Raw genomic sequence first — 72,089 nt, 5'->3', positions numbered from 1 at the left:
ACCCTTTGAGGCTTCATGCATGAGTTGGCATGCACATGCATAGGCGGCATATTAGAATGTTTTTCTTTAAGGGAAACACCATTTAATGATGGCTGCCCAAGCACATGAACACACACTTTGCCTAGATGGCTATTAGGCATTTTCGATTTGTAAATTATGAAATAATATATGTGTGGGATGCTGCGCAAATGGGTAGAAGATAGAGGCCATAGCAGTGTACAGTTGCAGGGAACTTTCAAAACCAATGCAAATAACACTAAAGGAGATAGCTGACAATCGGAAACCCAGGCAGAGAGCATTATATTTGTGGGGCTTGGTTAGAAAAGGGTTGAGAGAGTGCTGAAGGGGGAGGCAAAGACAGAGGACAGAGTGAGGAAAGTGATGGACTCCTTTGGAGAGCTAAAAGTGAAATGAAATGGGAAACTGAGAAAGTAAAAATGTGTTCCTTCACATCAGCTGTGGAAGGACTAAAGTCATTGAATAGGGAATGGAGGTAAATCAGAAGTACTCCAGAGGAGGGTCAAACACCAGAATAGGAACCAAAGCCATCAAATGAGGAGCATTGAACCGATATAGACAAGAAAAACATCCACTCATATTCAGGGGCAGACACAAAGCCCACTCTAAGGATTCTGTTAAAGTTTGGGATATCATGCACAGACCATGACTAAACAGCCCTCCTTGACAGCCTCAGCAACCTCGGGCTCACCCAGCTTGTCCAAGGACCAACCCACACAGCAGGTAACGCCCTCAACCCTATTTTCGCCTCCAACAACAGGATCACCACCACCCACACAACTCTGCTCACATTGTCCAACCACTACATCATACATTCCAAGATACCCGCCCTCCAAGCCACCCGACCAGAAAAACGCAAAGCGCCATTAAGACACTGGGGCAAAATATCAAGATAAATGCATCATGACCCTACAGGAACGCCCACCCGGCGACACTGGTCTTCAATAAATGGCTCACTGCCTGCTCCAACTACGCAGCTTCCACCAGAAAAAAGACCTACAAAAACATTAATTGAAACTCGAATGACCTCAATGAGTCCAAACAACAACTGGAAACAACTTGAAAGAAAATGGAGACTTAACAAAAACACCACTGCAAGATCCAAATACAAAGCTGCCTCAACATCTACCACCACCAAGAAGGAGATGCAAAAAAGGCCCTAATTCTCAGACTCGAAGCCAGGTCTAAAAACACACAACATCAAACATTATCTCACATTACGCTTTCACACAACTCTTTCTTAGCTATCCCAGCACTGGGTTGAGATATTGATTTTTGTTTCCTTGTTTACTTGCTTCCATTCTATTCTTAGAATGAGCTGCCGTGGTTACTTTACTAAGTGCAGCAGCTGAACAGCCAGGCTTCACAACTCAATTTGCATCTCTGAAGCCCTGGAGGTAGGTAAAGGATGTCATAATGGGCGATTCTGCTTAAGAAGCAGCAAAGGTTTTAAGGAATGAATACGGTAATGATGTCTTCACATCAGGAACACCCAGCCCATTGCTATGGTGACCCTCTCTTATAGTGTTGGTTATAGTGATCTGGAAAAAGAATATGGCATCCAACTTAGCTGAGTCCCAGGAAGTATTAAACATATTAACAATTCATTAAGTGGCTAACAACATTTATGTTGCCTTGACTTTTATACATAATGATATGTCCTAAAGGAAATAGTCAACAGCAACCTCTGAGGAATGAACAATTAGTGTATCATTGTTAAAAATGGGATTCCTGGTTGGCTGAGGTATGCACCCAGTCCAGGCAAGAACTAGCATTCTAGTCAGGGTAAGTAAGATTCACACTAAATGTTTACCTGTGCTCACCCTTCAGTAGCTTGGCACAGAGCAGTCAGGCTAAACCAAAGAGGCAATCTGCAAAGTATTTGTGCAACACAAACATAGTAACATAATGAATATACCACAAAAAGTCTTCATGCAGGTTTATAAAACTAGGTTATTATATTATAAACAAAACAAGATCAAAATTACACAAATCCAATGTATAGAAGTTGAGCTAATGAATTTTAAGTGAAAAAATGCTTAGAAGCAAGTAGCATTTAAAACTTGGCTACTTTAGGTCATGCTGGTCCATGGCAAAGTCAAAGTTTGGGCCACCCATCATGGAGCACTGGCCGGCTATAGGACCCACGCAGGCTCCGGTGAACAAAGTACCTTTCTTGTTTGCAAACAGCTTGATGCGTATTTGCCTAGGCCTACAGGTGCAGGATGTGTCGAACTTCTCCACTCAGTGAAGGTGATGCGTCAGTTCCGAAGACCTGTGCTGGAGTCATGAGGCATTGAGTGATGTGCTGGATTCTGCCACATAGTCAAGGGGATGTGTCGATCTCACCAAGCTCCGGCGATACGCTGTCCGACATGTCGATCTCTTGAGGCAAAGAGCTGATTTCGAAGTGATGTGCTGATTTTACTCCAGCAACTGGGTCAGTGCTCTGGTTCTGCTAAATGCAGCCTGGAGATGCATCAAAATCCATGTTGCAAGTATCTGGTCCACTTCCAGTGAGCCAGGCACAGGAGCAGGGGTAGAGACTTTGATTTCCCTGAGTGTCAAGCAAAAGGAGGCAAGCCAAAAAGACCTTGGAGAGCACCAGGAGGGTAGCCAGAGTCCTGCACCCCTTCAGCAGAGTCAGAGAGCAGCAGGCAGCAGAGCAACACAAGAGAAAAGCAGGCCTTGCAAGTCTGCAGTCCAAAGATAAGTCCTTAAAGCAGCAAAACAGAGGTTAAGTTCACGATCCATAAGTGTCTGATTTAATGAGGTCATAGACCCAGTACTTATATCCAAAAGTACCTTTGATCTTGGGGGGACTTCAAAGCAACTCTCGAAATGCACAAGTATCCTTTTCAGCCTAATCCTGTCTGCCAGGCTATCTGTGGGGGGTAATCAGTCTTTTGTGTGGGGTCAGGCCACTATGCTTTGAAGTAAACGTGTGAGCCCCTTCCTCCCTTCCTGCCAGACAAGGTCATCAGAGCCCAGATGCATGTAGTTGGTGTCTCAGACACACCTATCCTTCCTGTGTTGTGGCTGTCTAGAAGGAATGCACAAAGTGTAACTGTCATCCAGCCCAGACGTGTATTGATGACATGCTGTCAGGTACACAGAGCAAACTTAAGAGCAGAGAACTGTCCACTTTCTAAAAGTGCCATTTCTAAAATAGTAATGTCAAATTCAACTTTACCACTGAAAATGAGTTATTATTTCCAATTCAAGCATATGAAACATGATTTTGCTACTTCTTTCTAATCAGGAATTACAGCTTAAAGGTTTTTAAGTAATTCTCAATGCTAGCCTATAAGACAAGAAGGCCTCACAGTACCGAAAAACAAATGTAGCTGTTTGTCACTACCAGGACACGTAAAACTTACCAGTACATGTCCTACCTTTTAATTACACAGCACTCTGCCCTTAGGGATACCTATGGCCTTCCTAAGAGGTGACATATGTATAATACAGGGGGAGTTTCAAGGTTGGCAAGTAGTTTTAAATGCCAAATTGAAGTGGCAGTAAATTGGATGAACTGGCACTGCAGTGGCAGGCCTGAGACAGGTTTGAAAGGGTACTTCTGTGGGTGACACAAGCAGTACTGCAGTCCTATTAGTAGCATTTAATCAACAGGCCCTGGGTAAGTGATATACCACTTTACAAGGAAAAAAAAATTGACAAACAGGTATAAACCAATTATATAATATTTAGAGGAGAGATCAAATGACCGTTAGCACTGGTCAGGAGAGGTAAAGTGCCCAGAGACCTAGAGCCAACAAAAGGAAGGTCCAAAAAAGAGGAGGAGGAAGGCAAACAATTTAGGGCGACCCTTCAGAGAGGGTCATTTTCCAACAATCATTTTGTGATAAATATTTACATTATATGAATGAACGCAGTCATTTATCAACTTATTTGAATGGAATTATGGGTTTCAAAAATATAGTAGTGCATGTTTTTCTAACTCGACTATGTTTACTGATGTGGAATCCATTTCAAATACCTTCAATATTGTTTCACTGTAAAAACAGTAGTCTGAGATAATTAAATGACAAAGAACTTATCACTATTGTCAAGGAATTCTCCAATCTCACAGCTGCTAACAACAACATCCTCCCATCTCAAGAACTCTGCAACAACCTCTCAAATTTCTTTGAACATAAGATTGCCAAGATCTGCAACACATTCAATCCACAGCATACCGATTTGAATTCCGCCGATCAGCCAGACGCCTCCTTCTTTGCCAAACAGCAGCTAAACAACTGGAAGCCTCTCTTAAATGAATAAGCCACCAGCCTAATGAATACCATCCACTCAGTAGCCCCCTCTGATCCATGCCCTCACTTCATATTCAACCTTGGAAGAACCATCATCTCCCTGGGCTCACCACTGTCATCACTAACTTCATAACCACTGCCACATTTTCACTTTGCTGGAAAAATGCAGCAGTCAATGCCCTATTGAAGAAACCAACAGCTGAACCCCAACCCCTTCAGCGGCTACAGACCCATATCACTCCTACCTTTTTGAGCTAAAGTCAATGATAAAGCCATCAATACACAACTGTAGACCACCTAGAACCCCATCAGCTCATAGGCAGTGCTTAACTTGAGGCAGTGGTTTGCGGTGCTTGGCACCGGAACTTAATTGTTAACAGCAGAGACTCTGTCCATCACCACCCCTTGTTGTAAATAATTTTGTCCACCCTAAGCGTGGAAGGGTATACTCAGATGTGAGTCCCTTGCTCATTGCACCATCAGGATTCAAGCAAGCCGGGCCGAAGACGGCTGAAATGCCAGAAACCGGTCCCCGGAAGCTTGTTTCCTTCCCAGTGTAAGAATTGGCTTTTGTAGTCTGGTCTGCCCTGTTCCCATGATGCACTGGGCCAGGGACAGACTAATTTGCATACAGCCAGGTTCTGAAACTGGGATGGTGCAATGAGCTAAAAAACGGTGTTGGATCTAGCCCTGATCTCTTGACTGGGTGAGAGTACTCTGCTTAATTCAGAGACTCTGTCCATCACCACCCCTTGTTGTAAATAATTTTGTCCACCCTAAGCGTGGAAGGGTATACTCAGATGTGAGTCCCTTGCTCATTGCACCATCAGGATTCAAGCAAGCCGGGCCGAAGACGGCTGAAATGCCAGAAACCGGTCCCCGGAAGCTTGTTTCCTTCCCAGTGTAAGAATTGGCTTTTGTAGTCTGGTCTGCCCTGTTCCCATGATGCACTGGGCCAGGGACAGACTAATTTGCATACAGCCAGGTTCTGAAACTGGGATGGTGCAATGAGCTAAAAAACGGTGTTGGATCTAGCCCTGATCTCTTGACTGGGTGAGAGTACTCTGCTTAATTCAGAGACTCTGTCCATCACCACCCCTTGTTGTAAATAATTTTGTCCACCCTAAGCGTGGAAGGGTATACTCAGATGTGAGTCCCTTGCTCATTGCACCATCAGGATTCAAGCAAGCCGGGCCGAAGACGGCTGAAATGCCAGAAACCGGTCCCCGGAAGCTTGTTTCCTTCCCAGTGTAAGAATTGGCTTTTGTAGTCTGGTCTGCCCTGTTCCCATGATGCACTGGGCCAGGGACAGACTAATTTGCATACAGCCAGGTTCTGAAACTGGGATGGTGCAATGAGCTAAAAAACGGTGTTGGATCTAGCCCTGATCTCTTGACTGGGTGAGAGTACTCTGCTTAATTCAGAGACTCTGTCCATCACCACCCCTTGTTGTAAATAATTTTGTCCACCCTAAGCGTGGAAGGGTATACTCAGATGTGAGTCCCTTGCTCATTGCACCATCAGGATTCAAGCAAGCCGGGCCGAAGACGGCTGAAATGCCAGAAACCGGTCCCCGGAAGCTTGTTTCCTTCCCAGTGTAAGAATTGGCTTTTGTAGTCTGGTCTGCCCTGTTCCCATGATGCACTGGGCCAGGGACAGACTAATTTGCATACAGCCAGGTTCTGAAACTGGGATGGTGCAATGAGCTAAAAAACGGTGTTGGATCTAGCCCTGATCTCTTGACTGGGTGAGAGTACTCTGCTTAATTCAGAGACTCTGTCCATCACCACCCCTTGTTGTAAATAATTTTGTCCACCCTAAGCGTGGAAGGGTATACTCAGATGTGAGTCCCTTGCTCATTGCACCATCAGGATTCAAGCAAGCCGGGCCGAAGACGGCTGAAATGCCAGAAACCGGTCCCCGGAAGCTTGTTTCCTTCCCAGTGTAAGAATTGGCTTTTGTAGTCTGGTCTGCCCTGTTCCCATGATGCACTGGGCCAGGGACAGACTAATTTGCATACAGCCAGGTTCTGAAACTGGGATGGTGCAATGAGCTAAAAAACGGTGTTGGATCTAGCCCTGATCTCTTGACTGGGTGAGAGTACTCTGCTTAATTCAGAGACTCTGTCCATCACCACCCCTTGTTGTAAATAATTTTGTCCACCCTAAGCGTGGAAGGGTATACTCAGATGTGAGTCCCTTGCTCATTGCACCATCAGGATTCAAGCAAGCCGGGCCGAAGACGGCTGAAATGCCAGAAACCGGTCCCCGGAAGCTTGTTTCCTTCCCAGTGTAAGAATTGGCTTTTGTAGTCTGGTCTGCCCTGTTCCCATGATGCACTGGGCCAGGGACAGACTAATTTGCATACAGCCAGGTTCTGAAACTGGGATGGTGCAATGAGCTAAAAAACGGTGTTGGATCTAGCCCTGATCTCTTGACTGGGTGAGAGTACTCTGCTTAATTCAGAGACTCTGTCCATCACCACCCCTTGTTGTAAATAACAACAGTGCTTGTGACAGTCTGCCACAAGGTGGCGCTGTCTCAGATGAACACAACAACAGTCAATTATTAATTCAATATACATTAAAAATGTCTATTACCTGATGCTCAAGACATTCTTATAGCTTTGGGGTCTGGTATAGTCTGAATTGTGAAACTTGTGAGAGTGTGAAGGTTAGTAGTTGCATTGTTACTAACATTGGCAGGAATGGCATGGGCAATGTGTGGCGCAAGCTGCAGTGGTCTCCTGATGAGAGCCCTGGCACTTATTCATTTACAAATTAATCACTGCTCTTAGACAGCTCTCAATCAGGTTTTCGCACCAATCACAGCACAGAGACAGACCTCACTAGGGCCACCAATGACATCATAAGCATATTTGATTGTGGAGAAACATCCTGACTCACTGAGAAGAAAGAATTGGTATGTGGCTATGTGTGGACTGTCCCGCAGGTAGATATGCTCCTTCCTCACAGACAGACCTAAATGAGCTAGACTTCCCCCTACACATCAGAGCCCAAGAAACTCATCTGTGGAGTCCCTCAAGGATCGTCACTCAACCCAACACTCTTTAAAGTCTCCTTGACACCCCGTGCGAACATAGACAGAGCCCATGGCATCAACAAAGTCTCAAGTACCTCCAAAAGAAACTACACCAACTGCATGAGCTAAGTCGCTGCTTGAATGAAAAACAACTGGCTCCAGCTCAACACATACAACACTGAATTCATATTCTTCTGCAACATGGGAATCCCAGCCCATGTCCTATGCCGACTCCAGAGTACCCAGTACACAGCCCTCAGACTCATCTTGAACATTCCGCAAAAATACCACATCTTTCCAAACCTCAAAAACCGCTACTTGTTCCCAGTCCAGGAAAGATGTAAGTTCAAGCTATTCACCAGTTCAGCTAAACTCAACCACCTAGTCAACTTCTACTAACCCACCAGACACCTTCGATCTGTGTCCTAGACAAGAGCACACCTCCCTCACATTAAGAACGTCAGAAGCAGAGTACGCTCCTTCTCATACCTCCCAGCCAAGACCTGGCACAATCTCCTGAAACACCATAGAACCTCCCCCTCCCTCATGGACTTCCAAAGGAACCTCAAGAAAGCCACACTCTACAAATGTCCCTATAACATAACATGCTGTCTGCAATAGACAGCTAAAGCTGTCTCTAGCAATACCGCAAAAAGAGTTAGATGCTTGGCTAATCAACTTACATAGCACACTAAACTGACCTTCATACGACAGACAAATTAAAGGTCCAGGTGTAGGTCTGTAAAAGTGCACTACAGTAACTGAAAATAATTGAATGATGCTTATGTTAGGTTATGATATGTGTGAAAGAGCAGGAAGTAGGACACAGTATTCACACCGTTCTGCGTCTGTAAATGAGTGATCTTACAGAGCATGCCTATAAACATGATCTGCCAGAAGGAATATGTCCAGAGCAATGAGATTTAGCCATTTTTTATTAAGTGTAGTGCACCACAGTAAGTTGACTGTTGATTCTGAAGTGGATGCATGTTTTCAGTAAGAAGAGGGTATGAGGTGCAGTGTTGATGTGAGGAATTAGAGCATCTTTAATGTTCCTTGGAAGGTAACACGTACCCTGAGGGTTGCTATTTGGTGCTTTGCTGGATATGATTTTAAAAATAATATGAACTAAGGGATGGACTTCAAGCATTTTCAGTGCAAAGAGGTGAGGAATGTTGCGAGTTTAGCAGTAGGTTTCGAAAATTACATGACTGTTTAGTCTTTCAGGAGGATGGTGCAGGTTGATTTTTACAGACCTTCATCGATGTGTTTTGAAAAGAGACCTTTCTTGTTCTCAGTCAACATTGGATGCCGTTTTGCATTTTATGGATCACAATTAGTGCTTTTATAACTAATACTTCAATTCTGTCTGAACGGTGGCAGCCCTTGTTCATTATTGATGTAAGTGACACAAATGCAGGCTGCAGAGGTTTACTTGGCCAGAAGAGGCACTGCCTTGCAAAATGGTAATGTGAATCTGGACATGCATTTTACAGAACTGTGTCCCTTTCTTTGCTTTTTGTACAGATACCATTCTACGTCCGTAGCCGGATTCCCCATCTTGCAATGAAAAGATGTATTTTAGGGGCTTTTTTAAATATTGTCAGCAGCTCCAGTTGGTCAGTGACTAGTATGAACTGTCTGGCACAGATGAAAAGTTGAAAGTGTTTGCTGGTCTATACTACTGCCACACACACTCCTTCTCAGACTGGCATTATGGTCTATCAATGTTGAGAGGTTTGCTGCCACAGCACACTCTTGATGATTCTCATCCTGTTGCTATTGCGTTTGAATTGGCCCCACTACCTTCAAAGCTGGCTTCTACCATCAACTCGATATAGAACTCTTGGTTGAAGTTACATATTTTTATCTCTAATATCGATAATTTGGACATCCCTTCATAACCTAATTTTGAGTTAAAAGAGAGCCTTTGTTGCCTTTCTTGTCATTGCCCTTGCCATTTTGTCTCAGGAATTGAGCATGTCGAGGTAAAAAGTGCAAAGTGCTTCAGTCAGGGTTATTGTAATATGCTGAGAAGAATCCTGTACACATTATGTACATATAATGTAGGAACAGCATCCTTAAAAAATGATCTCGATGGCAAGGCAGGAATTTAAACAGCAGTTCTGTAAAAAACTGTTGGGGTGCACCCACAACGATACTGCTGTTTTGTGTTGTTTATGGCACCAGAAACAAAATATATTGCTAATGTATTTGATGACGACCAGATGCAAGCCCACGTGCATAGGCCTAATGCAGCACAAAGTACTTTTGGAGTTATAGTATGGATTAAAAACAACATATTTCTCATGTGTTGCAGACTTAGAGCAAAGTTCAGGTGGATTTGAAGGAGGCAAAAAACCCAGAAGCCTAATCTTCAAATCGTTGGCAGATACGTATGTTACCTCATTTAGTAATGACAAGTTCTCTAGTGAGGTGTCAAATCCTATAAGAATATTTGCTAGGCAAAAGTCTTCATTTTGATCACAGTGTAGTAATTATGTCCAGCAGGCAAGATGTAGTTTCAGTAAATTTATTAGGTTCAGTTCCAGGTTGTTGAGTTCTTGTGCTGCAGCCCCACCAGGAGCAGCCTGCCCGCTGCTTAGCCCATGCTCCAACTGTCACACTTCCCCTCACAGGAACCCAAACATTCTATTCAGCATTATCACATCACATTCCATGCAGCACACAGGACATTCATACTGAGCAGATAGGGAGATAATAACAGTATATTAACATGAACAATATACTACTTATCCCCCTTTCTTATTTAACAGAAGCATAAATCTGGTTACCCGAATGAAGTTATAACAAGAAACACCATAGAAAGGAATTAAGCTAAAATACACAAATGCAGCTGAATATATGTAATAAAAATTAAACAAAAAGGAAAGTGCGAAAAGATGCGTAGAGGTAAATAAAGAGGAAGCAATAGATACATATACACAATTATATATAACCCATCATCCCCTCCTAAAAATTTCAAAAATGTAGAATAAAATTATATGGCATAAGAAACAACACGTTAGCAGAATGACATAAATGCACCTATGGCTACCCCTAAACACACCAACTGGCCAGAGAGGAATAGAAGGAGATAGACACAGCACAATAACTAACCGGTTGCCTTACAGCCCGACACACTAAATACATCGATGCTGTCCCCTCCTTTTTTATTTAATAATACATTCACAATACAATGAGGGAACAACTATAAGCAAAGAATGTCCAACTACCTAATATAGTCCAGAATCCAAGGATGCAAAGAAAATATAACATCACGAGAAGAACTGAACAAGCCAGAAAATATACTCGCTCATCCTCCCCCATTTTCATGTTAAGATGTAAAACAATATTTGCATAACGTAACAAGCAATACGTTTAGACACAGAAAACTGTACCCCATCCAAGGATTACTAATGTGATGAATAAAAATCTGTGCTGTGAAAATGGGATAACAGCCCATTTTGACAGCCCACGTGTGAGGGTCAAAAACATGGAGAAATGGGATAGAAACCCATAAATACATACCTCGTGTAAAGGTTAGTGACATGAACCATGTAAATGGGACGGACACCCGTTGAGGATCAGAACTAGCAGAAATGGGCTTAAACCAATAAAGACACATCCTGTGTAAGGATTTAAATGTACTGCTAGTTCGTGTAAATGGGACTAACACCCATAACCTACCCCTGACATAAAGGTGAAAAACAAATGTAAATGTGACTATAGCCCATAAAGACATACCCTTTGTAAGGATTAACAACGTACACACATGTAAATGGGAACAACACCCATTTAGACAAAAGAACTACTAATGTAGGTTTACCAATAAACACTACTCATGAACCTATCCTATATATGATGAGATGTGCTAAGGGCCGGTGTATAGCCAGAACATGTATATAATGTAAGAATTATGTCATTAGAGACAACATGAAAAAAAAGCGATAGACTTATGACAACATCACAGAAGGAAAAGTAGCAATGTAGTGTAGCATGTGTAATACAAGGTTTGTGAAAAACTAGCTCACATAAGACTACACGCAAGGCATGTAAAACATTACTCAATGCAGTGCCTCCTTAAACTTTGAAAGATTCCACAATGCATTGAGGTATGCGTGTCACTGACCCAATCTGGTGTGCATGTCACCATAGTAAAACAATCATGTCAGATTCACCAGATAGACAGATTTACAGTAAAGCTGATCAAAAGGAGATAAGCATATCTCCATTATCCCGCAACAGTTTGTAAGGAGAATATTGTAATCCACTAAATACAATTCAAATAGGTAATTTCGTCAAAAGAAACTTTGTTATGAAACACAAACTGCTAAATGGAAAATTCCTGAGGACCGGAGACAGTCAACCAGTCCAAAATGTATCTTTTCTTGAAAATTACCCATTTGGAGAATGTACTTGTGGGAAAGAAAATGATGTATGCTCACTCTGACAGTGAGCTCCGAAAGAAACTATTGGAAATGGAATACTCCGATTATCAGATGCTCTAGTGCTGCTGCCCACAAGATGGCGCCACGCATTGGTGACGCTTGCTGGGTGGCTTGCGGCTTTTCCCTGCTGACAAGCATCCAACAACATCTTGGCAGCTGGGAGGACGTCATCACAGGAGATTACGCAGCTGCTCCACATGGCACTACTAACACGGTAAGGTGCACATGCTCAATGTGAAATTTAAACCGCAGCAAAACGGTTTAACCGGTCTCACAGTGGGCAAAGATTTAATGTAGAGACAAACACATAAAATTCTGAATTACTCTCACCTTTGATGACCCCTTCCTATCGCCGGTACCGAGACCACGTTGAAAAAAAGAATAAATAAATACATTGAAATTGCTTGTAACTGTATAACACGCATAGTAGACAGCTGAGAAGAGCGGTGCACTGCAATCTAAACCAAAGCATGAGACTCCACATTTCCTTCACTTAGGCAAATCGTTGCACAAGTTCCCTTTGTGTGCACACGTATAGATGTCCAAACAACCAGCATAATGCCGCATCAGAAAACTTTTTCCCTTAAAATTTGTAGTCATGGGGGCGTGGCTTGCGCGCCGTCACGGAATGGCGGCTCCCGTGTGAGCTCCGGCGAGCACTGGGCTCGGACTCAGTATTAACCTCCTCGTTCCCGACATTGATGCCGGAATTCGCCGCCCTGCTGTAGCGGAACATGGTCCGCTTCTTTTCCTGCTATTTTGGAGTGTATTGAGGCGGCTCCGAGGGTGCTCCGACTACTACTTGTCCTCTCTCCATCGGGACGCGAGCGGCCGCCATTTTGTGCTGCCGCGCTCGCGTTCCTCACAGCCACTAATCTTCACGGAGCCCCATGTGGAGACTGCCTCCAGCTACATTTTATAGCGCTTCAAGGCTCAGGTATGCCATGAATGGATTTTTAATTTCCTGCGCTGGGAATTTTTTCACTGCCATGTGACTTTATTGCTCAGCCTGCTTCTTCCCCTCAGGTGGGACGGCCATTTTAGATCTGTGGAAGTGACTTGGGAGTCCTACTGTTGTCTTCTGCGGCATTTTGGATATTCCTCCGTGTCTTTTCTGCTGTGTTTTACTTGATAAATGACTTCAAATTTTCGACTCTTTCTTTTTCCATTACGCTCGTTGAATTATCCTCCATTTTCTCTTGTGGGGGGCTTGGTCAAGTCTTGCACTAGACACTATTTGCCCTGTTTGAACCGCCTGTGCGTTCCTCCTACTACACAGTGGCTTTCAGTCCTTTCTCCTCCTTGTTGGCTCCTCGCTATTTGCTCACAGGGTCGCATTTTGCTATACTTAGTACCTGGATTCTTCTTATATCCTTGGTTTGCACCTATACCATCACCATAGCTCATGATGCAGGTCACTTAAAATCCTCTCACACAGGTACGAAACCGAAACGTCTTAAAAACGACCCTCCTTCTCCAATTAGTACCTCTGCAAACCCTGTGTTGGACTCCATCTTAGAGGAGGTTCGTGGGCTTCAACCCTTCATGTCTGCTACCAATGCAAAACTCAAACAAATTGAAGACAGATGGGTCGTCATGGAGGAAAAGGTTACGGATTTAGAGCAGCGCGTCAGCAACATTCAGGACTTATCAACCAAGATCCCCCTTCTGGAAAAGGAAATCCAACAGCTGAAAATACACGCAGAGGACCGTGAAAATCGTAATAGGAGGAAGAACCTACGCGTTTATGGAATTCCGGAGAATCTTGAGGGGCAGGACATGGTATCTTTCTCTCGCAAGTTTCTTCAGGACCTTCTTGAGCTCCAACCTGCGTCATACCCTCTTAATATCCAAAGAGCTCACCGACTTGGCCGTCCCACCTCCAATCCATCCAAACCTCGTGGGATCATTCTTCTCTTCCTTGAATTTACTGAGCTAATGTCTGTTCTTAAAGCTGCGAGACTTAAACGCCGCCTTACATGGTCAGGCCATAATATCTATATTTCTCAAGACCTGTCCAGTGCAACGAATGCTCGTCGCAAGGAATTCTTGAACCTTCGTTCTCATATGCGGGACATGAACATCCAATACGGCATACTCCATCCTTGTTTGTGTAAAATCACTCATAATGGCCGTACCCGTTCCTTCGATGATCCTCAGAAGCTACGTGAATATCTTCGAAGTGTATCTTCTCCTACTATGGACACAAATGATTGATCCTGTTATATGCACGCTAGTCTTGCTGTCACTTGATGCGCCTCGTGCGATTGTTTTCGCTTCTTGATGTTTTGTTTCTGTTTTCATTTTCTCCATGAGGTTATGTTTCTCGTCTTCTTTTTCTGCCCTCTTGCTCTCCCTTTGCTCCGTGGGGGTTTGTGTTCCCTTCGGCGTATCCTCGTCCTCGATGTCTTGGTGTCTCTTCTCCTCTCAGATCTGGCTTTCTTGCCTTGATCTGTCTCTTTGTTCTCTTCCTTTCTTCCCTTCCTTTCTTCTCCTCTTCCTTCTTAGTTTTATCTGGTTCTATTCTCTTTTTTTCAACTCTTCCTTTCATATCTTGGCGCATGTTTTTTTTTCTGTGTTTCTGTTCTATTTCTTTTCCGTGTTTGTTGCCATGCTGTCTTTGCTATGCTCACGTTTGTTTTTTCATGTTGGTTTCCATTTATTTGGCATTTGTTTCATCTGTAGTCTTGTTATTTCCATTATCTCCCATTGTAGTTGTCCTCCTGCAGTGTGGTGGTTCCAGATGTCTTCCCTTTCCCGATCCTCTCATCATGTGTAACTTTGTAACGTGGAATGTTCGTGGTTTGGGTCACCCCGTCAAGCGTCAAAAGGTATTGTCCAATTTATCCAAGCTAAATTCTCAAGTTGTATTTCTTCAAGAAACTCACTGTTCTGATGTTGAGTCTTCTAAACTAAAAAGGCAATGGGTGGGACAAGTGGTCTTTTCCCCTGCCATTGAAAAAAAAGGTGGTGTCGCCATTTTATTTCATAAAAGTTTAAATGTCCAAATTCTCTCCACAAAATCAGATGATGAAGGTAGATGGATTATGGCTACCGTTGTTATCCAAAACAAAACTTTGGTCTTATTGAATGTATATGGCCCGGTTCACCCTGATCCCCAATTTTGGAACTCCATCAAAATTCTCCTTTCCTCCATTGATTGCCCTAATATTGTCATAGCTGGTGATTTTAACCAATGGTTAGACCCCTTCTCTGACAGACTCTCTACGAGCAAATTTCACCCTGATAAGACGCATAAATGTTTCCAATCGGCTATGACTTCCAGACCTCTTTTTGATGCCTGGAAAACTTGTAATCCTGATTCCCTTGAATACACCTTTTATTCTAACGTCCACCATTCTAGATCTAGGATTGACTATGTTCTTGTCAGTAAATCCCTTCTCCCTACACTTCAGAAGTCTGACATTGGATCTATTTTTATCTCAGATCATGCTCCCGTTTATGTCACACTTGATCTTGCCCTCACCTCCTCTACCTTTAGCCGCTGGAAATGTAATACTTTCCTTTTGTCTGATGCTGTTTTTGTTGAAGAAGTTAAGAAGTTTATAGCTGAGTTTTTTACTTTTAATGTCCCGACTGATACCTCTACTTCTAACAACTGGGATGCTTTTAAAGCAGCACTACGAGCCTTCACAATTTCTTATGTTTCTAAGAAAAGGAAAACCAATAGACTTAAATACACTGCTCAACTTACCACAATCAAACATTTAGAACACTCTAACTTTTCCTCTAAAGACCCTAATGCCCTTCTTAACCTGATTAAAGCAAAATCCGACTTGAATAAAATTGCAACTGTTGAGGCCTGCAATACCCTGTTGAAAATTAAATCTAAATTTCATGGGGGTCAGAACAAGGCTGGTAAAATGTTAGCGAATTATCTTAAAATCAAGTCTGAACGCAAATCTGTTGGTCCCATCCTTAATGAGTCATCTAACAAACTTGTCTCGTCTGATGCAGACATTGCTGATGTTTTCCATAATTATTACCAATCCCTGTACACGGATGACACTCACCCTACTGAACTTGATTTACCCTCTTTTTTTGGTAACCTCCCTCCTCCTCCTTCACTCCCTGATGAATTTGCTCAACTGGAGGTAGACATCTCCTCTCAGGAGATCCTTAAAGCTATCAACTCCCTGAAAAAATCCAAGGCTCCTGGCCCTGATGGCCTACCTATTGAATTTTATTCCACCTTTCATTCCATTTTTGTTCCCCATCTCCTCCAACTCTTTAATTCTTTCATAGCAAATGCGAAGGCCTCCGGTTCATTTTTAGATGCCCTCATCATTATCATTCCTAAACCTGACAAGGACCATTCCTTTTGTAAGAATTTCCGTCCCATTTCCCTGATAAACTATGACTGTAACATTTTTGCCAAAATCCTTGCTTCCCGACTGGAATCCATCATCCCCCTATTGATTAAAACTGACCAGGTAGGGTTTGTAAAGGGTAGGCTTGCTGCAGATAATGCTCGCATGTTTGCAAATGTTATTTCTCATGGCAAACATTATGGTTCCCCCCTCGCAGCTTTGTCATTGGATGCGGAGAAAGCCTTCGATCGTATTAATTGGCAATTTATGTTCCGTTCCTTGAAATGGTTTGGGTTTGGACCCTCTTTTATTTCCCTGGTTAAACTTCTTTATTCAGCTCCCCGGGCTAGTATTTTTGTAAATAATCAATTCTCCAAATTCTTTCCCTTATCCAGGGGTACAAGACAAGGTTGTCCTCTCTCCCCTTTACTTTTTATTCTTTGCCTCGAGCCCTTTTTGGAAAGAATTCGTTCCAATCCTTTAATAGAGGGTTTTAAATCCTCTGCCATCGAGACAAAGATCTCTGCCTATGCGGATGACATCTTGGTCTATATGGCTAATCCAGAATCCTCTCTCCCACCATTTTTGAATGAAGTTAGTTTATACTCCGCTGTTTCTGGGTATAAGCTTAATTTATCCAAAACAGAGGTCCTTCCCTTAAACTCCTCCTGTTTCCATTACATGTTTGCATCCACTGATTTTGCTTGGTGTCCTTCCAAACTCAAATATCTAGGTATATGGTTTTCCTCTTCGCTTGTCGATACCCTTAAACTCACATTTGCCTCTCTCACTAAGAAAATTGAGTCTCTTCTTCAGACGTGGTCCCCATTATTTTTATCATGGTGGGGCAGATTAGACACCATCAAAATGATGATCACGCCTCATGTACTGTACACTGTCTCCATGCTCCCCATGAAAATTCCGAACTCGTATTTTATTAAGTTGAATTCCATTTGCTCAAAGTTTTTATGGAACAATAAGCATCCCCGCATAGCTCTATCCAAATTGATACGCCCTAAGAATGAAGGTGGGGTTCGATTCCCGGATTTTAAAACTTACCACACTGCTTTCCTTAATAAATAATCCTTTTCCTTAGCTTTTGATTTCTCTGATACCCCTGTCCCTAAATGGATTACACTTGAGCGCTCGTTACTGAAGGATTTTCCTTTTAAACACACAGTTTTTATGTCCAATTGTTCCTTCCTGACTAAGCATCCTGTATTAAAATACTCCCAAGTACTATTACATAATACATTTGCCAAAGACTTGTCCTCTCTACAAAGTTTTTTGTTATCTAGCGTATGGTATAATAGACATCTTAAGTACAAGGGCAAATCTTTCTACTACAAGCACTGGAAAGAAAAGAATGTTGTATTTGTTCACCAATTTTTCTCTAATAATTCCATTGCTCCTTTTTCGGAACTGCAACTTTTGTTTAACCTTCCTGCAGCTTACGTCAAAGAATACAATATTATTGTTACTGCTTTATCATCTCACTTGTTAACCCTTCCTGCATTTGATACTCTCCCTTCTTTATCTCCTCCCTCCCCTTTGTATCCCTTATTTTCCCTGCAACAACCTAAAGCTGCTCTAGTTTATAAATTATTATTGTCAAATGCTCAGGTTAGGCCTAAATCTATTACTGAAAGTGCTTAGGAACTTGACTTATCTATTTCTCTACCTGTTGATGTATGGGACCGTTTATGGAGTAAATTGTTTAAGATTTCAGTTGCTGCTCGTATTACACAATCGTTATTTTTTATTTACCATAGAGTTATTATTACTCCTGTGAGTATTGCTAAGTTTTCTCCATCCTCCAGTGATCTTTGTTGGTCTTGTGCTTTGCAAACTGGTACACTCAAACATCAACTGTTTGATTGCCCCTCAGTTTTACGTTTTTGGAATCTTGTTTGGAATATTTGCATGCGCATGTTTCATTTTTCTGTTCCATTATCGTTTACTACTGTATTTTTAGGTTCTGACTACGATGGCCTTGATATTGTTCCATCAAGTGCAAAATTACTTGACTTGTTTATTGCTCTTGCTTTCAAAGTTATTCTGTCTTGTTGGAAAGATAACTCCACACTATCTGTTCACACTTGGTGGAATTTCATATGTGATGAACATCGAATTGCCATTGCCTCCTCTTCCTCTTCTATACCCTTGAAAATTAAATCTGATCTTCTCTGGCTTCCCCTATCTAACTATTTATCTTCTCTTTCTTCCGTCTAATTATTGTACCCTCTTCTCTTCTCTTTCTTTCTCCCTTTCCCTTCTCTTCTCTTCCTACTTCTCTCTTTCCTTTCTAGCTTTCTTTTCTAATTTCCGTTCTCCCTTCCCCCCTCTCATTCCTAAATGTTTTATTCTTCATAGTCATTTTATATCATCTTTATTACCTTATTTGACTGATATATGTGACTTGTTATAATTATCTTGTATGTTCTTAAAACGAAATAAAAATTTCTTAAAATGAAAAAAGAATTTGTAGTCATGTCATATGACTAAACACTAGAGGCAAATATTGTTAAGGAGTCTGTACCTTAACTCTGTTGGGTTGTAGAACTTGTGAAATTAGCAAGAATTCCCATTCCCTTAAGAAACAACTTCAATTGGCTGCAGAAAATACTTTCTTAACCAGTCAATGTAGTTCAAGGTTGCTAGAACAACAGAATGCACCAGAGGTTGTCATAAACGTAACGACACTTGGAAATTATATTGTACGAAGTACACCCTGGCTAGGGCTGTCCGATGTTGAGGACACTGGTGGACCTGCGAGGTTTGTGCTTCATTTTCACTGTTTTCTTCTGGACAACTTTGCTTTCTTGTGAACAACTTCTTGCTTTTTTGTGGACCCTTGTGCTTTTCTGTGAATACCTACTCCTGGAAATGTACTTTACGCTGACAGCATCTGAAGGATCTGTAGGTTTATTCATCCTTAAATCCTCTTTTGATAGCCAGGTTCAGTTATTCCAGATGTAACACATGGGTTAGTCACCAACTTGTCGCCAACAATATGGAGTAATTAAGTCCATCAGGCAAGATGGAGTTTCAGTAGATTTATTAAATCAGTTACAGGTTGTTGAGTTTTTGTGATGCATCCCCAACAGGAGCAGCCTGCCTTCTGTTCAGCCCATCCTCCAACTGACACATTTCACCTCACAAGCCCCCAAACATTCCATTCAGCATCATCACACCAACATTCCACGCAGCACACAGCACATTCACACTGGGATGAGCAGGTAGGGAGATAATAACAGGATATTAACATGACCAAGATACTGCACACAGTCCATCTTGAAACCAGACAGCCCAGACTTTGTCAGTATAGGCTGGGCAGATGTGATCCCCAGTGTAGTAAACATCATTACATTTGCTGAGGGCCTTGATCAGCATAACAAGTAGTTCAAGTTCAAGTTATTTATTTGATTTTGTTCTCCACTGAGAACCACAAATATTGAGTACATGATATAACAGTTTTGTTAAAAAAGAAAGGTTTTCATCCTAATACAAATTAAAATAGCTTTTAAAAATTGTTATAACTTGTGGCAGACAAACTCATTTGGCGGAGCCTTACATAATATGATCAATTCCTGTACAGAGTTAATTCTACATTTTGTATAAATTGGTTGTAAAAACCTTTTTCCTGCGTTTACCACTGTAGCATTTGGGCAAGTGAACAACAAATGTTCCAAGTCCTGCTCCCCACCGTTATTCAAATTACAGATAATACGTGATTTTTCTTGTGGTAGCCACCTGTCTGTAACTGTTTTTAAAGGATGTATCCCAAATCGGAGCAGCACAATCGATCTACTGACCCCTTGCATTAGATTAAAATTAATATACTGTTGTGTTTTCTTAAAGACTATAGTTTCTGTGAAATCTTTATATATAGACAATTTAGTGCAGTGTTGAGAGTCACGATCAAAGCTGAGTCTTGGAGTAAGATGTTTTAAAAAGAGCTTCAGCTGGGCAGGTGTCCATGACTGTAACAAATTAATATTAACATTAGATAACTGAAAAGCAGTTAAAATATTCCTTGAGAATACATGTTTCGAAGATTCTTGTACCGGTACAGCTTGAGACACCTTTGTTAGCTTCCGTAAGATCTTCCCTTCTTTTAGGTCTAGAAAGTTCTATTGGCTTATTGGGATGTATTCAAGAGCATATGACAGCACTGGTTGAATCTTGGCGCTGTATACCTGAAGCAGAGAAGAAAAGTGTCTTTGTCCAGTTGACGCATATAAACGTGAAAGTGCCCCCTCATGAACGTCAGAATTATGAGTCAGATGAGTCAGATCCTGAGTATGGAGCATATTTTGTAGAGACTTGGTGAAGATTCAACCTAAATAGGTATATTCATTTGCCACTTCCAGCGTTTTCCCCCCTAGTGTCCAGTTGAATTTGGCACTCTGTTTCCTTCCTGAAAATGGAACTATTTTTGTTTTCGTGATGTTCGGCATTAAATAGTTTTCCTCCGTATACTTATGGAGTGCTTGGAGGCATCTTTGCAGACTGAATGGTGTTAGGTCTAAAATGATTAATTCTGTTGCTGAATTGCTTTTTTCCCGAGCCTGCGAGGGGACAGTGTGCTTTTCCTGAGAAGCTAAAGATATTGTCTGGGTAGTGCCCTCCGGCCGCCGCAAGAGACACCTGGCCGCTGAGTGGAGGAAGCAGTAAAGACCACAAATCCCAGGGAGCATAGCGGAGCCCCACGTCACATCCCGACACCGGAGGCGCTTCAAATTGCGCACTTTCCCTGCATCGCGGGACGCGAGCGCGGCGCCCAGACGAAGCCCGGACAAAGGGCGGACAGTCTTAGACAGTCCGAGACTGGCCGCGACTGGACTGGGCCGAACACTCTGCCCCTGCTAGGATCGAGGCATCCTCTTGTAGTAAGACTATACTGCCTTACCCTATTAAATCCTATAGAGATTTATTATTGTTGTGCCCTCCTTTTTCCCAGCTCGAGTACAGCCTATGTATGTTATAAATTCCTAATATTCATCTGAGCGTTAACCCGCTATTGCGTAGCATGCCGAAAAAAATAGCTCCAATCACGTCCAATACGATGGATAATTATTTGGTCCAGGTGGTGACGAAAATTAATAGCGAAAGGCGACAGTCACTAGGATCAAGTCAATCTCCAGTTCTTCTCCCCCTGAGCCCATCTTCATCATCTCTATTGGTAGATATATCATTGCCGGCTACTAGTAGTGACGCTCCCGAGACCGATCTTCTTGCCAGTGGCAAGTATGATCATAGCCCACCTATAGCGGTTGATCGAGAAATTGACCCGGTAATTGACCCGGAAAGTGATGCTGATTCTGACCCTGAGATACATGCCCACGTCATAGAAGATGATCTCTCCTCCCCAGAGCAGGAAACGAGGGCAGTCAGAACATGTAGGAAGATCCAGCCAAAGCGTGGCGGGTTACGGTCAGGGTTGAGGAGGAAAAGGGCCTCACCGCTACGGAAAGCTAAGGATAAGAGTATGGATGCTGGGGAGGATAGTGTAAAGCATATCATGGATGATGAGCTATTTCTAAGGATAGATTATATGATTGAGTGTAAAATCAAAGCTATTATTAAACCAATGGTGGCCAAAATTGATAAGCTCACTGCTGAGGTTAAAAAATTGGGCGGGATTCAGAATAAGGTTGTGGGGGAGGTTGGTAACATAGCAACTCTAGTTTCAAACCTAGTAGGTATAACTGGGGAGAATGTTGCGAGTGTGGCAGAGGCAGAAAGGAGTAAGATAGCAAGCATCCCCCCCTGGTCAGGCACTAACAAATGTAGAAAATCACCCAGTAGTAAGAGAGGATGCTTTGTTAACATCAATTGTACCACCTGTACTATGTCAGGAGACAGACTCTCCCCAATTTATAGTAGAAGCTTTACCTCTGGTGTTGGTACTGGCAAATGTACCACCTTTGGCACCTGGGCAGTTAGAATCCCCGACATCTCTCTCTAGTAAGGCGTTGCATTGGCTGCTAGGTAACATGCAGATGGCTCCAGGAGGGAAACAGCAGTTAGCAGGGGAGATCAAGACAACTAGAAGGGTATCCTGGATAGGGAACAGACCGAAAAAGTTTAAAGGAGATTGTGTAGTGGTGAACTTTTCTAATTCGGCTGTGCTTCCTAGTGTATTGTCAAATATACTCCCCCCTCAATGCAGGAGTGGCACTGTTGTTCCCCTCACCTTAATTTTTTTTTATGGTGAGCAGCAAAATGTGACTTATCCTAAGACTCCAGGGCCAAGGTGGGATACCATGATGATGAATAGATGGGGTGTGGGTGCTCCAGATAATGAATGGGGGATTAGTCTGGGAAATAGGTTTGGGATCCTGTCAGGCCTAAATGACTGCGACTGACTCACAAGGGATCGCAATATGGCATGTATTAGATTACCTGAGGTCTGTGGAATGGGTGACACTATAGCTCAGAGCACCGCCCTTACAAGTTACATCCCCATGCCCCAGACTAATATAATGGGCAAACGTAATATCTTAGCGGATTTGGAAGGGACAAATGGCCCAAATTAACTACTTGACTGTATTGCTGACAACACAGCAAAAAACAAAATTGATCTAAATCCGGAGGCACTTGATACTAGTTTAAGCAGGGGTATACTACCCAAAGAGGGCAGGGTTAGCGTTGACCCCCGCATTAAATCTGACAGTATTAAATTTGACAGTACTAATCCTCTCGCCCAATCCACTTTGTTGTCATGGAATGTGGCAGGGCTGAGACGTAAGGTAACATCTCTGGACTGGCTAGCCTTTTTGGATAATAAGGATATAATCCTCCTTCAGGAAACATGGCAGGTAATCCCGGAATTTAAGCAAGGATATTTAAACTTTTACACTTCAGCTATTCCTAGCTTACGGGGGAGACCGAAGGGGGGCTTGTTGACATGGGTCAAGCAGGACAGTAGACATTCCGTTACTCAGCTGGTCACAAATAGCCCAGATATTTTGTTAATCAGACTGAAATGTTCAGATTATAAGGACCTTTTTGTTTTTAATATCTACTCCAGGGGGCTCCCAGGTGGCAAATCCACTGAAGCAGTTAATCAGCTAGATATTCTTCTTGAGCGATATCGCTCAAAAGGTACCATTATTGTTGCAGGAGATTTTAATTGTTGTTTTGAACCCTTAGACAGCTGTGATATGGACCTTACAGTGGAAGAGGACTATATCTGGAAGATCCCTCAGCTGACAATACCATCCATTAAAAAATGGTCAGAGGCAGCATTACAACTTAAAGTCCTATGTGTGGAGCACGGGTTACGTGCCACTAATGGAAGAATGGGTTCTGACAAACAGGGCGCCTCTACCTTTAACAACGGTATATCTCATAGCCGCATAGACTAAATTCTTACAAATAAAGAGAACTGGTCCAGTATTGACGATATGCGGATAGAGGAACGGGTAGAGAGTGGTCATGACCCATTAATCCTGTCATTTAGGTTATTTGACTTACCTAAATGTGAGGTTCTGTGCTATTGTGTGGAGATAGCCCCCTCAAACAACCACAGACGAATTAGATGGGCTAACTGTCTAATGAATGAGGAAGGCGTTGCTGCCATGAGGGATTTGACCGTCCAGGCTATAGTAGATTTAAGGAACAACTCCACTGCGGAGGCAGTCGTATCAAATGTTAGTCGGATCCACAACAGTTTTTTTAATCAGTTAAGATCCTTCTTCGTTAAAAAGGTGACTAAAAAACAGAGTAGGCCAGTAAGGAAGGAGGATCAATGGTATGGCAAATCCTGTAGGGTTGCATATAGGGCCTTATCAGATGCAGTAAAAACAAAAGATATAGCTAAAATTAAGACTGCCCGAGTCATGTATAAAAAAGCGCAACTTGAGGCAAAAAGTGACTGGGACAATGAATACTGGAGGGAGCTCCTGAGTGCTAGTAAAGAACGATCTATGTGCTCCTTTTGGATATGGTCAAATGGGGTAGGGGGATTGAAAGGGGTGAACCTATTAATTATGTTTCACCAAATGCTTGGGTCTCCCACTATTCGTCCCAGTTTGCCGCTGTGGACGAGGAGGGAGAAGAGCGTGAGACTCTTCTAAAAGCAATTGAGGGCGCAAATCACCTTTCCTTCACCAAAGCTGATATTATCAAAACTTTGAACAATATCCCAAAAGCTAGGGCACCAGGCCTGGACTCCGTTCCAGCAGACCTTTTTATGCATGATAAGGATCTTTGGGCCTCGTACATCCATCTGCTAGCTAATGGCATTGCAATGGGCTCACCAATACCAGAGTCCTGGAAGGGTGCCGTGATTATCCCAATTTTCAAAAAGGGGGAGTGCTCGGACCCAGGAAAATACAGGCCAATTAGCCTTATTGCCTGCATACAAAAGGTAGTGGCAAGGCTCTTACTGCAGCGTATTCAGGGATGGATAGAGGAAAATGATATTTTGTCGCCTCTACAGGCAGGGTTCCGTAGCCATACCAGTACGATTGATCAAGTTTTTAGATTTGTTTTATTATATTGGCGTGTAGTGTTACTGGGGGGGGTATGCTCTTTGCAGCCTTCGTTGATCCTAAATCAGCGTTTGATTTGGTGCCTCGTACTAAGTTGTGGGCAGCATTACAAGAACAGGGCATCCCATTGGATATCCTGTCACTCCTTATCAGGTTGCATGAAGATAATTTTGCCCGAGTCCGCTGGAACCATCAGGGAAGTGTAACTGATAAATTCCCAATTGCAAGGGGGGTACGCCAAGGGTGTGTACTTGCCCCTACACTCTTCTCACTGTACATCAACAGGGTGATCAGCTATTTTGAACAGCAACCAACCAATGCCCCCAAGTTGGATGACAAGCTGATCCCCCTGTTGATGTTTGCTGACGATACGCTACTGATTTCGAGGACACAGCAGGGCCTCCAGAAGGCCGTTGGAGTCTTCGAAACTTTTTGTAATGACCATGGTCTTGTCGTTAATACATCTAAGACAAAGTTCATGGTCCTGCATAAAAACAAACACGCCAGAAGGAGGGTGGTTATGGATGGGGTTCAACTGGAGCAGACCCAAGTATTTAACTATCTGGGCATAACCTTATCATCCAAATTAGACTGGAAAGAGCATACCAACCAGCTGATCACGAAGCACGCACAATTGACAGGAGCACTCACCAAGGAATTTTACTTATCTCATACCAGGCCAATCACCCCGGTTCTAAAGATTTACGACGCCAAAGTTGGAGCAGCAGTTCTTTAGGGGGCGGAACTATGGGGACTCAGCAACTTAAAAAGGTTGACGGGTGCGCAAAATAAATTTTTGCGCATCATCACAGGCTTACCGGCTTCCACTCCATTGATCCCTCTCCACTATGATCTAGGGTCTCATGGCCTCGAGGATATGGCCAGATACAGATCAGTTGCCTACTGGAGGAGATTATGGGTTACCCCATAACTCTCCCAGTATGCACGGGCCTTTCTCGAGGTGAGAGACTCCGATAAGGCCCATAAAATACTATGGATGAGGGAGGTAAAATCAATATATAAGGCTATGGGATTATCTCCACTGTGGGATGACCCAGTGGGGAATTCTTTTCCACCTAGAAAAATATTTCGAGACCTGTACTTGAACAATTTAGGAGGCAAAGAGATTTGGCCGATGTATTGAACCATCTTTTACTGCAGATTTCCTAGAACTTAAGCATTCACCGGCCTTTGAGGCTTATTGGGACTGGATTACCATACCAGGGGACAGGAAGAAATATCATCAGATTAGGGTGGGGACATTACCACTAAATGCTCTCTCTGCAAAATTGCGTGGGGGACAAGGTTCGGCCTGTCCCTTTTGTCCCGATCAGCGGGAAGTCATTGGGCACGTTCTCTTTGCCTGTCCAGAATATAAGGTACCCAGGAGATCTTGGTTAAAACCTATCTGTGTCCAGTTAGGTCTCAAAACGGGTTGTGAGGCTGTCAGGATTTTACGAACTGACAACACCCAAGCCGTAGTTATAGCCATGGCCAAATTCTTACACTGGATGTGGATAATTCGGGCCCGTAAAATGAGCCTACAGTAATTTCGGCCTATGATACTTGAGATTGTAAAATGTTCCTAGTGATTAATGTACCTAGTGATTAATTTTAAAATTTTAAAATTTTAAAATATTTTTTTCCTTTTAAAGAATGAAATGAATTATATATCCATGTTCCTCCTTTTTTCTTCTTTTTTAACATAATTTATTTATTGATTGTAATTTATGGGTTTTATGTATGGCGGTAGGCCAATAATTGTTAATTGAGAGCTGAAGTGATGAACTGTGGATCTTACTAGCTGTCAATGAAGGATAATTTTAAAATATTAAATTGTAACTGTCTTTTATGATTGAAAAAAATCGAAATAAAGACTTTTGAATTGAATTGATTACATCGTCAGCAGACATCATGGTGTGAATTTTGTGGAGGGCAATTTTAGCTGGAAAGTTGCATATCTGTTTAAAACATTCAGGCAAATCGCTAAGGTAAAGGGAGAAGAGCAGGGGAGCAAGAAGGCATCCTTGCCTAAAGTCATTTGGATTCGAGATAGGGCTCGTGAGACCCTTTTCCCTCCCCATTTGAACCTGACACCAAGTCCCGGAATGTAATGATGTTATTATATGGAGTAATTTATCCGGGATACCCATTTTGCTGAGTTTTCTCCAGTGTTCCTCTGTCCACTCTATCGAATGCGGTGGTAAAGTCAATAAAAGCAGCATACACAACCTGGGGTTTTATAGCCACATATTTGTCTAAGATGGTTTGCAACACAGCAATATTGTCAGTGACTGAGTGCTTTGGTCTGAATCTGGCTTGATATGGGGGGATTAGTCCTGATGAAAAAGCCCAGTCCTTAAGATGGTCTAATACTGCTGCTCTGAACATCTTTCCTGTTGCATCTAGAAGGGCTATCTGCCTGTAGCTGCCAGGATGCAGCCTTGAACCCTTTTTGTGTATGGCTTTTACAATGCTTCCCTTCCAAGATTTGGGGATTTCCCCGGTGGTAAAGATATGGTTAAAAAGGGGAGTCAACATCTCGCTCCATGCTTTGGGATTGTATTGGAATTTGGTCAGGACCCGTTGCACCCGTCATTCTCACCTTTTTTATATATAGCTCAATTGACAAGGGACTTGGTGCTCCGATATTTGACGATTTTGCTTCTGGATTTCTAGCCAAAGTATTAGTTGTTTCTGAATTAGTATATAGTTTATATAGATTGGCAAGGTATGATTCCCATTTTATCGGAGGCACCGGAATAGCTTGTAATGCTTTTTTTTGTGCCCGTTTCTTTAGCAATTATATTGCTATCTGCATATCTACCCAGTTTTTATCCTGGGTTATTCTCTTATTTTTTGCCTTTTCTCTCCTATGTTGATTTTTCAATTTGTTAATTTCTAGCTCGTTGGATACTGAGTATTCTAGAAACTGCGCTCCCATCAATTTATTTAATTGTTTTGTATTAGTAGCTAATTTTGTTTTTTCGTACTGATTCTTTGTTGTTCCCCATTGCTTTAACTTTTCCCGCAGTTTTTGTAATAAGTTTTTGATCGCCATTTCGAAATTTATTATCGCATTTATAGAATAAGTTGTTTGCAATAATTGCATTGCATCGATTATGGTAATAATTTTATTGAGTGTTGCTGAATTCCATTGGGCCGGGCCTTATTTACCAAAACTGTGTTATGAATGTACATAATATGGCTTGACAAAGAAAGTTGTATCTTCCACTCTGTATCTGCTTGCAGGATAGCATGGTCATTGCAATGAACAAAATTAATTTTGAGTTGTGAAACTGTTCCAAACAGATCCGAGCTACAAATCATGTAGTCCAAGAGTGAGGAACTACAGTTTCCTTGTCTTGTATTTGATGCGGGAATGTCTTTTTCTACATTACCATTTAGGATTATTCCACTTAACAGTGGGAGTGAGGCTACTAACATTTTTCCTCTTTTATCCGCTTTGCTTTCTTTAGGAAATAGTTGAATGGGGATTCCAAGGGCCTTTTCTTTGTGCCAGTTTGCCCATTTGCCCATGTACCTCATTTGATATTTTCCCATTGAAGTTTCCCATAATGAAAAGCGATGGATTAGGTTGTCCTTCTAGTGTTTTTTTGATGTCTTCGAGGATTTCGATAGCAAGTATATCCATTTTTTCTCCAGGGGGATGTAAACATTACAAATTAGTAGATCTTTTAGAGTTTCCAGTGGGTTTATCCTGAACTTAATCTTGATACATTGATAATTCTTTGAGTTAGTTGGAATTATTTCTAGGGCCCACTTTTAATCCTCATTAAGCAAAATCGCTATCCCACCTTTCGCATGACCTCAATCAACCTCCTCTGCGGGAATATCATATACGTAGTAATTGTCTTGATCAAAATTTGATGTAGACCAGGTTTCTTGTAGGGCCACTATCGCTGGACAGTTTTGTTTTATTTCAGCCATCTTATCTTGACTTTTCCCGGCAATATTCCAAGAAGCGTTAGTCAAGCCTGTGCTAAAAGGACGATTTGCTATCCTTAAGTTGTTTGTTACTGTTCAAGGGTTCCGAGATCCAGGCCAATGAGTAATCCCTCGTTGTTATTTCCCTCTTAGGAGTATTTTTACTCCAGATTCCTCTTTCACCATTCTTTATGGAGACAACTATATTTTCTGCAAACGGGCCTGGGGGGTTGTTCATGGTGTTAAGGCTTTGATTCAGTCGCTGTGTTTTAAAAGGTTCTTCTGTTATTTCTATGTTTTGGACTTCGCGATTTAATACTGGAGTCAAATCATAGCCATATTTGTGGAGAGTCTCACTCTCCTTTAATATAATTCCTGGTATCACGGGAGACCAGAATTCTACAATTGCTTAACTAAGTAGAAAAGCATATTTCTTGATTGGTGCTGTTAATTAACTTTGAGTTCTTTGCTATATACTTAAAAACATGCACCTCAATATTTTATCTCCCTTACATACATTAGTGGTAATAATAGGGACTTATATGAAAAACGGATTTGTAGTTGGATTCATTCTTCCCATTCTGAAACCTTTCATATTTGGGGGCGACAACAATGCTTTTAATTTAATTACCAAACGATCTCGAAATAGATGTAACGCCTCTCATATTGTTTTCCAACAAGTCTCAAGTTGTATCTTCAGCCATGGAACGTGGCATAAGGGAATGTTGGGAATTGTCAATTATATGTGTGGAACATAGAGTTCCTTGTAAGGTTAATATTACTTAGCCCCTCATTCTGTTATATGTTAGTTTCAGTTGACGCGAAGTAAGTTTAATTTTTAAGGAAAACAGTAACAATTTTTAAATTATGAGAACCTCCTGTTTGTCCTTTTACCTCAGTTCTTAAGAGGTCAAGCTTCTGTTTTCTAAATATGCTGGCCACCTAATTTAACCACTGCTCAAAATATGTATCCCAATAAACCCAAATGCCCTTTAAATTAGGTTTGTGTTCCTCAACGTTGTCAGCAGCTTTTTTTGCAAATCTTTTCTACCTAACACTTTTATAAACCTTACAATCTCTACAGTTCAAGAATTATCAGTTTTAACATTATCCAGGGCAGTGGGGGCGTGGATTAGCGCCCGGCGGCTCTGATGTGAGCGCTCCGCACCGGATGGGAGATTCGTCTACTTTCTCCTTACCCAGCCGCACTTCGGGAGAAGGCTTCTACAACGGAACATGAGGAACGTGTGCCAGCGCTGCCTTTATAGCGCATTTCAGCATTTTCCCCTCTTTTTAGGCAAGTTGCTGTGCGGCCGAGGCTCCTGGTCGGCCGCAACCGCCATTTTGTCTAACACAACGCGCGTCTGACGCGCTATCGGTTCCCGAGCCTGCTGCCTTCCTGGGATGCCCTGTGCCTGCAAACATGCTCGTGGTGAGCTAATTCCGATATTCCTTCTCTTTGAATGCTCCTGACTTGCTTATTCTTGCTCCCACAAGCTTTTTTATAAATATTACAATTTTGGCGGCCATTTTGCATTTCGTGAGCTTTATCCACACAGCTCACCTAGGGAAGGACTCTATGTCTCCTCACTGACAGGCATACCATACCTCTTCTGCACTTCCTTTGTCTGGGCTTCAACCTGCTTCTTCAATTTTTTGCGCTAATTGCGCATATGCTTCAATAGACATCCACTTCAGTCATTTATCACCTGACTGAATGCTGTGCTCTACCTATTGGACTTCTGGCTCTCTAAACTTTGCCACCTTTTCCTCTTTCGCCATACTGCTCATCCAGCGCTGTCTCTTTTTTTTTTTTTCACATAATGACCTTTTGACCCAGGAATATGAACTTTCTTATGTGACTGTCTCTGATACATAGACACTTTTATTCGCATTTGAGGCGCGCTATCTCCAGGCTGCTGGATTTTTCCTTTGCTTCCTATTCAGTGGTGGTTACCGTCCTATGGAAAAAAGTACAATTGGTCATGTTTCCAAACCTCCACGGCGTGTCTTCATCAAAAACTCGAAAGTCTTCTCTGCATTCGCACGCTTGGAAGCCTCTCAGGAAACTGATCTCCAAATGTCGCAGTCTGGTGCAGAACGCCCTGTCCAGCCTCCGGGGAAAACTACAACAAAGCGTCTCAAAAAGGATCCTCCATCACCGACGGGCTCTGCCTCAGCGGTATCTATGGAATTACTGTTGGAGGAGATACGCGCTCTACGACCTTTCATGGAGGAAACTAACTCCAAGCTGCAGATCCTTACAGATAATTGGACACAAATGGATACGAGAGTGATGACTGTGGAGCGCACGTCTCTTCCCTCCAGGAATCGTCCTCCAAGGTGACACATATGCAGTCGCAGATCTCCTCTCTTCAGAAGCAAGTCGAGGAGCTTGAAAATCGTAATCGCCACAACAATCTTCGAATCTACGGCCTGGGGGAGAATTGTGAGGGGAATGACCCTGTTGCTTTCTTCAAATCTTTCCTGCCTAAGCTTCTGCACCTACCTGAAGGTACCACGCTCAATATTCAGCGAGCGCACAGACTTGGTCGTATATCTTCTCCTGCTTCTGCTTCTCCAAAACCAAGAGGTGTCATCATGTACTTCCTGGAATACACCGATCTTCTTAAGGTCCTCTCAGCAGCCCGTGCTTCTCCTCGCCTCACGTGGTCAGGATCTACCCTCTTATTCGCACAGGATTACGCCAAAGCTACAGCCAGCCGTCGTAAAGCTTTCCTGGATATTCGACCGGAGCTTCGCTCTATTGGCGCCAGATATGGCCTTTTCCACCCATGTCTTTTCAGAGTCACCTATAATAACAAAACAACGACCTACGAGGATCCTGTTCGTCTCCGGAGCTTTCTGAATGCCTGTCAAACGCCGGATATGGAGCTATCCAGCTCCTCATCAGCTTTTCCTCCATGACTCTCATAACTTGGTGTGGATTAATATTCCACCTCACTCAGTGTCGATGTCATCTTTGCTCGTGTTTGTTCTGCTGATATACCCCTTATATACGTAATCCTTCCCGCTTCGATCTGATCTCCCATAGTTCCATATGTTGCTCTTCTATTTTTATGTTTCTGTTTCATGTTTTGTTCTTCATATAGCATTTCCCATTGTCTTTTTTTTTTTCCTCATGTTGTTTCTCATATTATCTCTTCTTCCCTACAGGTTTTACAGTTCACTGTTGTCTCCCCTTCGGTTTGACGGTTCGTTTACATCGGTTGTCCTGCCTCCTCCAGTTGGCGCTCCCACCTCAACTTTCTCTCCTCGCTTCTTCTTCCTTTTGATCATCCCTCCCCAGTTTCATCCTTCGTAAGTATGTTTTCCTTCCTTCCCTCGTTGTCTGACACTTCCCTCATATCCTTAACTTTGGTTTTTTACCTGGCTCTCCTATGTTCCAAGGTGTTTTTTTTCTAGTCAACATCAATTTTCCTGTTTTTCCCTTTATCATATCCTTTTTCTAATCACTTGTACTCTTCCACTTTATCTACTTCCTCGATTTGCTTTCATCATCACTTTTTTCTTTTCTATTGCATTCTCCATTTATGCTCTTTCCTTCTTTCCTTCTCTGTCCTTTTCTCACCTTTTCTTTTATTTTCTACTATTTACTTATTCTGGGCTTGGTTTTTCGATCTCTTACGTCTTTTTTATTTATTCTTTCTTGCATTTTCAATACTCTTTCTACTGCCTTTCTTGCTCTCTCTTCTTCTCAGCCCTAAATTTTATATTTTGCTCCCTCTTTTTGATTCCCTAACACTTTTCTATTTTTTCTGCTTTTTTTCTTTTCTGGACTCTTATCTCGCTTTTTTCCTTTTTGATCATTTCTTTTCATCTCCTCTAATATGTCATTAAAAATAGTTACTTGGAATGTTAAGGGCATAAATTCTCCCATCAAACGTCAGAGAATTTTATCGCATTTGGCTCGTTTAAATGTTATTGTTGCTTTTTTGCAAGAAACCCATTTGTCTGCTGAAGAATCTGTTAAACTAAAGAGAGGTTGGGTGGGTGATGTTTATTATTCTCAGGGGGATGGTAAACGTAATGGAGTAGCTATTTTATGTCACAAGAATTTATCACATTCATTGCTTGCTCAGGAATCAGACGATTCTGGTCGCTGGGCATATGTTAAACTATCTATTAAGAATGTTCCAATTTCACTTTTGAATGTCTATGCCCCTACTAATGGTGATCCTACCTTCTGGCATACTTTCTCTCACTATATCACCAGATTTATTGACGATAATTTTATCCTAGCGGCAGACTGTAATCAGCCTCTTGACCCTTTTTTGGACAGACACTCTAAGGCCCACTTTATTCCTAGCAAATCCCATAAACTTTTCTCCCACGCTATTTCTCAACACAAGCTCACTGATGCCTGGCGGTTGTGTAATCCAGATACGCGGGAATTCACCTTTTACTCTCCTAGTCACCATTCCCAATCCCGAATTGATTACTTTTTTGTTACCCACAACATTGCCCAAACTCTTACTCATGCAGAGATCGGTCCGATTCTACTTTCGGATCATGCCCTCACTTTGGTTCAGTTTGACATTATTCCCAAATCAGTCAGACCCAAACGTTGGCGCTTCAATAACACCCTTCTTCTAGACCCCAAGTTCACCGCTTCTTTCGCTGCATTCTCAGATGAATTTTTCTTGCTTAATGATACTCCATCCATTCCCGAGCACACCATTTGAGATGCCTTTAAGGCTGCGGCAAGAGATTTTATAATTGTTTTTGTGGCAAAGAAGCGAAAAACCGCCCGTAAATTTACAACAGACCTTCTCCTGACTATTAAGAAATTGGAGCATTCTTATTTCACTTCCCGTTCGTAAGACAGTTTAACAGCCCTGGTTAATGCCAAAATGAAATTCAATAAGAAATCTACGGAAGATGCGTCTTTATATTTGCTGAAATCGAGTGCAAAGTTCTATGGAGGCAAAAATAAGGCTGGGAAAATTTTAGGTAATTATTTGAAAGTAAAACATAACAAGTTAAATATTGAATCAATCTATGACACACACTCTGTTCTCAAACATAAAGATGCAGATATTCTTGCCGAATTTTCTGCCTTTTACCACACCTTATATACTTCCGAAACCCAGCCCTCCTCTCAGTCTTTGGATCGTTTTTTCTCCACCATACAGAAGCCATCTCATTTTCCCCTTGATCTCTTTCACCTGGAGTTTAGCATTTCCCAACAGGAATTACTCACAGCACTTCGGAGTCTCCAAAAGGATAAGGCCCCTGGCCCGGATGGCTTCACCGTTGAATTTTTCCTCCATTTTTCGAAGCTTCTCATTCCAAAATTGCACTCCCTTATTGATGCTTTCCTTACCTCAGGTGCCTCCTCAGGTTCCTTCTCTGACGCACACACTTGTCTGATACCCAAGGAGGGGAAAGATCCTCAGCACTGTAAAAATTATAGACCAATTTCTTTGGTTAACATTGATTACAAAATATTTGCAAAGTCTCTTGCGGCACGTCTTGACCTTCTTCTCCCTGACCTTTTGGGTGAGGAACAGTCAGGTTTCGTCAAGGGTCGTTCCATTACTGACAACACCAGGTTATTATTTGATGTTTTAATTCAATCTCGTCACTCGCATCATTCTCTTGCAGCTATCGCCCTGGACGCTGAGAAGGCATTTGATAGGGTTGAATGGACTTATCTCTTCCATACACTCCAATGATTTGGCTTTGGTCCTAAATTTATCTCCTTGATTTCCTTACTTTATTCAAACCCACGTGCAGCAGTCTGTGCTAATAGTCAAATCTCCTCCTTTTTTAACCTGAACAGAGGTGTCCGTCAAGGGTGCCCCTTGTCTCCTTTTCTGTTTAATTTAGCCTTAGAACCCTTCCTCTCCAAACTCCGTCAAAATCCCAATATACAGGGCTTTCAAATTTCAGACTCCCAGGTTAAGCTGGCTGCTTATGCGGATGACATCCTTCTTTTTATTTCTAATCCCACTGATTCAATTCCCGCTTTCCTTGCTGAAGTGCATGACTATTCTCAAATATCGGGTTATAAACTTAATAATGATAAATGTGAGATCCTACCCCTGACAAAATTTACATTTAAACCTGACTTTGCTGCCTCACACTTTACATGGAAATCCTCCCATATTAAGTATCTTGGCCTACATATTACTTCTTCCATTCCAGACACTGTCTCCCTCTGTTTAGCCAAATGCACTCAAAAATTAGTGGATTTAACTTCCAAGTGGCACCCCCTTTATTTATCCTGGTGGGGATGTCTTGACACTATTAAAATGATGTTATCTCCCATAGTCCTCTACACCATTTCTAATATTCCAGTGTCCATTCCCTCTAAATTTTTTAAAAAGATCAACTCCATTTTGACATCCTTTCTTTGGAATAAGAAAAAATCCAGAATGTCCCTTGCTCGACTGATTCGGCCTAAAGCAGAAGGCGGAGTTAACTTCCCAGATTTTCCTGCTTATCATAGGGCGTTTCTGTTACGACAAGCCTCCTTCTGGTTGCAAGATCCCAGTGGTCGATGTCCTCTTTGGACTAAGTTCGAACGCCTTCTTCTCTCCCCCTTCTCTTTTTCTGAATATCTCTCCTTCTCACTCAAACCTTCCTCCATATCTACCCCCATTCACAAATTCACTACTAAACTGCTCCTTTCTTCCTCCCACCCTCCTCCCTCAACGCTTGCTGACTTTCTCTCTTCTACTATTTGGCATAATACCACCCTCCTTATTTGCAACAAACCCTTCTTTTGGAAGACATGGCATCGCAAGGGGTTGCTATGGATCTCTCAACTCTTTTCTCAATCCTCTTTCTTACCTTTTGCTACTCTCCGTTCCCTTTATGGTTTACCTGCCTCCTTCTCCCGTAACTATCACCTCCTTAGAGAAGCTGCTATGGCAGTCTACATTCGACTGTCTCGGCTACCCTCCTCTCCCATTACTCCTAATTATACCACTTTATTTCATTCTTTTTTGCGCACTAATCCTAAGGCCTCTTCCATTTATGCATATCTTCACGCCACTGATTCTATTAGACCTAAATCCAAAGTAGAGGAATGCTGGGAGCAGGATCTCTCCACCTCTTGGCCAATCTCAGTATGGGATAAGATATGGAACAAAATCCGCAAATCATCAAGAGCAGCCACTTTGACGCAGTCGTTGTTTTTCATTTATAACAGACTTCTCTATACACCCTTTGCCCTTCATAAACGCTTTCTGAATACCTCTCATACATGTTGGTCTTGCTCATCCCCACAGGCAACATTATTTCACATGTTATTCTCATGTACCTTTGTTCATGATTTTTGTTTACAGGTTTGGGCTCAAATTAATGTAATATATCATACATGCATTCCTTTTTCTAATGTTAACATTTTCTTAGGAAGCCTTTCCCCCTGTTGGGATGATGTTGAACTGAAACCTCAAATTATTGACTTACTGTTGGCCGCTGCATTCCAGCAGATAACGGTAAACTGGAAAGACTTTTCCAAAATTTCTTTTAAGGCGTGGTGGTTCAACGTTTGCCACAATCATAGACTCGATACTGCCTTTGTTTTCCCGGCTAACATGGCTATAAAACGTATGGACTTATGGTTTCCCATCACGCTTTATTTGGACTCCTGTGCTGCTCGCCAGTCTGATCTACTGCCTTCACTACAAGAAGTTCTTAAGCCCCCCTAATTGCTCAATGCATTCCATTTTTTTTTTCTCTATTGTATTGCTTTTAAATTTCTTTCAAGGACTTCTATGCTTTTATTATCACTGTTTATTATCCTTTCTCTTTTCTCTTTCTTTGAATCCTCATGTCCAGATTTTGCTTTTGTTACTACTCGCAATTTTATGCTTGCTTTATTTATCACAGTTTTTTTTAATGTTTTATACTTTTATTGTATTCTGTGCTGACACCTTGTTGTTTCCCTCTTAATACCAAATAAAAATTTTCTTGAACTCCAAAAAAAATAAAAATTAATAAAAAAAAATAAAAAATAAAAAAAAACATTATCCAGGGCAGAGCTCACTAAAAATAGGCCTGTAATCCGGGATTGGTTGCGGGGTGTAAGAGTTTAAGAATAGTGCTCCGAGTGCTGGGATGCAGGTGTTTGTACTGATGGTGGTAAAATACTGGTAATAGTAGCTATTGGACAAACTGCTCTGTACACATTCTGGTGAAGGGGAATGTGGGGGTGGAGGTGGGTATTCCCTACTCTGAACCAAAAGAGCATCAGAGGATGTGTCCCTTTCATGCAGTGCTCGAAGTGGGCCAGGGCCTGCCAGGGCCTGGCTCTGGTAAATTAAAAAAATGGACATTACACCAGGGTTCTTTCTGGTACTCTATTTCTGTCATTCACCAGCTGAAGAAAATTAAACCCTACCTTCCTGCCTATGACATAATAGTGCTGCAACGCAGTCCCTTTTTTGTTGTTTACCATTTGTGTTTCAGGGCCTAAAACATTATTTCATTCAAATAAATAACTAACGTATTGTCACTTACTTTCAAATGAACCTTGGCAAGTTCTTTATTACTTTGGGCCTGGATAAAGGTGAAGTATAAACTGTTAAATAAAATATCCTGCTTAATTTGATTATGTTTTTTGTCCAGTCAAACGCCATTTATGAATTTGTCAAAACACAGGATGTTATTTTACATGTACAAATAACGTAGACCATAGACTTGTGAATAGGCTGTTTAAGCCACACCTGGTCTAGGTCAGCAAGATTTGTCCTCCCCCTTACAGCTCTGCTTGCAGGTGTCAACTTTAGTAGTATGTTGCATTCATTGCATGTCATGTCCGTAAGGGACGGAGGAGTCAGTGCAGAAAGTCTTTCCAGATTTGTATCCTTCTGTAACAACTTGTTAATAATTTGACAGTTATCTGAAAAGGCCTGTATCACAATAGTGTAGTTCATCATGGCCTTTTTGGGAGCAAGTGGAGGCACATGGTCATGTTTGCGCTTTTCATTATTGTGGAAAAGGAACTGCAGATCTATTCAAATACTGTGACCTGTTCAATGATTTTATATATCATTTGCTCACAGGATGTGACATGTGATAGCTCCATATGGCATTCATCCACCCTTGGGACCATGGGCTGCCACCAACTGTGGAGAATGTAGACTTTCAGAGAGGTTAGTGAATTTGCTAGCTACCAACGTCTTTGATGACCAGGAGATCAGAAATGTATTGAAGTATTCCGAAGTATGCTGAGTGAGGTATGGGAACCTTGCAAGCAGATATTGTCTTTCTCCAGATGTCCATCCAGTAGAGGGTCACGTTACCACAGTGCCGAAGGACATGCATTAAATTTCAACCCTGTTCCATACATCTTGAATAGCCAAGTGTTTTGGCCTTAGTAATCCTTGTCGTGGTAGAATATCAGGTATGTAATATTTTGAAGAGAGAATTTGTAAGTGAATAGCCCAGTCGAGAGAGCAGCATGCTAATGGAGAGACAATATGTGTTAGGAATAGGTATGCATGTGTGGGAGTTACAGCCCTTTTGTAGTGATTTTATTAGGTTTCATTTGGGGACTGTACCATCCATATGAAAGTGCCAATTTCTGGGATTGTCTTTTTATGGTTAGTCATGGTATCATGCTCTGTACATAATTAAATCTTGTCATTGAAGTAATTTTCATCACTTGTACTCTTCTCTACATTTATATGTTTAAGTGTTTGAAGCGGATGATGACCCCAGCAGGCCACAATCCCTGTGAGCGACGGCCATATGGGTCGCAAATTGCGACCTGCCTCAAAAATAATAATGAGGCATGTCCCTTGTAACCCATTTGGGAATCCCAAAAAGTGTCTGAGACACTGTTGTACATCAGGTTTTGCAACTCGGAAACTGCGAGTCACTAAATTCACATGTGGTCGCACATGTGGCTCATAGTCTCCAATCATTGTGGCATTGTTGGAGTTTATCCCATGCTCTTTCTATATAGGCAGTAAAATGGGAGTTAAGGCTAATTTCTCCACAGTCATCTGACACAAGAGTAAGGGTGATGCATGTGTATTGTATTGCCTAGTTTGGATCTATACAATGTAATATATTTTCTGCCTTAAAGCATTGTTTGGCCCTGGAGGAATCATCTATCATGAGGCCTCTCCATGTCACCTTACCACTGGCACACAGGACTTGCTCCTATGAAACTGATGCTTCATTGTTGGCCCTTTACATTGGTGTATGGGATCGTAGCCCTTTTCTGGCTTCAGGTTGTCTATATTTCATGGCCTGCATGCTCCATAAATCAAAGGGCAATAGTATATGTCCAAAATCTAATCCCAGTTGCACCATTATATGGTCTAAAATCCCACTTTCTTGTTTCCATGAGTTACATTGAGCACCAATGTAGCACTGGTACAAAAAACACATTGTGGGGTGATATGTCATGTGCTTTTGTAAGGTATGTAAACATAAAATCTAATTTTTGTTGGAGAGTTTGAGTTAAGCATACTTGAAACCACTTTCTGGGTAACACAAAGTTTAAGTAAGTCTATGGGGCATAGATTTGCAAACCAGTATTGCCACATCACATTTCCTAGAGCAATGAGGTGCATTTCTAATCTGGGTTACAGTGATAGGTGTGCAACTGCTGCTAATACTTCATCCTACCCATTCAAGCCTGCTATTAGCCAATTCTTCTTCTGGCAAGTGAATTCTTTTTGAAACATTGTAATATCCATTGTAGTGTCTTGCGAATTTACAATGATGGAACCCTTTTGGCTCTTGATGAATGCCGTACAGCTATTACATAGTGATTTGAGTGTATTATAGTGAAGGCTGTTTTAGAATTGTTGGGGCAGATTTACAAGAAACTAAAGCAGCATGGTTCAGCAAGTCATTTTGCTGTGCCGCGCTGCGATAATTTCGAAGCACAGGGATGTAACATATTTACAACAATATGTTGCATCTCTGTGCTTCCCCCTGTGCTGGCACACAAACTGCTGCCATGCAGCAGCGCAGGCACCCTTGCTCCATGGTGCATGGATGACTGCGTCATGGGGAGGTTGCTTTTGTGCAGGAAGTATTACCTTCTTACACAAAAGGTGATTTGCTCTTCCAATGTGTGCTGTAGAATGCAGCATGCATTGAAAGAGGAAAAAACGAGAAGAAATTAATGCATTTCTCTTTGTTGCGATTCGCTGCGCCACCCCTAGGGTGCCGTGACATTCTGATGCATTTCCAGATTTACGATTCCTCGTAAATCTGAAAATGCATCAGTGGACATGGGTGTTGTGCGGGAACACCCACAGCAACACCCATGTCACACCCCTAACACGCAAAGAGTTGCGTGATAAGGGGAGATATTTTCAAGCAGTTAAAGTCACGCAGGGGGCTTTACCTGTGCTTGTAAATATCACTCAGCAGGTTGTGCTGGCGGTGCGTCACCAAACATAACACACCGGCAGTGCAGGGGGCTTGTAACTCTGCCAATTGAGTTTACATTTACACGCAGATGAATAAAGACACGTATTATCAAGCTCTGTGTGTGGCAAAGTCATTGGCTGGTTCCCCGGCAGGGAACACGCTACAAATGGTGATGAGGTATGGGAAAAGCAACCCGAAGATTGACAGTGCAGGGAACATGCTACAAATGGTGATGAGGTATGGGAAAAGCAACCCGAAGATTGACAGTGCTCTCTCCGAGAGTTTGCCATGATCCAGGCATACTGCTTGTGTGTGCCGTCATCGAAGTACAGGATCAACACTGAATGCATGTGGAGTCAAAGCTCTGTTCCAGCACCGTGAAGCAGTTGAAAATTAACGCATTTACAGAGAGTCTACAAGCTGTTGGTCGAGAACCTTTTGGTCAGACTTTACATAAAGGTACTGCGCTACTGCCCAACATAGAGCTACACATAGTACAGTGAGTGTGATAACACTGTGATTCCAGGTGCTGCCAAGCAGAGTTCAACCTGGTGTCAAAAAGTACAAAGCGACAGCCAAGTGCAAGATAACACTGCAATGTAATGTAATTTGTACTTGTAAAGCGCACTAATACCCATGGGTGTCCTCGCGCTGTAACGCATACCGCTGTGGAACCCTTCCTGGCTTTTCCCTGTGAAATGTCCACTCCTGGGCACCCCCAAGGTGAAGCCAGGCATCCCAGCGCTGTTGGGGCCGTTGTGGAGATTAAACAAGCTATTGCCCAGAGTTGCAGAGTGGGACCCATGATTAGAATAGGCACCGAGGCGAGAATTATCAGGTCAGAGGAAATTGAGCCCAAGACCCACCGAGGCGGGAATTGAACACTGGTTCCAGGCCAGACCTCTGCATCAGGGTCTGCCGCTCTAACCATTGAGCCACACTATAAGGCAGAGCCAAACTATAAGGCAGAGATCAACCAGGTGTAAGCAACTATATAGAGATGTCAGAAACAAAGCAACTAGATGCAAGAAACATCTGCTGCTTACCAGAAGTATTTAAAGAGAGTCTTCATACTGCATCACTGGGCACAGCATCCTACCTAAGGAAAAGCGCCTATGGTTGTGCTTACAGAGCCATCCATACCAGAAGATGCAAGCCACCAAAGTCTGTGGGCCTCAGAACACCTCCACAGTTCTGTGAAGAGTGAAAGTCAGTGAGGAGTACGGAATAGTGGCAGATTGTTCCGAGGAGACCAAGAAGAAAATCACGTTTCCAGCTATGCAGAGACCAGTACATCACATAGTCTCAGTGAGAATGATCTTAGAAGCAGTGGCTGAAGGACCACCATGTCCTGACTCATTAAGTTCCATGCTGGTCTAAAACACTGCCTCTGTGTTGAAACCACCATAGGTCGATACCACCAAAAAGCTCAAAATTGGCGAACAATGGACTACGTGGATGGAGAAATTTGGTGATTTCATTGATGCACTTGAGGAAACCGATAACAAAAAGATTATCAAATACCTCAAAAGTCTTGTTGGTGATGGCGTAAACAGAGTTATAAAGAGAATGCCACATACTGACGGAGAAATCCCATACCATCAGATTAAAAAAACCTTGAATGTCAAGTTTAAGCCAATACACACTCTCTATGGAGCAAAGAGGGAGAAAGGACCCTGGTGGCCCTCCACTCAAATCATGAATCCACAAACAAGACCAGGGTCCTGGGACTTCGGAGATCTTACTGTGTCGTATCTCCTTAAGATAGTCCTATTAGTGATTTGTAGTTTTCTACATAACACTCTGTATACTCCGTTTTGTAGTAGTCATATATATCTAGTCCTTAAAACCTAATCTCACACTTTTGTTGACAGTATTTCAGTATATGATGGGATAATAATTTACAACCCCTATCATACAACTCTCAGAAGGGGAAAAAATGTGAGACGAGCGTGATGACACCTCACGGACGTACCACCATGCGGACCACTGATAGGTACTCACCAGTGAAGTCCATTGTTGTCATCATCGGCAATCATCACGCTCTTAACAGAAAAAAGGAGTGTCCAACAAAGAAAGAAGAAATAATAGTGAAGGTGCAAAATGTGAAGTGCAAGAGTGTATCACACCTCACAATGTGGTGAAAAATGTAATAAAATTGATAGGATTCACACACACTACAACAATTTATTCTTTCACTCAGTGAATCCAATCAAAGTAAAAAACAGTATAGGTTGCTATTTATGCATACCACTGTTGGATGCCAACATGTTTCTCTGCTTTTAAACTTTATGCAGATTCATCAGGGCTCTGTTGTATTTGCCACTGCACCATGTATTGGACACATCAATCTGAAAGACCTCAGCAAGCCATCTTGTAGCCTACCAGCTGCCAGGTTATTAAGGGAATTTCCTCTCGTAAAACTCTTGCTATGGGGGTACCAAGTGTTCCTATCATTGTAGGTATCGCCCAAGCGACGCGGAGCGTGCTCTGAGAGAGTCAGAGCACGCTCCGCGTCGCTTGGGCGATACCTACAACGATAGGAACACTTGGTACCCCCAGAGCAAGAGTTTTACGAGAGGAAATTCCCTTAATAACCTGGCAGCTGGTAGGCTACAAGATGGCTTGCTGAGGTCTTCCAGATTGATGTGTCCAATACATGGTGCAGTGGCAAATACAACAGAGCCCTGATGAATCTGCATAAAGTTTAAAAGCAGAGAAACATGTTGGCATCCAACAGTGGTATGCATAAATAGCAACCTATACTGTTTTTTATTTAGATTGGATTCACTGAGTGAAAGAATAAATTGTTGTAATGTGTGTGAATCCTATCAATTTTATTACATTTTTCACCACATTGTGAGGTGTGATACACTCTTGCACTTCACATTTTGCACCTTCACTATTATTTCTTCTTTCTTTGTTGGACACTCCTTTTTTCTGTTAAGAGCGTGATGATTGCCGATGATGACAACAATGGACTTCACTGGTGAGTACCTATCAGTGGTCCGCATGGTGGTACGTCCGTGAGGTGTCATCACGCTCGTCTCACATTTTTTCACCTTCTGAGAGTTGTATGATAGGGGTTGTAAATTATTATCCCATCATATACTCAAATACTGTCAACAAAAAAAGTGTGAGATTAGGTTTTAAGGACTAGATATATATGACTACTACAAAACGGAGTATACAGAGTGTTATGTAGAAAACTACAAATCACTAATAGGACTATCTTAAGGAGATACGACACAGTAAGATCTCCGAAGTCCCAGGACCCTGGTCTTGATTGTGGATTCAAGTTTAAGCCAATGCCAAATGTTGACAATGAAAGATATATTTTCAGTCATGAACATCAGAAATTTGGTGAAACCATCGATGAATTTGTAGAGACTTGACACACTTATCAAACACTGTAAGTTCAATAATTAAATTATGAAGAGGCCATTTGTCTTACGGTAATTGATGGATGCTTGCCTGATTCATTCAGACGGCGTATGCTGAAATAATCTTTGAGTCTGGTATGAGTGTTGATGGCTGCTTGAGCTGAAAAACACACAGATCGACAAGTTGCTGACATGGAGGCCGGAGGTTCCCAGAATTAAGCATTCATGAGTGTGAAAATCAAGTCAAACGAAACAACTGAAAGACACAAGGTGATGTCTTCATGTAAAATAATTTATGTTTTAGATTTGTTGTGCAAAGCAATGGGAAAAACAAGTGTGTTACGGAGTAAAGACAAAATGGCTGCCCGAACGTTCCAGCAGCAACATTCAACGCACATGCACAAGGACCAACGGATGCATCAGGTTTGACAAATCAACACTGAATGAAGGTGTTTGTAACCTAAATCATCATCAAACAGTTCATCCCTATAAGTATCAAGTGAAAGTGAAGAAGCTGGTTGTGCCATGTCAATGTTTCCTTCAGAAAAGCATGCACATCGGACTGGCCACATATGAAGAAAAATGTCAGTCAAAGGAACAGTCAAAATGCCAAAGTACCAAAGTCATTCAATCATTGACCAAAAATTACACTGACATTAAATGGTTGTTCAATACCTTTCATCATCTACAGAAGATATATGGAGAAATATAATGAATTGCCACCCCTACCACAACTTATACCATTCAAAATCCAAGTGTACACATGGACTGCATAGACGCCTTTAAAAACTCAAGGTTCATTTGTAGTTACAATGAAACACAAGAAAATGAAGATGTAAGCATTCATCTATGTGCTTCAAGGGGCAGCATCAAGTGCCTATCAACTCAGCTTCAGCACAGCCACTGGTATAGGACTGATTTTTGTGAACTACAACATGAATGCTCAACATGAAATAGTAAGTCAGTTCCCTTCATTGTTTCATGGTTTGGGAAAGCTTAAGACTATGAAAGTAAAGGTGAATATTAATAAGGATGTCTGACCTGTTGCTCAGAGACATAGGCAAATTGCTTTTCATTTACAAGAACATGAATCATTACTTAAGCATGATATTAAGGTGAGTTCTACTGGTTAATGAGCATTCTACTAGTCTTGAGTCATGGGTTTCTCTCATTGTAGTAATGCCCATATAGGACAGTGAAGAAGCGGTACACATATGCATTGACATGGGTCAAGTAAACAAAGCAATTGAACGAGATCAACATCCAGGTCCACACGTTGCTGACATGATAGAGCAACTAAATGGTGCAAAGTTCATCTCTCCCTTTGATTTAAATAAATGTTATCATCTGCTGGAACTCGAAGAAGATTGCAGGTACATTACAATGTTTTATACAAATGTTAGTCTGCTTCAATACAAAAGACTTTTGGACGGATTTAGATCTTGGCGGACCTTCTATCGTCCCTTCAAGGCAGAGTTTACAAGTACTTTGCCAAGCTGATGGACTCAAGCCCACCATATTTAGATGTGTGCTGGCTGAACTGCCGTCCGTGACAACAGAGTGTTATCCATCGCATAAACAGTTCACCTCTGTCGACTCTGTAAACTCCTCTTCTGGCTAACATTACTCGGGTGGTGGGTTTGCCCCAAGCCTATTTAGATTTCACTGTTGTGCTGGCAGTGTTATACATTGAATTGCCAATGATTGATACAGTTGAGGGTTGTGTTCAACATTGGACTATTCCTGTGGATATAGGATGGATGTGAACATCACACACCTGATGTGTGTTGGCTATTTGTCTTCACCTGCATACCACACTATAAGACTCAATTTCAGACCATTACCCTTTGCCATTCCACTGCGCCACAACATTTTTTAGCTACACTTTTTCCAGTTAAGTCAGGGTTAATGTGTAGCTCTCTCTATTTCTTGGCCCTTATTTCTTCTTTTATACATATTTTTGTGGGTCATAACAGTTATCTATTTTCTGTTTATTGATAAAGGCAGGGAGTAGAATTCCCCATTTTAAAGAGGGACAATTCTGTCATGGTGGATGCAATTATTACAGTAGAGCTAAACTTGTTTAGAGCCAAAGTACAAAATACAACCATATCTCAGAAAAAAGAAAATGTAGGCCAGACTAGCTGTCAGTGAATGCTGTAGCAAACCTCCTGTGTAAACAGGAGGAAATTAGGAAGAGGTGGACCTTCCTCTGGGTAAGTGTGTGTTTCCAGGTCTCCAAGCATCACCTGAAGGCCCAGGGAACTAGTGGTGGTTTTCCCAGCCCCCTTTTCAACATTTTCCCTGGGAGGAGAAGGTCTTGTAGCTCCTACATCCTGAAGGTTTGACAGGAATCCCTGGTGGAGTGGGGACTGGTTAAGTTACATCTTTGAATGTGTCACTAAACCTAAACTTTGTTTTTGATTTACATTTAGCTGTTGCTAATGTGTTTTGCACCTTTTAGGAAACATACAAACATATATGCATTGTCATCAATTTTCTTGTGGTCTTGTTTGCTTGTTTGAAAGTAATTTTGTATTTAATAAGATTACAGGTTCTAATCTCTATGACATTTCACATGATGTGTGTTTGCAAGTGTTTTACACCAAATAACAGATTTCATATGTATTTTAATATTGTAGATGTCTGTACTTTTTTTAAAGCATAATTTCACTAGGTTTGTTTAACTTACAAATTTGCAAGTGTCTTTAATATTTAATTGAAATGACTACAACTACCACGATGCATTGTTTCTTTTGTCAAAATATTATTGCAATGCTATCTGGCTCAGACACTCTTTCCTATCAGATTTTTACATATAAGTGTCAGGTGTTTATCAATCTCTATTTCATACAATGTTTTGAAAATATTTTGGGGTTGAATATTGTATGTTGTCCTATCCATGTTATTTGATGAAATTGTTGTAATTTGTTTCACAAATTAAGGTTTATTTACACAAAATGTTAAGAATATTAACTACAGCAATATGTACCTTTGAACTATGCTTGAATATAAGAGCAACTGACCTATGTTATGCTGGAAAGATCCATTTCTATATAACAACAAATGTATATATGTCACCATACCTTTACCCTGTCCCTCACCCACTGACTCACTACCATTGACCCTACCCTTCCTTTTCTTCACAACAAGAGCACTGTAAATATTGAATGCACTTCTACCTGATTGCTGCAACTGTGTTGCTAACCATTAAAGCTTTGACTTTAAATTGCATTTAATGCCTGCATAATTCATGGAATTAAATTCCGGTTTCTTTAAATCATATTGAAGCTCTAAGCGGTGAATGCTTTTTCCGTTGTATATGTGTTTTTTTTTAAAGTACTATCACAACCCTTTCTAGAGTATACTGCATTACTGACCCGTGTCGGGTTGGTTATCATGGGTTTACCCCGTTAAAACTCTACACTAAATGAACCAGTGGCCACAAAATGTAGTACTGCCATAATTTTCACTATTGCTGTTATTACTTTGGGATTCATATTGTGAGGCAGAAGATCTGGCTACAACTGAGAATATAAAGCAAGTATTATTTGCCTATTCAATCTGAATTTTTTAATAATATCCTGTTCTTCCATGGCGACACAGTCTGGAAGAGGTCTGAACACGTGAGGCTCTTGTCTTCTCACTCTCCCTGGGATTCAGAGATCTGCATTTAAACAAAATTAAATGTGTTTCATGTTTGCCATAATATTTTTAAATGTAAACAGACATGTCATCTAATTTGCTGAATAAATATATTCTTTTTTTTTATTGCGCAGAGCCAAAAGGAAACAGCCATTATTTACACATCACAAAATTTGAACTGTAAGCAAACCCCATTCAAATTCAGTGCATAATAAATACATATAGCAACCAAAAAAAACGAAAAAAAACACCATTATCAAATTAACAATCAGCAAAATAATCCCAGGCCCTCGAGAATTTCTTAGTTGCCCCCAACCGCTTGGCATAAGCTTCTTCAAAGCGCTTTGTACGTTTCATTTTAATCAGCCATTTCTCAAACAAAGGTATTTCTGATGATCTCCAGTTTTGTAAAATTAATGAACGGGCAATCAACACAGCAATAGCAAGAAAATGTCCCTGAGTTTCAGAAAGTATAACCTCCCTAATACCTATCCCGAACAGAGCAGCTTCTACTGAAGGTTTATACATTTTCTTAATCACACCGCTAAAATATACAAATATTATTTCCCCCCAAAAATTATATGTCGCCATCTCCCTTCTGCTAAAGCACCACAGCGAAAAAAGCTATTTATCACCCTTGGATATATTTTATTTAATGCTTTTGGAGTGTATTATACCATCCAGTTGGCAAAAAAATCCATTCCTTTTTAATTAGCAGCTCTCAAAGCCTTATTACCTAAAGATGACATTTTTTGCCATTCTTGATAAGAGAAAACACATTGTGTATGAGCTTCGACTTTCTCCAGCATCTTTAACACCAAGGGAGATTCATCTTGAAAATTCAATAAACCGTACCAATTGCCCACTCCAGATAATCTCGAAACATATAGGGGTCCATTACGATGTCGGCGGATTTCCTCAGCCAGCCTGGCGGAGGAAATCCGCCCGACATCTATTGCCCAATTCCCCCCTGCCATATTAGGATGGCGGAGGGGACCGTGGCGGTGTGAACACGGCCCGCCTGTTTTCTGCCCCGGTCGCCTTGCGGCCGGGGCGGAAATTGATTAATATGGAGGCGGAGTCTGTTAGACACCGCCCGCCATATTACAATGGGCTTTTGCTGATGCTTTTCCGTGGCGTCAATGCCGCCACGGAAAGGCATGGGGAGACTCCGTGCGGGGGCCCCCTGGGAGTCCGTGGCTTGGGGGGTGCACATGGGGGGTACCTATGGTACCCCCCCCGCATTTCTAAGTGCAACATGGCAGGCACCGCGCGGTGCCTGTCATGTCGCGCTTAGAAAAGCACCTCTTGCACTTTTACCATTGCGGCGGGTGGAGATTTCTGCTCCGCCCGCCCCAATGGTACATATACAGGATGCGCCCGCCTGTGTGGCGGACGCATCCTAATGCCCTTATCGGAACCTCTGCCCTTATGGCGGGTGGTCCCGGGTCCCGGTATGATGGCGGGGCGGACTAAGTCTGCCCGTCATCATAATGGGCCCCATAATGCGGAGCAATTTTACCTAGGGGGATGTTAAATATAAAATTATATTTTTTCAAAAAATTAATATTTTGATTGAATTAAAAAAAAGAAGGTTAATGGGGACCCAGACTTCTAGCCTGAACTTCTTCCCAAGTAATCAACCTGCCCTGAATGCCCAATTGATTCAAAACCCCTAAACCAGAGTCATTCCATTTTTTTAATTGAGTCGGATGAATATATAGGCCTAAATCTCGACACTCGATTAACTTTAAAGAAAAGAACCCTGTTATGGTATGTTATGTTATGTTAAAAAGTCTTATAACGCGCACGTACACCGAACGGTTTCTTGGCGCTCTAAGAAATCTTTTTTTTTTTTTTTTTTTCAAAAACCTTTATTGCACCTTTGAAGTTACACAGCTGTAGGCCTACAACCTCTGGGGCTGGCCGCCATCACATTCTTGCAGTCACTATGCAGTAACATCAAACTGGGATCCGAATGTCATTCTATTTACAATCTTTATGACTGCTTTAGAGAAAAGGTACTGTATATTCACTATTCTGCCCATCATTTTTTCAAAAACAACATCAAAACAAAAGAAACTTTGAGGAATCACAGTGTGGTCATTCATTGTCTACTTCCTTAGGCGATGCTATCGGCTCATTCCATTCATGTTCGTCCATCTCACCGGTGTCTCCCTCCCATTTCTCCTTCAACCGGGTCATTGGTAAGCATGGGCGGATCTAGCGGATCTCGCGTACGCGAATTTGTGGATTAACGGATTCGCAATCCGCAACAATACGCGAACTATCGCGGATTTGCGGATTTTCCCGTTTTTTGTGATGGCGAGCGTTCGCGCGGATTTTGGGACAATTTCGCAATTGCGAACTTATTTTTCGGCTCGCAACGGCCGCGACTATGTTGTTTCTACGTCTGGTTTATAATCACAGGTTCACAGCACCCTCTGTTTCACCACTGCCACCCTCTGGGACACCCATGCCACCCTCTGGTACATCCTCACTGCCACCCATTAGGTTTGTTTATCACTGTAGTTTATGGGGGTTGAAAAAAGCAAGCACACCTCCCCTACTTCAACTGCCATGAATTAATTTGGGGTTGATTAATGTGTCAGTTATTTTGAAAGTTCCAGTCTGGCTGGCACCTGCTTCCTTCCTTATCTGTAATTTGCTTTCTGTTGCAGTGCAATTTTTTTTCACAGGACCTTTATGGTCTACTTGTAGCTATTCTATGAGCCTGCTGTTTGGGTCATAGCAGGGTCATAGAATAGTTGCAAACTCTGGAGGGGCCCCTCAGGAAGCACTAGAGTGAATGTTACTAATGTTAAGTTTGAACTTTTGCACCTGCTCATTGCTTTCAGTTTAGCAAAAATCGTTTTTTCTGCAATTTCGCGCGTTTTTTGGGGCGCGAATCCGTGCGAGATCGATTTCGGAAGCCGCGAATGCTTGCGAATACACAAAAAAAATTTTTGCGACGTGTATGTTCGCGTGATTTTGTGCGTGTTCGCGAGGCGCTTGTAGCTATACGTTTGCCAAGTTACCCTAGCGGTCGTACACGGGCGCGGCCATCTTGTTTGCGTGACGTAATTCCGTTTCCGGCCGCTATGTGTAATCTCGCAAACTGTGCTGCTCGCTAGTACAATTTCGCGCGTGCTCGCGAGGAAAATCTCGCGCGAACTTACCCACGCGGTCGTGAACGGGCGCGGCCATCTTGTTTCTCATTCATTGCTATGGTTCTGGGCATGCTTTCTGTATCCTCTCTGAATCTCTGCCATCCTTTGCTTGTTTGAAGTTTATTTGATCTATTTTACTTATTATCTATCCCTCTATTTTTCTAGCTCTATATTTTTGTGTTTTCTGCTGCTTTTAGTTACTTTTAAACTACTTTTTTAAACTCTTTTCTTTTCTTCTTCACTATTCTATTTCTTCTTTATCATTTAACTTTATTTCTGCCCAGACCATGGTAAAGGGAGCCGGGAAGCACCCTGAGAAGGGGAAGGGTCCCGCACCCCGTGCCCGGCTCCCGTGCGGGCGTTTGAGGGGGGAGCAAGTGGTGCCACGGGAGATCTTTAGCGCCGAGGAGGTGGCCGCACTCATCTTCCACGTCCAGCGCCGCCTCCCCAAGACGATCCTGGGAGGCGGCAAGATCGCAACCGGCTATGGCATCCGGGAGCGCCGGAAGCGGTGGGAGAAGGTGTGCCGGGCCATGTTTAAGCTCTCTGGGGTCCGGCGCACATATAACCAGGCCACCCACCGCTGGACAGATGTCATGGACCGGGAACGGGACTTGCTGGACGCGCTCGGCGTAGAGGTCCCCGGACTTGGTGAGTAGTAGTAGCTATTCATCACTACTCTGTTTTATCCGGCTCTGTTATTTGCAAATCTTTGTTCTTTACCAAGAGCAATAATGCTGCCGATTACATTGTAGGTAAATTATATTTCAAAATCTTCTATGCATTTCAGGTGCACTGCTCTCCTTCTCAGTAGCCTTGCTTGCTACTATGCTTATTTGTTTTGTATTTTGTGTTCATTTCATTGGCCTGAGAAATTATGTATGAGTGTAGTGTAAAGATAAGAACTGCGTAATGCTAGACACTAAGGGTCGGTGTCTTTAACGGCTGAGAGGTCACTTGTGCCCCAGCCACAGGTGCAGAAATGGATTCTTGTGACTGGGGATGGCCTGCTGATGCTGATGCTGATGTACTGCCTTCTCCTTCAATAACCTGCCGTTCTTTTTCAAACCTCTTGGCTGACCAGGCTAGCCAATGTTTGTACTTTTGAACATCTTCATCAGCAAAAGGAAAGAATGCTTCGCCTGCCAGCGCCTTTTCGTAGCGTGGATCCAGAATAGTAGCACAAATGTAATGCTGTTCTGACTTGATCTTTTGAAGACGTTCATCACCACGTAGGCGCTCTAATAATTTCTCAGACAAAATAAAAGGGTCTTTTTTTTTTACATCTTTTTCAAACTCAGAAGACACCGCCATCAGTTGGTGCTCCAGCATGCACAACAATGGGATAGCTTTTCCCAAATTACAGTCCTCCTGGCTGACTGCACGCGTGAAGAACTCAAAAGGACGAAGCATGTCTGTCAGGCTTTTAACTATGTCCCATTGCGCCGCACCCATCCGCAGGTCCTCCTTCTGAGATGTACCCTCTGTTAAGAAATAGTGATCGAGTACCGTATACTGCTCATACAGACGCTCAAGCATGTAGAAGGTTGAGTTCCAACGTGTTGCCACCTCCTGGATGAGTGCTTTCACTGGTATTCGACTTTGAAGTAGCAGCCTCCTCAGATGCTTCCGGGCCTTAAAAGAATGGCTGAAATGGTTGCACATTTTGCGGCAGGTGGCCATTACCGCGAACGCTGCACTGTCTCTATCACTCAAGAATTTTTGAACTACCAGGTTGATACAGTGCGCCAAACACGGCACTCTGAAATAGCCACCCAGCGACATGGCCTTAACTACATTGGCGCCATTATCCGTGGAAACATAACCAATCTGGCGTTTTTTGGGGGATAGCATTTTCAAGACCTTTTTGTTAAACTCGTCCAAAATGTTTTGGGATGTGTGACTTTTCTCCAAGCCAAACATGGCTAGTGTTGCATGTTTCCGAGCAGCTTTAAAAACTTGGTCCGGGTCAACACCTGCGTTTAGCTTTGCTTTAACACCTGAAAAAGAGACCCAGTGTGCAGTGATGCACATGTAATCAGCGCCTGCGCCACTGGTCCACATGTCTGTTGTCAGATGTATTGTGTGAACAGCACTCTTCTGCAAAGCTGCCCCAATCGCCTCCAGCACATCTTCATGTAGTGCTGGAACCGCAACTCTGGCAAAATAGAACCGGCTAGGAACCTTCCATTTAGGGCAGAGCGTTGCCACTAATTCTAGAAAACCTACCGCTTCTACAAAAGAAAAAGGGAGAAGGTCCACAGCTAGCATTTTAGCCAGCTTAGTGTTATACAGACGCGTCAGTGGGTGGTTGCGTTCATATGGCACGTCTGAAGAAAACATGGTTCTAATGTTGCCCTGGACCAAGCATTTACGGGATGATAATGACTTCGTTGACCCAATTTTGCTCGCTGGTGAACTTTTGCGCATTGGTGTCTCACTCGCTCCAACACTCTTAGTGTGCCTCACATTGGGTGTGCTGCTGACAGGGGTACTGGGTGTAAGGGAAGTGTTTGACACGTCTTCTTCCTCCTCGTCATCATCAGATGCAACATCAACGTTTTCTTGACTTCCAATTCGGGCTTCCTTGATCGCATCTAGGTGCGCAAACCATTTGACAGTGTGCTTTCTCTCAAGATGACCTCTCTGGCCTCCGGTACCATAGTTGGTACCTGACTTACCACGACTAACTGCAAGCTTACAAAGGGTACAAATGGCAAACTTTGGACTTTTTTGGCAAACAGTAAAGAAGTCCCAAACTGGGGACTTGAAGTGTCTGTGGGGCCTGGAGGAGGCGGCGATACTGGTGGTGGTGGTCATGATGCTAATGCCAGATGAAGTGGAGGTTCTGGATTGCCCAACTTTTGTACGTTGTGCACTTTCACCGCCACTAATTAAGGTCGAGGTGGATGGAGGTCCCTTCTTGCCAGAAAGAAATATGGAAGCGGTACGAGTTGGTGTACTACTTAACTCCAATGATTGTGGTGGTGTTTCCACTGCCTCCTCGTCGACAACATCATCATCATCACGCTCAGCAGCTTTTCGGGCTAGGGTCAAAATGTCTGTTTGCTGCATGCCCGCTGGAGCTGCAGTGACCTTTATGATGACTGGGTCGTTGTTGTCAGAGTCTTCATCAGCAGCAGTATCCGCCACTTCTTGTTGAGCCTCATCATCACACTCCATAACTCTGAGACTTTGGACGAGCTTCCTTTTACGCTTAACTACCTTTGTCAGATCATGGTGTGCCTCACTCTCAGGCAGTGGTGCTGGTTCCCAATTTTGATCCGTATCATCAGAAGGAGGTGTGCTTGAAGAAGATGTAGACACCACCCTTGATCTCTTCCTTGCTAGGGGTGTGGAAGACAATGAATGATCATCAGGAGGAGTGTCTTCCTCAAATGATACCTCGCCTTGATTGTTGATTTCCTGATGTGCCCCTACTTCAGGAGGAACAACTATTGTGGGCACTTGTGACCCTCCATGCACCTCTGCTTGCGCATCTCCTTGCGCTGCCTCTCCTTCCACATGTACTTGGGCTTGTACTTGCACATGTGATTGTTGTTGCGGCTGTGGTTGTTCAACACTCGTCAGATGAGCTACAACAACCTGTGTTGATTGAGGGACATTGCTGCTGCTTTCTTGCGATGAGCCAACATCACTGGTCGATGGTGATTGAACAACTATACTGGCTGCCTCTGCAGAACTCAAGGGCTTGGACTTAAGTTGGCGTGGTGGTGGTGGTGGCACTGAGCCCAATGGAGCGGGGGTGCTGCTGCCAGCTTGGTCCCCAGCAGATCCCGCTGCTGCTGCAGGCATACTTTTTTTTTTACTCCCAAAAAAAGGGGCGGGCGGCACACCAGTCTCCTTGGTAACTTGCTTCTTCTGCTCCTTACTGGCACCTTTCTTGCTAGAGGAGCTACGGGTAACTTTTTTTGGGGCCATCTTCTTCAGAGCAGGTCAGAACAGCAGGCAGCAGTTGCACGAGTTGCAGAGTTGTCTGTGTCCAGACGTGACGTCGCGTGACGTTATGCTGCACACACACACCGCTGCAGGACTTCTTCCTGGCACTGGTGGTTCTCTTGAGTCTTGTGCACCTAAAAGCAATGGAAGACAGAGGAACATCAGTTCAGTTATACACCCCAAAAAATCGACAAAACACAGAAAAATCAGCACAATCCCATGCCATCCATGATGTTTACATTGAAGACACCCCACAGAAAGACCAGGGCCATGCAAGTATGCAACACTCACTACCCCTGGGCATAATGGATGAAAAGTAGGCAAAATAAGTGCAGGCCTCAGACACTGCCTCTCTTCAAAATGGCCCCTTACACCCCAAGCCAGTCCACATCAACAGTACACCCCAAAAAAACAGAAAAACAGCCAAAAATCACCACAATCCAATGCCATCCAGGATGTTTACATTAAAGAGAGTGAGACCACACTACAGGCACACTCAGTCCATGCACCACTACCCCTGGGCAAAAGGCCACACCAGCAGCCCCAAAAAAACGACAAAAACAACAAAAAACAGCACAATCCCAGCCCATCCATGGCCTCAATGGTGTTTAAATTCAAGAGGACACCCCACAGAAAGACTAGGCCCATGCAACACTCACCACCCCTAGGCAAAGGGCCCCACCAGCAGCCCCAAAAAAACGACAAAAAACAATAAAATCAGCACAATCCCAGCCCATCCATGGCCTCAATGGTGTTAAATTCAAGAAGACACCCCTCAAAAACACTAGGCCCATGCAACACTCACTACCCCTGGGCATAATGGATGAAAGGTAGGCAAAATAAGTGCAGGCCTCAGACACTGCCTCTCTTCAAAATGGCCCCTTGCACCCCAAGCACATGTTGCCTGTACCAGCCAGCACTCAAGATGGCCACCACCACCACCCACATGGCCAGTCCACATCAACAGTACACCCCAAAAAAACAGAAAAACAGCCAAAAATCACCACAAACCAATGCCATCCAGGATGTTTACATTAAAGAGAGTGAGACCACACTACAGGCACACTCAGTCCATGCACCACTACCCCTTGGCAAAAGGTCACACCAGCAGCCCCAAAAAAACGAGAAAAAACACCAAAAACCGCACAATCCCAGCCCATCCATGGCCTCAATGGTGTTTAAATTCAAGAAGACACCCCACAGAAAGACTAGGCCCATGCAACACTCACTACCCCTGGGCATAATGGATGAAAAGTAGGCAAAATAAGTGCAGGCCTCAGACACTGCCTCTCTTCAAAATGGCCCCTTCTTACACCCCAAGCCAGTCCACATCAACAGTACACCCCAAAAAAACTGAAAAACAGCCAAAAATCACCACAATCCAATGCCATCCAGGATGTTTACATTAAAGAGAGTGAGACCACACTACAGGCATACTCAGTCCATGCACCACTACCCCTGGGCAAAAGGCCACACCAGCAGCCCCAAAAAACGACAAAAAACACAAAAAACAGCACAATCCCAGCCCATCCATGGCCTCAATGGTGTTTAAATTCAAGAAGACACCCCACAGAAAGACTAGGCCCATGCAACACTCACTACCCCTGGGCATAATGGATGAAAAGTAGGCAAAATAAGTGCAGGCCTCAGACACTGCCTCTCTTCAAAATGGCCCCTTACACCCCAAGCCAGTCCACATCAACAGTACACCCCAAAAAAACAGAAAAACAGCCACAAATCACCACAATCCAATGCCATCCAGGATGTTTACATTAAAGAGAGTGAGACCACACTACAGGCACACTCAGTCCATGCACCACTACCCCTGGGCAAAAGGCCACACCAGCAGCCCCAAAAAAACGACAAAAACAACAAAAAACAGCACAATCCCAGCCCATCCATGGCCTCAATGGTGTTTAAATTCAAGAGGACACCCCACAGAAAGACTAGGCCCATGCAACACTCACCACCCCTAGGCAAAGGGCCCCACCAGCAGCCCCAAAAAAACGACAAAAACAATAAAATCAGCACAATCCCAGCCCATCCATGGCCTCAATGGTGTTTAAATTCAAGAAGACACCCCTCAGAAACACTAGGCCCATGCAACACTCACTACCCCTGGGCATAATGGATGAAAAGTAGGCAAAATAAGTGCAGGCCTCAGACACTGCCTCTCTTCAAAATGGCCCCTTACACCCCAAGCACATGTTGCCTGTACCAGCCAGAACTCAAGATGGCCACCACCACCACCCACATGGCCAGTCCACATCAACAGTACACCCCCAAAAAACAGAAAACCAGCCAGAAATCACCACAATCCAATGCCATCCATGATGTTTACATTAAAGAGAGTGAGACCACACCACAGGCACACTCAGTCCATGCACCACCACCCCTGGGCAAAAGGCCACACCAGCAGCCCCCAAAAAACGACAAAAAACAATAAAATAAGCACAATCCCAGCCCATCCATGGCCTCAATGATGTTTAAATTCAAGAAGACACCCCACAGAAAGACTAGGCCCATGCAACACTCACCACCCCTGGGCAAAGGGCCCCACCAGCAGGCCCAAAAAAACGACAAAAATCAGCACAATCCCAGCCCATCCATGGCCTCAATGGTGTTTAAATTCAACAAAACTGTTGTATCATGCGCCCATAACCAACCCTGGGTCCTACTGGATACTGTGGCTACCCACAATATAATTTATTTAATGTTCTGAAAAAGTTCCAAAATTGTAGTTGCAGCAACTGTAATGCCCCAAACAAACTTACTTGTGAAAGTTGATTTCTAATCCAAAAGTGATCCAAAGACAGTCAAAAAGGCCTCAAATCCAAATATCCAGCAGCACCCACAAAAAGTAATCCTTCCAGCTCCAGATCCAAATGAAAGTGACCAGGAGATGGACAAAGCACTGGGAGGAGCCTGCTGGACAGGAACAGGAAGTTGGAGACTGTGGGGCACTTCCTTCCTCCCCCCCCCCAAAAATGGACTCCTTGCAAAAAAAAAGGCCATGCAAATGTCAACCTGAGGAGTGATTCTGATAAAAATCATAATTTTCTGAAGGTTTATCCTGTTTGCTGGTGATTTTCTTGTGCAGAATTGCAAAATCTCTATTTCGCGAGTGCGAGATTGTTCCTTTCCGCCGCAACTACGTGTTCGCAATTGCGAACTCTCGCGAGGTGTGCTGTGCAAGGTGGCAAGCTGCGATTACGTATTCGCGGGCGCCAAACGCCCGCGGGATCACGCAGCAAGATCCAAAATGGCGCGGCACTCGCAAAATATGATCGAGAAAAACAACTCGGCAAGTGCTTAATGACGGAAAGTGAACGCCGTGCACCACGCCGCGCGCCGCAACCAAGCAAAAAATCCGCCGCGAGCGGATTCACGGATTTTCGACAAATTCGCGAGAGTTCGCGGATTGCGAATTTGCCGAAAATCCGAAAAATCCGCGATCGGAGCGGATTTTACGCCCATGCTTAGTCATTGGGTCCGGTAGGTTGTTAAGTAGTTTACGGTATGTAAGTGACGTCGCACGCTCAATCATATAATCAGTGAGAAGTCGGTCTTCAAGTGGGGATGAGTCCGGCAACTCCGTGTCCGGGGGTATGGCAGCGAGCAACGCATGTTGTATCTGAATATATCTGTAAAATTCCCTCTCTCCCATGTCGTATAACTCTCTCAGTCTGTCAAAAGGCACTACACTGCCCCTTTCCCAGAGATCTCCTACTGTAGATATCCCTATAGTATCCCAGTGGGAGAAGCCTTTGCTGTTTCTCATGTTACCCAAGGCTCGGGAGTCCCACAGTGGTGTAAGCTTAGTTAGTCTCCCCTTCCAACCTAATGCCGCTGTCGCCGTATGCCACAGTGCCACGGTTAGTCTGGTGGGCCCCGCCAATTTACGCATTTTGCTCTGGTCATATAACGGGGCTAGTAGACTATTCGTGCCTAGTTGTGCCCTGTCAGCCTGAAAGGCTGGCTCGTTTTGCGGAGTATGTATCCAGTGGTTGATGGGTTTCAGTTGTGCCTCCCAATAATACAATTTCAAGTTAGGCAACGCGATTCCGCCGTCGTACCATCCCCTGTGTAGTTTGGTTTGCGCAATGCGTGGCGGGAGGTTCCCCCACAGAAGGTTTGACACCAATGCCGCTACTGTCTGAAAGAATCTAGGAGCCAACGGATACGGAGTATTTTCAAGTACATACAGAAAACGGGGTAAGGACATCATTTTGTATAGTGCAGCCCTCCCCAGTAGTGTTAAAGGCAGCCCCGCCCAAAACTTAACATCCTGTTTAAGTCGCTCCATAGGAGGTCCCAGATTTTTAGCCATGAACTCCACTGGGTCCCTTGTAATATGGATACCTAAGTATTTAAAGGAGGATACAGCTGTCCGTAGAGGGCATTCTGTACTCAACGCTGGAGGTGGACCCTTCAGGACATACATCTCCGATTTGCTCCAGTTTAACGCATATCCTGATATTTTACCATGGATGTCGCAGAGACGTAGGAGTGCCTGCACCCCATGTACTGGGTCTGTTAGGTATACCAGCATGTCGTCCGCATAGAGGGAAAGCCGGTCTTCCCAGCCCTCTGCCCATCGTATTCCCATCAGTAGTGGCGTGGTCCTTATTAAGGTGGCTAGTGGTTCCAATGAAATTGCAAATAGCAACGGCGAGAGCGGGCATCCCTGACGAGTGCCCCTCCCCAGAGGGAACGTTCGCGAGACATGGCCGTTCGCCACCACCTGTGCAACCGGGTCAGCGTACAATAATCTAATCCATGCAATAATCTTGGGACCGAATCCCAAACGAGACAGAACTTCAAACAAGTAGTTCCACTCTACAAGGTCAAAGGCCATCTTGGCATCGAGCACCAGTATTACTGCTGGCGTTGAGATCGAGTCTGCCTTAGCCAGCACCCCGTGTAACCTGCGCAGATTTAGCGCCGTGTTTCTATGGGGCATAAAACCCGATTGGTCCGGATGTATGAGATGGGGCAGATGAGGCAGAAGTCTGGTCGCCAAGAGTTTGGCAAGGATTTTGACTTCCGCATTAAGTAGCGAAATGGGGCGGTATGAGGAGAAATCCTCTGGTGCTTTCCCCGGTTTGGGGATGGCGACTATAGTGGCCAGTCTCTGATCAGGTGGAAGTATTCCCTTCTCTAAACATTCCTTGTACATTTCCAATAGATGTTTACTTAGTGTCTCGGGCGTCGATTGATACCATTCTATAGGTATGCCATTTGGCCCAAGTGCCTTGCCCGGGTTCAGCGCATTTATCGCCAATTGGATCTCTTCCGCAGTTATGTCCGCATCTAACTCTGTCGCCACCTCTGCAGGGAGTGTCTGGACCTCTATCTGTTCTATTGCCGCTCTGGCCATTTCAGGAGTCACTATTCGCTCAGGGGTATATACCCCTTCAAAGTGGGCCGCGAGTGTCTCGACTATTTGTTCTGGGCTTGTAATCAGCTCCCCCCGTCCGTTCCTCACTTGTTGCACACCCCTAGAGCTGCCTCCCCTCTTATCTAGCCATGCCAGCATCTTACCTGCCTTGTCCCCTACTTCATAAACCCTATTCTGTGTTTCAGTTATGTGATCCTTAACCTGACTCCGTAAATGGTCCGTGTAGAGTTGCTGTTGGAGGTTAAGTGTGTGTGCCGTGGTTGGCGTGGGGTGTTTTTCATGTGCTGTCGACAATTCCTGCAATAGTAGTTCCAAGTTGGTTAGTTCCAAAGCTTTTTCTTTTTTGTGGCCTGTGATTGAGTTTATGGCTTGCCCCTTTAACACTGTCTTATATGCCTCCCACACAACCTCTGAGGAGCGTACTAAGTCCACATTCTCAGTGAAGTACTGTGTCATCACTTTTTTAAGAGTCTTGCGAACTTGGGGGATCTTCAGGTAAGTGGCTTGCGCGACTCCTCCTGAGTGGAAATCGTTAGGGTGATTGGGGAGTGGTCTGAGATTCCCCTAGGGTGAATTTCCATGGTGTCTACGTGTTGGATGCCATTGCCGAGGGCCAGGAAGTGGTCAATTCTCGACAGGCTACCGTGTAACGCGGAGTGGAAGGTGTACTGCTGAGCCTGGGGGTGGATATGCCTCCATATGTCAATTAAACCCATAGCTGTTAAAAAACGCTGGAAGCGGGAGGGACCTCCAGCGGAAGCTGCCGCCGGAAACCTGTCCAGCTGAGCGTCCACAATGGCATTGAAGTCACCCCCCAGAACAACATCCCCCTCGGGTAGAGTCAGCAAAAATTCAGCTAGTTTCGGGAGCTGCACCGAGTGGAGCGCTGGGGGAATGTAAACTGAAACCAAATTGAGGAGTCTACCCTCCCACTGTCCTTGCAGGGCCGCAAAGCACCCCTGATCATCAGTTTTAGTTTGCAGTGGAATGAACTTTGAGGTTTTCTGCATTAGGATACCAGTTCCCCTGGACCCTGACGTAAAGTCTGAATGGACTATCATTTTGTATCCTTTCCTATCCATGGCTTTGGAGGCCCCCCCCGTTAAGTGCGTCTCTTGTAGTAGTGCTATATTGGGTTTCTGCCTTTTCAGTGCGGTCTTTTGTTATAGACAGAGGGGTCCCAAACTCGAGAAATAACCAAATAGTGTAAAATATATGCAGATAGAAAAGAAAGATCCAAAAAAGTCAACAGAAGTGCATTGTTTTATTCACAACGCACTAATATAAACTTTCCATGGTTAAACAGTATGCATCATACAAAAGTTCAATGTCTTTCTTGTATTTGTTCATGTGCCCATATAGGAAGAAGGGGAAGGGGGAAGATGTGTGGGGTACAGTTAAAGGTAAGATAATTGTGACTCACTTTACGTAAGATATAACATTAAACATACATTGAAATTCATGTATACTTTCTTGTTAGATGGTCCCCATCTGACGGGGCCTCAAAGAGCGTGCAAAGATCAAACACATTAATATATACAATCAAGCTCCTGAAGGGCTGTATAAATCACGCTGGTATTAGGAGTTGATGGGGTAGATAGCAGTCTACGTTTCGACCCATAGATTGGTAGGATGACTGATCCTTACATGGCGGGTCTTCATCAGGACATGTGAGGGAAGGGCAAACCTCCTGCCCCGTTGACTGGTGGGAGGTAAGTGGTGAAACCAGAGGTTGTTCGTCGATGATCTGTTAGTCAGCAGATAGCGCTAGAATTGTTCGGCAGCCCGATTCTAATTATTCCGATGCCTGAAACTAAAGGGTGGTCGTGTGGCTAAGCGCTCGTCTCCAACACCCGTAACCAGGAACAAAGTGCGGTCAGCACCAGTCCCCGTTTTACCTTATCTCCTAGCCCTCTCACATTCCATGTTAGTATTCGGAGGGACAAGCCCCGCGAATTCGGGTCAACCCCTTCTGTATTGGTCGTTGGGTCGTCTATCATTTGCGGTTATGAAGTCATTAGTGCGTCGAACCTGTGTTGTGCCCCGAATGTCATCTCTACACCTGCTCCGTAGACTGCATAGATTCCTCCCAGAAGAGCTAGACCTGCTTCCTACAAACCAAACTCTTGTTACAGCACCCGAATGCCTAACATTATTCCTCGACCATGCATGCGTATTCCGAAGAACGTCAAAACAACCCCCCCACCCCCCCTCCCTGCCCCCCTGCTTATCAGACTTCCAACTGCCCGCCTCCCCAACTGATTCAGAAAAGGGGGTGGTGATGAACAGAGTGTCTGAATTAAGCAGACCACTCTTACCCAGTCCAAAGATCAGGGCTTGATCCATCACCGTTTTTTAGCTCACTGCACCATCCCAGCTCAGAACCTGGCTACATGCAAATTAGTCTGTTCCTGTCCCAGTGCATGATGGGAACAGGGCAAACCAAACTACCAAGCCAATTCTTATACTGGGAAGGAAACAAGCTTCCGGGGACCGGTTTCTGGCATTTAAGCTGTCGTCGGCCCGGCTTGCTTGAATCCTGATGGTGCAATGAGCAAGGGACTCACATCTGAGTATACCCTTCCACGCTTATGGTGGACAAAATGATTCAGAAAAGGGGGTGGTGATGAACAGAGTGTCTGAATTAAGCAGACCACTCTTACCCAGTCCAAAGATCAGGGCTTGATCCATCACCGTTTTTTAGCTCACTGCACCATCCCAGCTCAGAACCTGGCTACATGCAAATTAGTCTGTTCCTGTCCCAGTGCATGATGGGAACAGGGCAAACCAAACTACCAAGCCAATTCTTATACTGGGAAGGAAACAAGCTTCCGGGGACCGGTTTCTGGCACTTCAGCCGTCGTCGGCCCGGCTTGCTTGAATCCTGATGGTGCAATGAGCAAGGGACTCACATCTGAGTATACCCTTCCACGCTTATGGAGGACAAAATGATTCAGAAAAGGGGGTGGTGATGAACAGAGTGTCTGAATTAGGCAGACCACTCTTACCCAGTCCAAAGATCAGGGCTTGATCCATCACCGTTTTTAGCTCACTGCACCATCCCAGCTCAGAACCTGGCTAAATGCAAATTAGTCTGTTCCTGTCCTAGTGCATGATGGGAACAGGGCAAACCAAACTACCAAGCCAATTCTTATACTGGGAAGGAAACAAGCTTCCGGGGACCGGTTTCTGGCATTTCAGCCGTCGTCGGCCCGGCTTGCTTGAATCCTGATGGTGCAATGAGCAAGGGACTCACATCTGAGTATACCCTTCCACGCTTATGGTGGACAAAATGATTCAGAAATGGGGGTGGTGATGAACAGAGTGTCTGGATTAAGCAGACCACTCTTACCCAGTCCAAAGATCAGGGCTTGATCCATCACCGTTTTTTAGCTCACTGCACCATCCCAGCTCAGAACTGTCATGCCTCGAGGTCCGCAAACGGGCGGTCCCTTTAAGAAACCCCTTCATAAGCTGTTAGAGCCCTGGGAGCGACGCTTTACGTCCTTGCGTCAAGCCCCCGTTACAGCGTTTCCTGTCCTGGTTTCCTGTTGCCTGATTTCCGGATTTCCTTAGTGGAGGATCAAGCTCTCCTCCGTTCCTCTGCGTTTGAGGTTATCTTCTTGTTCCTGCTATAGTTCCAAGCTCTGGAACTAGTTCTTGAGCCCCGTTTGTTTATAGACTGCTCCGCCCGACGGCCGGGTTTGACTCCGCCGTCCGGCCGGGCAGAGTGTCAGTGTTCCCCTTGGTTTGCTGCTCCGCCCGTCGGCCGGGCTTGTGCTCCGTCGTCTGGCCGGGCAATCACTGACCTCTCCTCCTTTTTCCTTGGCTCCGCCCGACGGCCGGGTTTGTTACTCCGTCGTCTGGCCGGGCTGTTTCTCCCCCGTCATTTCCCTATTCACTGCTCCGCAATTCAGCCGGGCTTTTCCCCCGCTGACCAGCAGGGGACCCTTTAGGTATTTAGCCGTGTTTGTGTCCTTCCCTCACCCGGCGGCCGGGCTTAGTCTCCGCCATCCGGTGATTCCCTTACCCGCAGTTTGTTTCCTTCTTGGTACTTATCATCTTCCCTCACTTCCTGCATTCCTGGCCATACTTGCTGTGTGTGGGTTCTGCACTTGCGTGGACTCGTGAATGATTCATCTACACTACTCCCAGAATCACGGTAACAGCGCAGTGCGCTATTTCTATGATATTCTCTATGAAGTCATACTTGTATTAATGTATGTTTGTTTTACATCTCAGCCAGTTAATTCTACGTGAATGTTACCGTCTGGTTCGGGTGGGCTCTACTGCAATACAGATGTTGGTTTAAGAGTCTTCTACATATGACCAAGTAAGACTACTATAATCCTGAACAGTGTAGACAAGTGCACAGTATTCCTCGAGTACTCATTATTGTGTTTCTTGTTTGTTCCTCCACCTTAGCTCAACCTAACTCCTGTCCCCCATACACAGTTATATGCCTGCAAAGTTTATTTACTCTTGGTATGTAGTACACATAACCTATAGATGTGCCTACTGTTCTTTTGTGCATGTTTCTGAGGGTTAGTAATTCCTGTTTTGGTTTTAGCCCCTACAACCATCAGAGGTCCAGGCCAGGTGCATGTACAACCACACAGAAGTCGTCATACCAAGAAGAATATTTTTTCCCCGCCTTTCCTTGTTTTGTCTCCCTGTTTTCCCCTGGCGAGCCTCTCGGTACTCTAGTGCTTGATAGAGTCGGAAGGCCGTAGGGGAAGGCTGTGGAATATTCATCGGATCCTTGGCGCTCCTGTGGAACCTGCCTGAGAACCATTACAGAACGTAAAGCCCACGTGGTTTGTTCTGCCCGAGCGTCATGGATCTCGATGCAGTATCCCTGGCTGATGTTGCTAGTATGTTGGGGAATTTACAGGTAGAGACCCAAGCATTGATAACTAGAATGGATGTATTACAGCGACAACAGTCGAGTGGAGCTACCGGGGGAAACCCGTCGGTGGTTCAAGTAACCACACCCCCTTCTCTACCTTTAGCACCACCTGAAAGGTATTCTGGAGACGGGGCACGATGTGCCGCCTTCCTTAGTCAGTGTCAGCTACATTTCTCCTGTAAGGCTGCATGTTTTCCGTCTGACCAGGCTAAGGTAGCTTTCGTAATTTCCTACCTTAGTGGGGGTGCTGCAGATTGGGCCATACCATTAGTTGACAGGGATGATCCGTTGCTACACAGTTACCCCGCTTTTAGGAGGGAGTTTCGTAAACTTTTTGATAGACATGTATACACCCAGTCTGCGGATACAGAATTATTAGCATTGAAACAGGGCAATCAAGATCTCGTGTCCTACATTACTTCTTTTCGTAGACTTGTAGTCGAATCCCACTGGCCAGAGGAGAAACGTGGTACCATGTTTTACAAAGGTCTCAGAGATGACTTGAAGGATGCTTTATCACAAATCGTAGATCTGCCTACATCATGTAACGAGCTCATTGATTTAGTGGTAAAGATAGATCACAGACAACAAGAAAGAAAGAAAGAGAAGGGTAAACCTGAAGCAAGGTATCTGCCTTTACGTGAAAAGAAGGTCACTGTAGAGAAATCCACTGACGAGAGTGAGCCCATGCAGATAGGCATAGTGAGGGGACCTCTCACACAAGAGGAAAGGCACAGAAGACGAACACTCAGACTGTGTCTGTATTGTGGGAAGGCAGGCCATTTTTTGAAGGATTGTCCTATAAAACCCGCACAGTCTAAGTTTTCGGGAAACTAGGAAGCCTGGAGTCCTGTGAGACAAGGACTCCAGGTAGGTTAGGATTAACCGTCTCTTCCACTGACTATAGAAACACCCCAACGAATCACATGTATGTGTCTGCCTTTTTGTCTAGCGGAGCGCATGGTTTACATGCGCTAGTAATGATTGATTCAGGGGCATCAGGAAATTATATGGACCAAGAATGGGCCAAAGAAAACATGTTACCTTGTACTCCAAAAACAATAGCCAGTCATGTCACCACCATTGACGGTAGTCCCCTTGTCTCAGGCCCTGTGACACATCATACCTCTGTATTACACATGACTATAGACCCCGAACATCACGAAGACATAAGTTTTGACCTTATTTGTTCTCCGCAATTTCCAGTACTCCTAGGCATACCCTGGCTCAGAGCCCAAAACCCTAACATCAATTGGGAAACCTCGACAATAACGTTTCCACCTAAACCAGGAGAACCAGTGGGAGGTACATTAGTTGACATGGGTTCCTTATGTAGCAGTAGTGATGAGAGCAAGACTAAACTACCCTCGTGTTACCAAGATCTGCACTCGGTCTTTGATGCTAAGGAAGCAGAGATCCTCCCGCCACACAGGGTGTATGACTGCCGCATAGACCTAGAGTCGGGAGCAAGAATCCCATGTAGCAGAGTATATGCTCTTACAGAAAAAGAGAATATATATTTACGCGATTACTTGGACGACATGCTTGCTAAAGGCTTTATAAGGTCTTCACGTTCCCCGGCCTCCTCTTCTCTATTTTTCATCCCTAAACGAGAAGGAGGTCTGCGGTGCTGTATTGACTACAGGAAGTTGAATACTGTCACGATCAAGAATCGTTATCCATTGCCTCTGATCAATTCCCTCCTTGACCGAATCCGCAATGCCAAGTTTTTTACCAAGCTGGACTTGCGTGGCGCATATCATCTTGTGAGAGTCAGGGAGGGAGACGAATGGAAAACCGCGTTCTGTACTAAATTCGGGCTATATGAGTATCTGGTGATGCCCTTTGGGCTCTGCAACGCTCCTGCAGCGTTTCAGTTTTTTATAAACGAGGTCCTGAAAGAAATGCTGGATCTATACGTCATTGCATATATTGACGATCTTCTGATTTTTTCTTCATCTTTGGGTGAACATGTACAGCATGTACGCAACGTGTTGGAACGTTTACTTGAGAATCGTTTGTATTGCAAACTTGAAAAGTGCAACTTCCATACACAAGAAGTCCCATTTTTGGGTTATATAGTGTCTCCTTGGGGTCTCAGCATGGATCCCGCGAAGGTGGAGGCAGTCTTGTCCTGGCCAGAGCCTCGTACAATAAAAGAGATCCAAAGTTTTTTGGGATTGGCCAATTTTTACAGAAGGTTTATTCATGGCTTCTCTACACTGGTAGCACCTATCACTGCTTTGTTGAAGAAAGGCATCCCTTTCGTTTGGTCCCTAGCGGCAGCAGAATCTTTTCGCCTGCTGAAGAAGGCCTTTACTAGCGCTCCTGTTTTGAGTCATCCGAACCCGGCCTTTCCCTTTGTGGTGGAGGTAGACGCCTCACTGGTGGCAGTGGGTGGAGTATTGTCCCAAATAGACACGGAGTCAGGCGAATGTCATCCGGTGGCCTATTATTCCCATAAGTTCACCCCTGCTGAATACAACTATGCAGTGGGAGACAAAGAATTACTGGCCATCAAGAAAGCATTCGAAGAATGGAGGCAGTATTTACTGGGTGCCAGATATCCCGTGGTGGTATATACGGACCATCGCAACCTACAATATATCAATTCCGCTAAGGCACTTTCTATGAGACAATTACGTTGGTCACAATTCTTTAGCGAATACAACTTTACAGTTCACTACAGACCAGGGAGAAAGAATGGAAAGGCCGATGCTCTGTCAAGATTAGGGTTTGAAGTTCCTACGGACGTAGTTGAACAACCGTACATCATCCCTAGGACTAGTATTGTAGGAGGGACTTCAGAGGAAGAAGATTTCATAGCACAGGTTCAGAGGAGCCAGGCTGCAGTAGACATGACAACGTTGGTGGGTTCCCAAGACATGATTTTGAAAGAGGGTTTAGTCTGGGTACAGGGGGGAGTGGTGATACCTTCTACTGACCTACAACAACAGGTTTTGAAGTGGTATCATTCACATCCAGTGGCAGGACACCCAGGTATAAAGAAGACCACCAAGGCAGTGAGGGAGAGGTTTTGGTGGCCTGGTATGCTTAAGGATATAGAGACCTATGTGAAGACATGTCACGTTTGTGCCCAAACTAAGGCTTCTCACCTTAACCCAGTTGGCCTGCTCATGCCGTTGGCTTCTCCTCCTAGCCCTTGGCATACGGTGTCACTTGACTTTATAGTGGATTTGCCTGTGACTAAGAGGAAGAACAACACACTACTGGTAGTGGTAGATTTATTTACGAAAATGGCCCATTTCGTACCTCTACAGGGCTTACCGACAGCAGCTAGCTTGGCTTCCATATTTCTACAACACATAACCAGACTCCATGGGGTCCCTTCCGTCTTAGTGTCCGACAGGGGTGCCCAATTTGTGTCACGTTTCTGGAAAAGTTTCTGTTCCATGCTCCAAATCGATGTCCGACTGTCCTCAAGTCACCATCCGCAGACAGACGGACAGACAGAAAGGGTCAATCAATGTTTTGAACAATACATACGTAATCAAATATTACAGTCATTGAGTGATTGGGATGAGTTAGTATGGTTGGCCGAGATTTCATACAACAACAGCCCGCATTCTTCTATCAACACAACCCCTTTCTTTTGTTCTTATGGGTATCACCCCGTGTTCCACGTTTCCCTGTTGAAACCGGTTGAACCAGGTACCAAACTGCCCCAAAGACCTGCTCCTGTGTACCTCCAAGATTCGGATGAATATGAAGTGGAGGAGATTCTGGATTCCCGTAGAAAAGGAAGGGGATTGCAGTATCTGGTGCACTGGAAGGGTTATGGAATAGAAGAGCGTACATGGGAACCTGACACTAATATCCATGCCCCACGTCTGATTCGTTTGTTTCACCAAGGTCATCCTGACAAACCCAAACCTGGAGAGGGGAGTTGTGGGGGGAGTGTGCTGTCATGCCTCGAGGTCCGCAAACGGGCGGTCCCTTTAAGAAACCCCTTCATAAGCTGTTAGAGCCCTGGGAGCGACGCTTTACGTCCTTGCGTCAAGCCCCCGTTACAGCGTTTCCTGTCCTGGTTTCCTGTTGCCTGATTTCCGGATTTCCTTAGTGGAGGATCAAGCTCTCCTCCGTTCCTCTGCGTTTGAGGTTATCTTCTTGTTCCTGCTATAGTTCCAAGCTCTGGAACTAGTTCTTGAGCCCCGTTTGTTTATAGACTGCTCCGCCCGACGGCCGGGTTTGACTCCGCCGTCCGGCCGGGCAGAGTGTCAGTGTTCCCCTTGGTTTGCTGCTCCGCCCGTCGGCCGGGCTTGTGCTCCGTCGTCTGGCCGGGCAATCACTGACCTCTCCTCCTTTTTCCTTGGCTCCGCCCGACGGCCGGGTTTGTTACTCCGTCGTCTGGCCGGGCTGTTTCTCCCCCGTCATTTCCCTATTCACTGCTCCGCAATTCAGCCGGGCTTTTCCCCCGCTGACCAGCAGGGGACCCTTTAGGTATTTAGCCGTGTTTGTGTCCTTCCCTCACCCGGCGGCCGGGCTTAGTCTCCGCCATCCGGTGATTCCCTTACCCGCAGTTTGTTTCCTTCTTGGTACTTATCATCTTCCCTCACTTCCTGCATTCCTGGCCATACTTGCTGTGTGTGGGTTCTGCACTTGCGTGGACTCGTGAATGATTCATCTACACTATTCCCAGAATCACGGTAACAGCGCAGTGCGCTATTTCTATGTTATTCTCTATGAAGTCATACTTGTATTAATGTATGTTTGTTTTACATCTCAGCCAGTTAATTCTACGTGAATGTTACCGTCTGGTTCGGGTGGGCTCTACTGCAATACAGATGTTGGTTTAAGAGTCTTCTACATATGACCAAGTAAGACTACTATAATCCTGAACAGTGTAGACAAGTGCACAGTATTCCTCGAGTACTCATTATTGTGTTTCTTGTTTGTTCCTCCACCTTAGCTCAACCTAACTCCTGTCCCCCATACACAGTTATATGCCTGCAAAGTTTATTTACTCTTGGTATGTAGTACACATAACCTATAGATGTGCCTACTGTTCTTTTGTGCATGTTTCTGAGGGTTAGTAATTCCTGTTTTGGTTTTAGCCCCTACAACCATCAGAGGTCCAGGCCAGGTGCATGTACAACCACACAGAAGTCGTCATACCAAGAAGAATATTTTTTCCCCGCCTTTCCTTGTTTTGTCTCCCTGTTTTCCCCTGGCGAGCCTCTCGGTACTCTAGTGCTTGATAGAGTCGGAAGGCCGTAGGGGAAGGCTGTGGAATATTCATCGGATCCTTGGCGCTCCTGTGGAACCTGCCTGAGAACCATTACAAGAACCTGGCTACATGCAAATTAGTCTGTTCCTGTCCCAGTGCATAATGGGAACAGGGCAAACCAAACTACCAAGCCAATTCTTATACTGGGAAGGAAACAAGCTTCCGGGGACCAGTTTCTGGCATTTCAGCCGTCGTCGGCCCGGCTTGCTTGAATCCTGATGGTGCAATGAGCAAGGGACTCACATCTGAGTATACCCTTCCACGCTTATGGTGGACAAAATGATTCAGAAAAGGGGGTGGTGATGAACAGAGTGTCTGAATTAAGCAGACCACTCTTACCCAGTCCAAAGATCAGGGCTTGATCCATCACCGTTTTTTAGCTCACTGCACCATCCCAGCTCAGAACCTGGCTACATGCAAATTAGTCTGTTCCTGTCCCCGGAAGCTTGTATCCTTTCTGGTGAAGAATTGGCTTGGTAGTTTGGTCTGCCCTGTTCCCATGATGCACTGGGCCAGGGACAGACTAATTTGCATATAGCCAGGTTCTGAGCTGGGATGGGGCAGTGAGCTAAATAACGGTGATGGATCAAGCCCTGATCTTTGGACTGGGTAAGAGTGGTCTGCTTAATTCAGACACTCTGTTCATCACCACCCCCTTTTCTGAATCGTTTTTGGCCACTATAGGTGTGGCAGGGTATACTCAGACATGAGTCCCTTGCTCACTGCTCCATCAGGATTCAAGCAAGCCGGGCCGACGAGGCTGAAATGCCAGAAACCGGTCCCCGGAAGCTTGTATCCTTTCTGGTGAAGAATTGGCTTGGTAGTTTGGTCTGCCCTGTTCCCATGATGCACTGGGCCAGGGACAGACTAATTTGCATATAGCCAGGTTCTGAGCTGGGATGGGGCAGTGAGCTAAATAACGGTGATGGATCAAGCCCTGATCTTTGGACTGGGTAAGAGTGGTCTGCTTAATTCAGACACTCTGTTCATCACCACCCCCTTTTCTGAATCGTTTTTGGCCACTATAGGTGTGGCAGGGTATACTCAGACATGAGTCCCTTGCTCACTGCTCCATCAGGATTCAAGCAAGCCGGGCCGACGAGGCTGAAATGCCAGAAACCGGTCCCCGGAAGCTTGTATCCTTTCTGGTGAAGAATTGGCTTGGTAGTTTGGTCTGCCCTGTTCCCATGATGCACTGGGCCAAGGACAGACTAATTTGCATATAGCCAGGTTCTGAGCTGGGATGGGGCAGTGAGCTAAATAACGGTGATGGATCAAGCCCTGATCTTTGGACTGGGTAAGAGTGGTCTGCTTAATTCAGACACTCTGTTCATCACCACCCCCTTTTCTGAATCGTTTTTGGCCACTATAGGTGTGGCAGGGTATACTCAGACATGAGTCCCTTGCTCACTGCTCCATCAGGATTCAAGCAAGCCGGGCCGACGAGGCTGAAATGCCAGAAACCGGTCCCCGGAAGCTTGTATCCTTTCTGGTGAAGAATTGGCTTGGTAGTTTGGTCTGCCCTGTTCCCATGATGCACTGGGCCAGGGACAGACTAATTTGCATATAGCCAGGTTCTGAGCTGGGATGGGGCAGTGAGCTAAATAACGGTGATGGATCAAGCCCTGATCTTTGGACTGGGTAAGGGTGGTCTGCTTAATTCAGACACTCTGTTCATCACCACCCCCTTTTCTGAATCGTTTTTGGCCACTATAGGTGTGGCAGGGTATACTCAGAAATGAGTCCCTTGCTCACTGCTCCATCAGGATTCAAGCAAGCCGGGCCGACGAGGCTGAAATGCCAGAAACCGGTACCCGGAAGCTTGTATCCTTTCTGGTGAAGAATTGGCTTTGTAGTTTGGTCTGCCATGTTCCCATGATGCACTGGGCCAGGGACAGACTAATTTGCATATAGCCAGGTTCTGAGCTGGGATGGGGCAGTGAGCTAAATAACGGTGATGGATCAAGCCCTGATCTTTGGAATGGGTAAGAGTGGCCTGCTTAATTCAGACACTCTGTTCATCACCAACCCCTCTTCTGAATCGTTTTTGGCCACTATAGGTGTGGCAGGGTATACTCAGACATGAGTCCCTTGCTCACTGCTCCATTAGGATTCAAGCAAGCCGGGCCGACGAGGCTGAAATGCCAGAAACCGGTCCCCGGACGCTTGTATCCTTTCTGTTGAAGAATTGGCTTGGTAGTTTGGTCTGCCCTGTTCCCATGATGCACTGGGCCAGGGACAGACTAATTTGCATATAGCCAGGTTCTGAGCTGGGATGGGGCAGTGAGCTAAATAACGGTGATGGATCAAGCCCTGATCTTTGGACTGGGTAAGAGTGGTCTGCTTAATTCAGACACTCTGTTCATCACCACCCCCTTTTCTGAATCGTTTTTGGCCACTATAGGTGTGGCAGGGTATACTCAGACATGAGTCCCTTGCTCA

At 44.0% G+C, this 72,089-nt stretch overlaps 1 long non-coding RNA gene across 1 annotated transcript; it reads left to right on the top strand.

The window, feature by feature from the left end:
- The first annotated feature begins 14,544 nt into the window (after positions 1 to 14,544).
- Positions 14,545 to 38,154, top strand: LOC144761826 (uncharacterized). The gene is made up of 3 exons (XR_013595909.1): positions 14,545 to 14,612; positions 31,739 to 31,882; positions 37,600 to 38,154. It is a non-coding gene; the product is annotated as an uncharacterized LOC144761826 (long non-coding RNA).
- Positions 38,155 to 72,089: the final 33,935 nt, after the last annotated feature.

The sequence above is a fragment of the Lissotriton helveticus genome, chromosome 6 (assembly GCF_964261635.1).
Source record: "Lissotriton helveticus chromosome 6, aLisHel1.1, whole genome shotgun sequence".
Taxonomy (NCBI): domain Eukaryota; kingdom Metazoa; phylum Chordata; class Amphibia; order Caudata; family Salamandridae; genus Lissotriton; species Lissotriton helveticus.
This window is presented reverse-complemented; position numbering and strand designations above follow the sequence as displayed.